This window comes from Numida meleagris, chromosome 10 (genome assembly GCF_002078875.1).
Source record: "Numida meleagris isolate 19003 breed g44 Domestic line chromosome 10, NumMel1.0, whole genome shotgun sequence".
NCBI lineage: Eukaryota > Metazoa > Chordata > Aves > Galliformes > Numididae > Numida > Numida meleagris.
In genome coordinates, this window is record NC_034418.1 from 4,888,180 (window position 1) to 4,960,268 (window position 72,089).

General features: G+C 36.3%; 1 long non-coding RNA gene across 1 annotated transcript; it reads left to right on the top strand.

The window, feature by feature from the left end:
• LOC110404075 lies at positions 8,155-54,820 on the top strand. The gene is made up of 3 exons (XR_002442052.1): positions 8,155-8,257; positions 8,421-8,463; positions 54,637-54,820. It is a non-coding gene; the product is annotated as an uncharacterized LOC110404075 (long non-coding RNA).

Below are 72,089 nucleotides of genomic sequence, written 5' to 3' on the forward strand. Positions count from 1 at the left end.
GGCCATTATACATTTCTGAATGACACAGTCATCATTACTCTGAGCCTTATTTGCTCAAGGTTTTATAAATATAGATTGGTGTATGGTTTAGGTGGGAAACGTATCAAATCTAAGACACATACATAACTCAAGTCGGCACTATTTCAATCTTTTTTTTCAGATTCAGTAGCCTTTTCTTTATAAGATTTCCAGGATAATTTCTGTGGCAGAGAGTTGTGACCATGTGTTATCTGTGTATGCCCATGTTGTCATTAGCATGACTGACAGTTACAGTGTTTGTAATTCTTCAAGTGAAAAGAAAGCATTCCCCTGGACTACTGAAATAGAGATTTCATAGAATCAAAGAAGAAAATATTTTTCATGATGGATTTGTATCCATTTGTGATATATCCACGACATAGATATTTATCCAAGAACAAGATTTCATTAACTTCTGGTCATTCGTCAAATGAACTACTCAGAGGAAAACCACTTTTAATTTGGGAAATAATCTGAATATTAATTTAATAGAATAAAGAGTACAGATACAGAGATGAAATACTTTTAGATGTATAGAGTTGAAGTAGTTGTAACAGATGGGAAGTCTTGAGGGATTTAGGACCAGGAGAGAAAAGTCCTTATGGCACAGATTCAGGGAAAAAATAGAATAAATTGAGCATAAGAAAAGGGTGTGATGAGGATCAGGAGGTACCAGAGGATGAAATTATAATTCAGTCTGCTAATCTTTGCTGTAGAACTTCACGACAATAATAATTAATAGGACATTGCTACAACTTAATTTACCAGAGAGAGAGAGAAGCATAGAGAATCTATGAAGAATTTATAGAGATTTTTTTTTTCCCAAATGAAATTCTTGAAAATTCACATTGGCCAGCTGCCATGGAATTCAGGAATATATGTTTTTAAACACAGACATATGCTTTATATTGGCTGTATGGAGTCTGAATTAAAGGATTCTTCTGTAACCAAAATTTTATTTTCAGTTTACTGTCCATTGGTGAAACTGCCACTAATAGAAAACCTTCCATTCCAATGCTGCTGCTATTGACTAGAGATGAAGTCCATATAAAATGGACAGATAACTTCATAATATTAAGAAGAAAACAAAAAGAACAGTTACATCACTTAAAGGTGTTCTTAAATATCTGTAAATACTCTGTTTTCTATAGAACATGAAGATCTCAAAAAATGAAGTTGCCATGAATTACTTTGTTTACTGCCTCTTGCGATTATAATTGTCATTATTCTACTATGTTCTAAAGGTGACTTTTCCCATTTTTGTTTACATAAAGCTATTATTAGAGTTTATACTAGGAAGTATATAATTTACATAATCATAAAATAAAGAATGCACATAAAGATGTGAAGTAAAACAGTAAATATTTTTATCCATGAAATGTTATTGCCTGACTGAAAGTAAATTAAAGCTACTTGAATAGCAATTATTTGTTGCTTTGAAATGCGGATACTGAAAATAAATGAGGATTTTTTCTGACATGCTCTACGTTAAAACCGTAATCTTTTATTCAATTTATTTTAAGTCTTTTGGTTTTATAGAACTATATTTGTCATTTAATTGTGGCAGAGATGAACAATAGGTACTTGTATTCATTTTGGCAGTTACAAACATGTAAACAGAATGGCCAGCACATATTTTCAAGTGCAACAGTCTTCGGGAAAACTTTGTGAAACATTTAGTTGTTCAACAGAGTAGCAATGCTTAGAGGTTGACCTTGAAGTTTTTGAAATGCGAATTGATCCACTGGAACAAGTACAAAGCCAGCTTTGGTGCTAAATGTAAATTGTTAAAAATGGTGCTGCATAACATCTGCCTTGTAGTATGCCTTAATCAGCACTGTGAAAAATGAAAGTTTAACGATCTACTATAGTGGCTTCTAAGTGAAGGATAAACAAAGGATGAAAGAGTTTCCTTGCATGGCTTGTAACTGATGGCATGAAAAATGTCAAGAACCATCTGCCTCAAACTTATCCAAACTGTCATCAAGTATTCTAATCCAGTCAAAGGAGATACAACTAGAACAACCTATGTAACTTGCTGAAGGCTTATCAAAAGAGTTGTAAATAAGAAGGAAAAAAAAAACACACACACACAAAAAAACCCTATCAACTGCATAACCACAGATTTCTGCCAGCTTGCCTGTGGCTTTGAAATTCAATCCCATTTCTCTAGTCTGACAAACTGTACTAAATGGTAAAATGGATTTTTATTGCTTTCAGCCATTTTCATTCCAGCTGCTATCACAAGGTAAGTACTCAGTTTTCTAATAAGAGAATTATATTTTTTTTCTATTTCACTTTTCTCCTTTGTGTGTGTATATTGACTGCAATATGCACGAAAATCTATTTTTGCAGAGCTAGGCTGTAAATGGGGACGTTTACACATCTGAGCTTAAAAAGCTGCTACTCCTTCTAACCTAACACACAAAAGAACCCCAAACATAGCTATGTCACTGCAGGAAGCTACCATCTAGCAAACAGACATCTCTCTCTATTTTTTTTCCTTTTCTTTGCACTGGCTTTCACAACAGGTAGGAATTTTATTTTTTTCCCCAAGAAAGAAACAAGCACGTTTAAAGATGATGTTACTTATTTACACTAAGAAATTATCAAGTGACTGATTTGATTTTCAGTAATTTGGGCCATTTTGGTTTTTTTGGGCTCAGATTTATTTTTTTTGAAATGTCCCTTAGTCCTATCAGTGCAAATCTCATTGAAAGATAATGAAAAGTCAGTGCTAACTCAGAGAGGTACTGAAGTACATTGTTTCATCTAATGGCAAGCAACACTGAACTGTGCCCAAGAATACTGTTTGTGGTGGTGGTTTTTTTTTTTTTTTTTTTTTCCTGCAAGCTGCCCTGATCCTTGTGCTTGAGTTATTTCAAGGACTGCAAGGACTGGGAGAGAAGCACCAAGGCTACTCTTGCACGTGGCTTTCTGTGCTCCTCGGGAGTTCCTCTGGTTTTGACTATTTTTCAAAATGAGTGAATTGCGGTCTTGTTGTTTGTACTACTGCTATGAAATCTAGGCCTAATCTAGGCTAAGTCATATAGGATTCCTCTGAGAAAAAATGTATCCAAAGGCATTTGTTGGGAACTGAGGATTTGGAGGTGTTGTGGATAATCACAAGTAAGGAACAGAAAAGGAAAAGTGAAAGTGATGAATACTATTTTTTTTTATTATTATTATTTTGGTGTGTGTGTGTGCACAGTATGTAGCAGAACAGAAGTTAGCTTAGAATTGGAAAATATGAATTTTGGAGATGAAATGGGAGATATATTTTCATATGGTTCTGGTTAAGCTTCCATATTGGCAGTCTATATTGATGTATTTAATTTTCACATAAAATTCAGAACTCTTAGAATGCATACAAACATACATATATTCTGCTGTTTGAAGTTGTAATTTTTTATTTACTATGAAGCTATGATATCTCATAATAGCTATGTAGTACTTAAGGAAAAAAGAAGTCTTTCTATTAAATGTATCCATACTTTTCATTGGTTCTTGGGTGAATTTATACAACTAATGTCAATAACATTAGTCATGGAGTGTTCGTAGAGTACAGGTGGAAACAGATGATACAGTATTACCTTTTTGGTTACAAAATGGTATGCAATGCATTGGAAGATTATTTATCCGTAGCAGTTATATGAAATGCAAATGTCATAGCACAGATTACATTTCCATAAAACCAAAATAACACTTCAATGTATGTGATTTAGTTTTACTGTGCACATTTTTATTTAGCAGAACTGACACATTGCTTCATATTTGCATCATTTTTTTTTTTTTTTTTTGCATTTCACATTGAACAAAAAGGTGAAGAATTATTTCAGAGTAGAGTAACTATTTCAGTGCTGGCAAATTCTCTCAAAAGGCATTACCATTTCACTAAAAATATATATATATATATTTTTAATTTCTAGTGCCAAAAGCAAGAGTGGTTATATAGGCCAAACAGTTAAACTTCTCCCTGCAGTTCTACTTGGAAAATCTTGCCTGCTGGAAACCTCTCTTTGAGGCATTTTTTTTTTATGAAAAAGAACTATGGAGACGCAATACAGAAGGAGGTAAAGAGGCTGTTACTGGCATTGTCTGTTTTATCATCCACTCAAATCAGTTGATAACAGCAATTAAGTATTTATTAAGATAAACAGTTTCTTGTCTGATTCCTGGGACTGGCTTTCTGAAGCAATTCTTAGCACATTTAAGTTTTGAGAATACAGGAAGGAGATGGAAAGAGTGTGTTTCATGGGTAGGTTGTCTTCCATTAGAGCCCAAACGTCCCTTCTTCTCCATACTATTTAGTTGGCTGCTTATTTAGAAAAAAAACAGTGAAAACCTTAAGTGGGAGTGTTCATCCTCCACAGACCTCTGGTAGTCTGCTTATTTGATTTGGTATGTTTTGTTCATTAATTATTATTACATGCTCACTTATGTGGATAATGAACTCATTTAGCTAAGATTTTAACAGGGTACAAAAAGACAGATCTTTTAACAAAGAATTACAATGAACTAAGTGTAAGATGAGAGGCAGCAGTTAAGCACAAACAAAAGTCATGCCAGGAATGAGAAAATACCCAGTTTGGTAGGCATAGATCTCGGCATGCTGCAGACCTCCCCATACTGGCTGTAGGATGTCTCGACCTGGAAGGACCATGTATAGCTCCAGGGATCACTTATATACAGTTGCTAGGTTCTTGTTTGTCTGTCAGATAAGCAACTGCCAGGAATTATTATTTAATTTCTTTCCACAATCAGCGTTGAGGTATAAATATCTCTGTGCTATCATCTATCTTCAGGCACCCTGGGTGGGGGAGGGGGGGAAGGGGTTGCATTTCCACTTAGGAGTAGGACAAGGAGTTATGTTTAGCCAGCTGAAATGGGAAGGGACAAGTCCCATCCTCTGTGTGCTCTGTCACAGAGCTGGCATTTATTTTCCGGCTTTTATTTTATTTTATTTTTTATTTCTACACCTGTGTAACTTCTTCTTGTTAGTATTCATATCCCAAACACTTGGCATGCACCGGCATTTAAAACTAAATTACTGTTAATAGTCTGTAACACATCGCTAGTAGCATGAAGTGCTACTTTGTGAGATAACAATGGCTGCTGTAAATGGAACTTGATTTTTCACAATATCTATCTGTGGCATGAAAAAAGTGGAATCTAAATGGTCATGATACAATAAAGCATCTGCGGACTAGCTGAGACACTAAATTAGCTTTTTTTTTTTTTTGCTAAAGAATGGTGTGATGCATAGCCTGTAAACCATGCTAATAGCTGTCTTTGTCATTCATAACGCATATACAGCACATGCAGGTGGTTCTTTTTTTTTTGTACGGGCAGAATTGTTTGAGCCTTGTACCCAGGTACACATCCCATGTACTTTTGGCTTTCTCATGAACCAAATCATTTGTTTACTGTTACTTTTTAATTGCTCTCACTGACTGATCGTATCTGCTGTGTTTTGCTGTAAACAGCATGTGATATAATGAAAAAAAAAAAACACTCAGATGCCATTGCAAATTATTGTTGCGATTGCTTTGTAGATCTACTTAACAAAAATTGCATGATGTTAGAATTCATGGAGAATTCATTTCCATTAGTCAAGGATAAGTCAGTGATGGTAAAACATGTGACTGCACTATAATAAACCACTAGATGTATATCTGTATGTTTGTTGTGGGTTGAGTGACTACAAAAACAAAAACTTTCCAAACAGTGATATTAGATGGTTAGTAAAGAGAAGGTTATCACAACAAGTTATAAATGACAGGAAAAGAACACCTTCTCTGTACTCTGTGGCTTGCTGAAAGAGATCCTCAGAGGTGTGCTGGTCATGCAGTCATTTCCATTGAGATACATGTGAATTTTAATAAAAACAGACAAGCCTCTCAACTGGGGTTTGCAGGCGAACTACATAAAAGCATTGGATGGAAATCAGCAAAAAAGCTGGACACTTGTGCTCAGCAAGCCTGGAAATATGTTAATGTACTCTTATGTAAATGGACTTAATGGAGAGAATGGAAAGTGTCCAGCTACAATAGCTAACTTGATAAATCTCAGCACACTGTTCAGCCTGGCTGACCTGAAAGAAGATAAATTCAGTGAATAACCAGGATGAACAGTGTTACATATAGTTTTCCAGAGCAATGCTCCAGCACACCAGCATTTGGCCATGTGTGCCACACTGTGTGCAGCCTGCCCTGAGACAAAATGGAGATTTTTTTCACAAGATTGGCTCTGTGCGTGCTCTGATTTTATGTTATTCTCTGATGTTTCATAGTGAGGTGGGTTTGGAGGCTGCTGGCCTGGGGGAAATATCAGCTCCCCTTAGCGTAGGCAGGCCCTGGCCTATATGGTGCAATCCATGGCTGGCATCCTGTCAGTCACTGCTGTGGGGAGTTGATAGCTGGGAGCATATGAGGCCTGTGGGTCTGTCGGGCCTCAGACATTAGTGGGCTGCCTCAGCCCTGCACTGTCCCCTTGGTGGGCATGAGTAAGATGAGTCTCTGTGCCCTGAGGCATCCCTGAGACTTTCCTTCTGCACCCCTGTGGGTGAGCGTGAAGATGGAGAAGTGTTCTGTCCCACAATGGAAGGAAGGGGCTGGATCTGCAAGAGGTGTGTGTTGGTGAGCAGTGGGAGCAGCCCCTCAGCTTTCCCGCCACCTCAGCCTTGTCCCGCTTGGAGACTGTAAGGCGGGAAATGTCCCTGACACCCAGCTGCAGCATGAGTGGGCCTCACAGGGCTGGGCCGCTGCCACAGCACACGTGAGCTGGGACAGAAAAACCAACCTGACCACACAGATGGGTACACTGCCTATATCTTCAGCTGGTCACTGTTCACAAGTAATAATACTTCTTTTGCTTGTGTGTTTTTGTATTGGTGCAAAGTGGTTGCAAGGGATGAAGAAAAGGGGCACAGGACCAGGTTGCCCTGAGGAGCTCTGAATTCCCCTTCCCCAGAAGTGTTTAAGGCTTCCGTCAGCCAAACTGTTTATTTGGGGATATTAAGAGGGGGAGTTTTCTCTGTCCCCTGAGGAGAACATACATCACATCCTGAGGGAAGAAGGATGGCAGCCATGAGAGCTGCAGGCTGCTTCAGCTACATGCATGCGCTCAGTTTTCTGTCAGAAAGATCTGGAAATGTTTGTCTTGGATTAGGTGAGCCACTGAATAAGTATGAAGGGAGTAGTCACTACCGTTACAAGCAAGAAATTAAGCATATGAAGTACATGTTTCTAAGTAAATGCCCACTTCTTTCTTAGGTGTTATGGATTTCTGATAGTAGTTGCAGAGGGCAGGGAAGAAAACCATGAATATCGATTACCCTCTTTGGAGAAAAGGGTAATTTGTTAAATGTAACCTAAAATTTGATTGCAGGGGAATAGGTTAATTTCAGGGAGTGATTTTCCATATTTTGTACATTGAATATATCAAAAAAGAAGAAAACGATTGACTATGTTTCATTAAATCTTTCTTCCAGCCCTCAACACCAGTGCTTAATTGATAAGAACTTGGATAAAAACAAGAACTAAGAGGTTAAAAAGCTTTTAAGTTGTGTCTGAGGTATATTTGGTTTAATACAGCACTAAAGGCTCTCTAGTGTGAGTTTGGAAACTTGGTTTATTTTGCAGAAAAGTGAAGCTGTTACTGCTGTGAGGAACATCCACCATAATCTAACTTTTTTGTTTCCCAACTAATTAGGGTTCTAGGTAAAATTCAGCTGTACTTAGAAAGAAACTAGGAATATTGTTTCATATTCATTGTTAGTGACTTTGCTGTTGACCCATCTTGCAGTGCACGTTTCATCTTGCACTGAAGTTCTCATGGCAGCTTTATGTCTTCATGCTCCAGGCTAGAGCTAATTCAGCACAAATCTAGAACAGCTGATGTTGATGGCTGATCTTGAATAAGGTTCTACTGGAATAGGGACTTGGAAATGAAAATTGCTGGTTGGGAGATCTTAAACCACTTCAGGAGTTTGAATTGAAAACATTTCTAATCAAACACTAAGTGCCCTAGAACTCTGTTGATTACTGCCTGGAACCACCAGCTGAAGAGTTCATCACAGCTGCATCACATCTTTACTCCCTGCTCTCCTTCCCTTGAAAGTGTATGTTGTATGGGAGAATAGGCAACAATGTATCTGTCAGGCTGCTTGAGCTGACTAATGTAGTATTCCAGGCGATAAGGAACACATGCAGATATTTTTTTCCTATTGATTAGAGAGGTAATGATTTCTCTGTAGAAGCTGTGCTGTGTTTTACCATGTAGACCCTCATTAGGACCTTGCAAGTCTAGCATCAGCAGTTATACTTGCTGAAGAGTATCTTCTGTGCAGATTATTGTAGTAATGAAGCCCTTCATCAAGACTATATTTTCTGTTTTTCTAGCTATTCAATGTTTATGAAGTGGAGGCGTGAAGTAAAGATACAGGTAAGTTTTAGCTACTCTTGAATATATACAATATTGAAATTAAATATTATTTGTTGGACATAAATATTACAAGTAAGTTTTATTTACTTTTTTTTTTTGTTTTTATTTTCTCTTAGTTATATGTATTTATACATCATTAGCTAAAAGTAATGCTCATTACATAGGGAATAGCGTTTGTGGATTTGTCACGCTTTGCCCAAGAAGATGCGCCTCTATATACAACAGATACTTTTTTTAATAGCTCACTGAAGGAAAAAGAATGGTGTCACAGCTTAATAAATGTTATAAAACTATTGGAGTCTTGAAATTTCTGTCCTCTGTAGTAAGTGTGGATAGCTTTATTATTTTCTGGGAAATTTCTGGTAAGTGTTCTGTTGACTGTTATGAGGTAAGCTGCATCTTGAGGATGAATTAGCAGTTACTGTTACTTTCTTAGCCATATGACTACATGAATACCATCTTTGGTTTCCAGTTGATTGTTTGCTTTCATCTCAAGCATGGGGAAACAGGAAGGATGATATTTGTTTTTCCTCAAGTTTCCATTAGTTTTTATGGTTGCTGGTATGTTTTCTGAAATTTAAGGTTAGAATAGTATGCACTGTCATCTTCTGAGGCCTTTGATATAGGAAGCGGGTAAATTTCTCAAGTTTACCCTAAATTACAAAGCTCTGTGGATTTCTTTTTCTGAAGTTAGTAACAAGTTAACATTTAACATTTGTATCATCTGTCTTTACCTGCCTGATATTTAATGTGAACTGTTAAAGAGTTCCTAAAATGCAATAGCTATCTTTCTCTTCTTTTTCTGCTGTATTTTTTTTTTGTTATTGTTGGTTTGTTGGTGGTGGTGGTTTGTCTTTTTAAAAGTCAGTTTTGGAGGCAGTAAATAAAGAAAGAAAACTCCTGTCCTTTAAATTTTGTGCGATACTTGCGATTTACTGTCTAGCACACATCTCTGCTCAGTGGGGTCTTGCATCTGGCATGAAATAACGCGTGAGAGAATGCTGCAGATGAGCTTGTGGGTGCTGTGATGTATGACTCCCTTATTTTTATAGTTTACTTGATTGTCTCTGTACAGAAATCTTCCTTTAGCAGAGCCCCTTTCCCATGAAAATCTTTGTTCACCCTCCTCCTTTGTGCAGATGATAATATTTGGAAATGAATCCTTGTTTGTAGCCATAGGAACAGAACACCAATCCCCTGACTCAGAAGTAAATAAATATGAACATAAAATAAAAAATCTTGAGCCTGTAGTAATTGCAATGCTAGAGAACTTGTAAAATGATGTTGATGTGCTACAGTTACTGTACACAACTGAACTTGTCCTCTTCTGTTGGGTAAAGTACTTTCTTTTCAGCTTCTGTTTTTAGGACTTATCCAAAACTTTAAATGTATTTTGAGGGATGATACGTTTTCTTCTAAGCTTCTGTACTGTATTTCTAAGGTCTCGGCTTCAGAATTCAGTGTTTCATTTTTTGCTATTACATGTCAACACTGCTTACTGATGTGAAAGACTATTACAGCTTCTAATCAGTAAATCTGTATTTCTCAAAGGACTTTCAGGTTTGTCTATTTCTTCATGAATTTAGATAAATTTCTTTAATGATATGACACACTTGGCAGAAGTTTCAGCAGTAAAGTGTGAACTGAGTGTTTTTTAGAGTGTGTGATGAAGCCTGCTATGTGATGAATCTGTCCTCTGATTTGTGTAGCATTCTTAAGAGTACCTGTGGACTATTCTAGTCACCGTTCCACGCTTTTTATTTTTCTATATGTCTCTTGTAGTACTTTTTTTCTTAACTGAGCTGTAGGTGGTTAGCTGCTTATTCTGTTGGTGGTGGTGGGTTGTTGTTGCTTTTTGTGATGGTTGTTGTTTGTTTGTGTGTATGAAAGTGTTATAGACACAGTCACTTCCATGAGTTGTGCTTCTTTTTTTGTTGTCAGTCCAGGCCTGTGAAGGAGCACAATGTATCTCAAAGCTGTTTAAAATAGGCCTAGATAAGCTGGTTCAGCTGGATGTGGAAGCACAGTGGGGTGGCTGCACTTGCATACTATTATTTATTTTAATACTTATCTGAGCAGAGCTGTAGCTACAGATCTGAGATCTTTTGTGGTTCATTCTTCATTGCTTTTAAAAACACTGTAATTGCTGAAGATCAAGAACTCTACAATTTAAAGAAACTGAACTAAATTTTAAGTCATTGTCTGAAATGTGTCTAAAAAGATTAGAATTCTACTTGGTATATTCCTCAATCTGTTTAACATGTCGCTGGCTGGTAAAATATGAGCAACTCGTCTATTTGTCACACAGACTTTTTCCATTGTCAAAAGAATTTGACTGTGGAAATGATGCTTGGAATTATGTACATGCTTCATACAGTTCTCCCAAGGGAGGCAGAGGGTAGGGAGCTTAGGAGATCTTGAAATATTTCTACACCAGGACTTTTCTTAAAAAAAAAAAAAAAAAAAGCATCAATTTATACTCCTTATTTCTCGTCAGATGATAAAGTGGTAGTAGGTTCTATTCCTTGTATATGTACAAAGCACACAGAACTCCTGAGCTGTTTAGGTGCTTTGTAGTGTCAATATATCTATGCAGTACTTATGACAATAGAATCTCTTGTTCTTTTATTGCTAGAAGAATGAGGACAAATGAATAGACGACAAAAGACCTTATTCCAATTTTGTGTAGATTCTGAAGTCAGTGAATGTTTGGAAAGCTGTTGTTAAGTAGCGTTTTTTGAGATTGTCTTAAAATCAGTTTGCACAATGCGGTATTTTTGTTTCTGAAGAACAGGTATGGTAGTTCGTTCTTTCTCACATATATTATAGATTTTATGTTCCAACTATTCAGAATTTTCAGAGTATGCAAAATAGGCAGGATAATGTACATGTATACACAAGTTAATAATACTTCCAAAATGTATTATATCTTTGGGAAAACTTGAAAAAAGAGTTTGGTTCAGAAACTAGGGTTTTCTACTTAGTTGTGCAGTCCTTGGAACATTTATCATGTTAGCTTATCAGACAGTGGATTTTCTCTCAGCTGAAATAGAAAAGTCTGGATGATACACCCTTGGCACAGTACTATAAACTAGCTTATACAATATCTGTTGGCAAAGGTGAGATGTGCTGTTGTGGTTTTGTGAAGTCATTTTTGACTCAGAGATTCTGAAGTTCCTATCAGTGGGAGTGCAGTAGGTATCCTGGAATCTCAGTATCCATTTAGATAAGTGCCATGTCAATCTCTCACTGTCTGTATTAACTGTTCTGCATTACATATATATCTGGAATACTTGTCTTGGGGTAAGGAAGGTTGAAAGAGAAAGTAAAATTGGAATGCGTCTTCATCTGCTGAAATGTTCCCAGATTCTTTTTAACACTTTGGTTTGCACGTTGATGTTATCTACAAAGGCCTGAGCTGATGCATATCATGAAAAATGCATATGTTACTTGTGTACAGTGGTGACAGCAGTTTTCTAGGAGCTACAGCGATGTTCGATCTGATCTTGTGTTGATTCTGGGTATATTCGACAAATTTAATGGAGATTCAAACTCTACTGGCACAACAGAGGCCCAGACTCTTTGTGGTTATTTAAAAAAATAAAATTTTGTGGCATAAATATATTTAGCTATAACATCACAACTAAATTGATCTATGTTTCTTTGTATTTTCATCTTCATTTTGATCTTCATTTCACTCAGTAAAATAAGATGGTCTTCATATTCTCCAGTGAATTGTTGCTGATTGAACAGCTATATCTTCCACAAAAACAATTAGATTACAAGTCTACAGCAAGCACTGGTAATAAGTGCATTTTGTGGGGCTAATTTCACTTTATTCCAGCATAAATGGCTGGAAAATTAGGCTGATGGGCACATTAGTTGTGACCTCATTATACTCAAATGTTACATTTAATTTTCTAAAAATATGTGAATTTGACAAGTCTTCCTTCCAGTCGTCATGCCAGACTTGTAGAAGTCCATCAGAAAACACTGCAAATAGTGAAAATAACTTTTGCAGCTTGGCCTAGTGACTTGTTTTTAAAAGCAAAGTATTTAGAGCTGAATACTAGAAGATTAGCGAAAATCATGGCATTATTCAAACCAAGACTTGTAGTACCACAGGTTTAAAAAATAAATAAATAAAAAATTCATGGGGTCTGTGAGGTGTTCTTCCAGGATATCTTTGGGTGTGTTCAAACTTTGTGCAATAAAGGCAGTCCTTAATTGCACAGCTTCAGCTGTCTTGGCAGATCTCTTTTGATGCATAATTCTCTGACCAGAGGATACTTCCTAAGGATGTGAAGCAGGAGCAAGTAGAGAGCAGGATGAGCAGCAGTGTAAAACAATCAGAGCTAGACTGCCCTGGCTTTCATGGCACTAACGGTGCTCTCTGGTTTAGAGCCAGCCCCTTCAGACCGTGCCATTCTGAGTTTTCATTTCTACCATATAATGAGATTCTGTGGACCAGGGTGTAGGTTATATACGTGGGTGAGCTGGTAAGGGCTATTTTACAATTTAATACTGATATTTCTTGATTATGAAGCAAATGTATTCCTCACTGTGAAGTTCTTGAGGTGTTAAAGGGTATACATGTACATGAACCTGTCTTCGTTTTGATTCCTGGGATGTGAGGAGGGCTTTAATCTTCATTCCTTGGAGACTAGTACTTCATTCCGTAGTCTGAAAATGAAAAGGCGAGGGGAGAAAAAATAACCCGCACCAAAGATGACTACAACATTTCCTGCAGAGGCCTGTAGAAATTGCAAACTACGTTTGTCTACTGAAAAATGTTTGCATAGTGAATAAGGAAAAACGCCTTCTGGAATTATTTGAAGTGATCTTCAGAAACCCTGTAAAGAACTGGAAAACATAAATGGGGGTTTCTTCTTCACTGCATCTGTAATAACGTTCTTATGCTAAGAACTACTCTACTCCTTTTACCTAGGAGCTAGAGAAATGTCTGCCTATGTGTTTGGTGTGGTTTGCTTGGGGTGTGAGGAGGGCTTTTGGTTGGTTGGTTTTGTTCTGTGTTGGGTTGTGTTTTTCTTATTACTTTTTTCCGTGTGTGACCTTTTCCACCAAGAGGAAAACATGAAGGGAAGGTTTTCAGAAATAATAGAACCTAATAACGTTTTAACAGTTGGCATTCACAAATTTTGGAATTTTTAGTGAGTGTTGAATAAGCCACTTCTCTGTTACATAGCTAAGTGAAACAGTCCCTACTTAATGAATTGGGAAACTGAGGCTGGGAGTGGTTAAGGGACTTGTCAAAGGTTATTCAGAAAGTCAGTGTTAGAGCCAGATGTGCCTGTCTGCACTCAAGCCAGCAAATACTACTTTTTTTCTCTGGCATCTAATTAAAAATCATAATTGGAATATAGGTTTAATGGATAATGATGATATGCTATTATCTGTTTTTCTGTGTTGGTATAATGCTTCCAGATGACATAAACCATTTTTCAGATATTTTCAAACGCCTGACGACTCAAAAGTCTCCTTCTTATACTGTGTAAGTCTGCTTTTTTTCTGCTGCCAGAGAGAGGTGAACATAGAGGTCAGGTTATGTTTCTGAATCATATTTGTCTTATTCTAAGCATGTTTTTGCTTCTGCACTTCCTCCCCTCCCCTTCAGTTTTCACAGTTGGTTGTTGGTTTTTCTTTGGTGTGTTATTTTTTAACAGCTAAGTGAAGACATAAAATGACTCAATCTACAATGACACATTTAGATTTCGGATGTTATACTGGCCAATATGTTCATAGTTAAGATGTATTTATAAAAAGTACTTCTTTATCACTGGTGAGTGTGGTTTCAGGCTTTTTATGAGGAGCTGTGGTAATATCCAGTTAGATTTATCATAGGCCTATTCCCTACGGACATACGAAATGATACAGTGTCCTAGGACTTTTTTTTCTGCTTTGAAATGATTCTTAATACTTGCTATAGAGCATGCAGAATGAAAATATCAGAGTTTAACCTGCCACACCTCTAACTTTGTTTCACTGTTTGTTTTGTTTTGTTTTAACAAGGAATAATCAGCTCACTTCTCAGAGAACTTTGCTAAGTAATTTCTAATGAGGAATCTTTAAAACAAATTAGTATTCTCTTTTTTTTAAGGATATTTGCATAGAAAATATGAAAAGCCACATAATGTAAAGAATTCCGTTCAAACTGTACTGTTAAGGCACCAAAATTAAGAGTTTATGAAGGGAATTTCATCTGAAATCTGTGCTTGAGTTTCCTATTTGCGGACCAAGATTTCTTTCCAGATATGTTTTCTGCAATAAACTCTTTAGGGTACTGATTCCTTTGTTCTACGCTACATAGCCCAATAGATCTTTGACGTTATTTGTGGTCTTCTGACAAGAGTACTAATATATTTATTCTGGTATTATGTGACATGAGTCAAGTTACTTTGTTCTCACACTCCTTGAGAAACAGGAAGTCTATTTTGCTCTTGGAGAGAAGAGAGTCCAAAGTCCACTCAAATCAGGGCATTGACTCTAACTTATATAGTCTGAAATCAGTTCTCAAAAGACAAACTGTCATCAGTCTTGAAAACCTGGTTATCTTAAACGTGGTTTTTTTTCTTAATCATGCTTTTTTAACAGTGAAGGGGCTTTATGGTACCTAGTGTGATAAATTTGTTCTGAACTTCTGTGAAAACTTTTTAGATTAAGTCTATATATCTGAAATTAAGGTAGTCAAATAGCACATAGACAGCTTTTTGTGGAAAATGTCATTAATGTTTACAAAATATTTGACTCTCACCTCCATGCTTACTTACTTTTACTAATTTCAATTTGATATCTAATTGCTGTAGAGTGTTAAATCACAAGTGTAAAAAAAAAAAAGATTGTAAATGTTGTGGGTTTTCTTATTTGGGGGAAAGAAAAAGAAAACACAAATATTAGTGAATCATATGCTGAAGTGAGTAAATGGACCTTTCTCTGGAGATCTTAAGGTTTTGCTGCATTGCTGCATAGAAAAGCTGCCAGACAGATCATTGCACCATAAACAGGAGAATGCTCTTACTTTTGGAGCAGTGGTGAGCCAATGTTTTTGCGTTGATCTCAGTTTGTTACAAAGGCTTAGATTTTTCTGATACCAGGTTCTTAGCTTGCTAGGACATCTGAAAAGGCTTTCCAGTCCTTTCATTCATTTTTCCCCAGGAAAAAAAGTGTAGTGAGGGAACAGATGCATTAAAAGACAGGTTAGTGCTGTTTTGATTACAAACTGTGTACTTGTGCCCTGGGGCTAGCTCCAGGTGCAGGTCTAAGGAGAAGGTACTCAGGTGACTCATGTTAGAATTGTGTTAAAGTTATGGGAATTTGTTAGAGAAACCTATTTGGAGTCTCTGATCCAGACTGCGATATTGCTTTATGTCTGCGTATGCTGTAGAAGCAGTAGTAAATTGGAGAAGATCTTGTTAAGGGGTGGTGAAAGGGCTGTTGTGGCCTTGGTTTTCCGTGATTAATATTCATTCAGATTAATCTGTTAGATAACATAAATGTAATCAGATGGATTATAGATTAGAAATCTGAATGGAAATCAGTCTTAATATAAAGGAGATGGAAAATCATCAGTAAAATATCTTGTGATCTTCCCTCCTGGCCTAAACTTGTGGAAAGGCAGAAACTTCTCTTTACCAAACGGGAATGGATCCTTAGGTAAGAAGGTCAAGCCTAGAGTTATCTTTTGGGATAATGTTGAGGGAAACAGCCACAATTTCCAGCTTTTCCTGCTTGATCTTGGAGCAGCAAGTTCAGCACTAGTAGTATAAAATCATCTTGGAAAGTGAAATGTTTCAGTAACATTAGCAGCTGACCGAAGGTTTCAGCAACCCTGTGTTCAGACGTGGCTAAAAACTTGCTAAATCAGAGTGGATATTTTACTGCTTCATCTTTATTTTTCATACATATATATTTGGTTTGGTATTGGGTTCCAGATAGACTAACTTAAACAGATTTCCTGCATCTGTTAACAGTTTGATATTGAAGGAATTAGAGGGTGTAAAAAGAAAACAAGCTTTTTGGAGAGCTAGTCAAGACTTTGGAAATGCAGATGTGATTCATTCCTGTAGCCATAGGTTGCTTCTGCCCTTGTGGAAGTCAATTTCTGCATATCCGATATGTTAAGTGGGAAGTGTAGAACATCCCTACTTTCTAGTGACAATGGTTGGAAAATATCTACCAAGCAGTGCAAAACAGCATTTTGGCACTGAAAGCTTTGGGATCCCTTTGAGATGGCAATAACTGGTGCTGTCTCAAGAAACATTAACAGGTGTTTAATTGGGTAGGGTTGACAGGTACTGGAATGTACTTTCCACAGTTCTAGCAAACTTGTTTTAGGCTTTACTCTCATGGTGCCAAGTAACTCACTGGGCAGCTGGCAACTCAAGTTGAGCTGTGCTGTAACCAGCCTCGAAGAGGTGAGCACAGTAAGCGAACCACCAAATGCATTTCCAACCTTAAGAAACATACCCAAGGTTGTAAGAAGAGTTTCCTATCAAGCTCACGAATTATTTTCCATGAATTTCAAAGTGTGGCTCTACTGCTAAAGCTGAGGAAGGTTCCCCAGCTGTTGCTCAGCTTCTGTGGAAACAATTCCTCAAAACTAGTAAATCTGTTGGTGTTAAAGTGGATCTGACTAACATTACATGTTATAAGGAGAACAGCATTCTACTTGGACTTAAGAATTTATAACCTTTTTTTAAGTGTAGCTTAACGGTTTGGATTTAACCGCTTCCCTTCTTCCCACATTTCTACTCATAAATAATTCTTTATTGAATCTTTCTCCTCTACTAAGGATAGGAAACAGAAACATCTACTGATTTGCCTTCTTGACATTCTGTGACTGAAATATTTCTTATAAAGAAAGGTGAGATCTCTTGTCTCACTGTCTTTTTGTGCCCATGTGAAATACTGACAGGAAAGAGAACTGTCCAGTGCAGTCTGCAGGTCTAAAACCATTCAGTCTCCTCCCGACCTGTGGAACTGATTCTAGTGAATAATATGGAGCTCCTAACTTCAGGACATATGGCTTAGTGCATGGATACATAATGATGGTTTGAGGCTTGTAGCTGTCACTAACAGCTCGGGACCACATTCTGGTCTCAGATTTTGTGATGTCATAAATATATCTACCAATCGTGTTTCTTACTAGTGGTTACAAGCCAAATAATAGTTGAGAATAGTCTTGAGGGGCAATAATATTAGAAATACGGCATAGCTGATTTATGTGATGGAGAATGGGGTAGATCTGGCAAGAAAATGGACGCTTTCAATTGGGCTGTTTGATCTTCTTTGTGTTTCTTTTTAATGAGTTAATCCTCCAGGTGCCAGTACCATTCCATCGTATGACTAGTCTCCTGAAAATCTCCTTTTGATGACTTCTAACCAAAATATACTGTGCATTCAATTTTTATTTTTTTATGATTAGCAACTGTTGGGTGTTAGGAGGTGTGTGCGCTTGCTCACACTGTACAGACAAATAAAAGAAAATGTTGAAATATTTAAATGCTTAAATCCTAATGCTTCTCTCATCCCAATCCTGCTTTTTTTCCCCCTGCTTCCTGTGGGAAGTCCTGTGTATCTTTTTGAGCTAGCTATCTATCTTATATGAAGTTAGAGGTTGTTGAAGATCTGGTTCTGTGGGGTCTGGAGTGCTTCCATGTGGTTTAAATAAGGAATACATTTGAGAAAATACAATCTGCTTGTGGACATGCTGGAAGCAGAAAAAGAGGCTAATTTTGCTTAGTTAATTATTCACTGATAATTATTTACTCAGCTCTACAAATTGATGGAAACTTGTAATCATGTTGCTATGGCACCTGCTGTCACTTATAAATGCTGAGTGGAGCAGCTCAATTTAATTGTGAAGCTGGACCCAACTACTGAACAAATGAAATCTGTCAGACCAAATTTTGTGAGGGAAATCTTACCAACAGAGTTTGCAAGTTAAGCATCTAGTCATAAATAAATTCTTCCCTGTGAACCTGAGAAAGAGTTGCACAGTTTTCTGACTCAAGCCTGCATATTATTATCTTGTTAGAGTAAGCAGCATCTGAATAACAAAGTCTGCTATCTGAAACTGCTGAAGGCCTTTCTGAACTCTTCCTTCACTGTGAAACTATGGCTATTCTCTGCAAATCTGTCTTGCAAAACAGCCTTCCAGAGAAGAACACTATACAAGGCTTTGATGCAAATACATTCAAAATCTAATTTCCCAAACAATTTAGAGAACAGTTGATGACCCTCCAAGCATTAAAATGTGAATATTATCAGGCCTACAATATTTAAATGTTTAATCCGTGAGATGCAAATAAAGATTTAATTCTAAAATGTAAGTGGACCTCATTATTAATTCTCTTGCTGTATGTTTGAGATGAATGGATATGGTGCTGTATTAATTTACAGATTTCCATATGCCTTTCTTTGTAATCTAGCCATGTATAATGCATCGCTATTTTAACAGCACTGCCAGCAAATTATTCTGCATGTACTTCTTTTCTAAGTTCTTTAAACACTTTTTCTGTATTGTGTGATTTCAATTGTTTCTGCTCCTTTCTTGGTAAATAGTTGAGGAGTAAGCACATTTTCAAGAGCTGTAGGGAGGCTAAGATGCCAGTTGCATTTTAACGATATGGTGCATTATCATTCTTACTGTAGCCAATTCTCTTTTAAATCATTGCAGTTTCTGCTTTAGCCTCCAGCTATAGAATTCTTTTCAAACCGACAGTGAACTTGGCAGGTTGCCAAGAGAAAAATAAAGGTGTTTTGGTCCACCAAAGTATTTTGAGTCATTCTTAGTGATACAGTTTTCTTCTCTACATCTGCAAAACATTTTTTTTCTGAAGTGAATTTTCATGTGAAAAGCCTCCTTAATAATCACCAGTATTGTTTGTTTCAATGCAGTTATTTAACTGCACCCCTGGGTGCTTGCAAAATAAACAAGAGAGTCTTCTAAAGAGTTTTAAAAGTGGCAGGTGCTTAGTCTGTGCCCTATTCACTTAGTTTGCAATGACATTTTTGTGCTAATCTATAGACAAACAAGAGACAGGTGACACACAGCATCAAGTACAATGTGCTAAGTCGACAAACTTTGGTCTAGATAAGATGTTTGTGCTGCATATGCCCACAGTGGCAACACAGATTTATACTGCTTATTTTGAAGTTGTGCTCTCAGCACTGGCAATATCACAAATTTTAAATGCTTCTGAATTGACTGAGAATGAAGTATTCTGAAGGTTAGAGAATTCAAAGAATCTCACACAAATGAAAATCTTTCCCAATTCCTGTAAGCAAAGCATGATTTTCATTTTTTTTCAGTATTGTTGAAAATGTGAGCGTTAACTAAACCAGATGGTTACATGTAACTGAAATAGAAAAATTGTATCTCTGAGAGTGTAGCTATGAATAGAATTTATTCATTATAAAATACCACATCCATGGCACTCTCAGTCTAACAGTATTGTACACTTTATAGCATTTAGTAATATCTGTACTGCTTTAATGTAAAAGTGTGGCTGACTGAGAGAAGTGCTAACAGATCTTAGCAACACATGGAAGCAGGATATGCATCATCCCTTTCCTATTTTACAGTCGAATTCATCAGGATACAAGCTGAGCAACTGGCTCAAAGTTATCTTCTTTATAAGGAGAGAGGATGAGATGGGAGGACAGGTAGAGAGAAGATTGACTTTTTTTTTTAAATTAAGACAGCGAAAATGTTAGGAAAAGCAGTATACACGTATGTAGAGGTATCAGCCTGGCTACATAAAAGTTTCACTCTATTTAATAATGCCATCAGATGGATTCCTTTCTTTAGTTGCAGGAGGAACAGGCCTTAGTAGTTGCGCGAGAACGTGTATTCACTTCCATTTGTATCCTACTTGCCCCTGATATCAGAAGAGACAGAATAACCTATTACACTATCAGTGTCACTGCCTTTACATGTGAGGCCATGTATCAAATTGCTTTCCATAAGAAAATAAGAGGGGAGCTGTAGTGTGCACACACAGCTGTGTAGCTTTTGTTGTGTCTCGCATTCCTCCTTATCATTCTCAGTGGGAGTTGTAGTTGATGGTAGAAAAGAATGGGCAGGGGGCTTGTTGCTGTAATAGAAGAGAATGGCAGAGTTTTTTCCCACTGATTCATCTAGTCCCAACAAATGGGGCCGGTCTGGGGAACCAGAAGCTGAGTCCATGTAGATATAATGCAGATAGTTTGTGAAACTTAGTACACAGCGTGAGCAAAAAGTGTCATCAGACCTGTCCCTTTACATCAGAATACTGTATTTATCCCAAGGACAATTTGTCCTTGAAACTTATGCAAACATTCTCAACTATCCTTTGCACATCTTGTCAACTTAAAATCCATCAGTTTCTGAGTGATTTTCAAATATACATTACAAAAGAAAACAAGATTAAAACTGATTCTCTTCAAATAATTGAATCTGTTGTTGTGGGATGTGTTTCCCCAACTTCACTGCTGGGACTGGAATTTACCCTTCATTTTTGGGAAACATGGGGTAGAATTTTACTTTAAAAAAAAAAAATCAAAACACAGCCCAGAATCTGATGTGTTTGATTGAATTGTATATCAGCAGATGCTTAATTATCATCAACATGTATTTGAAGTAAGTTAGTTTTCAGTATGGAAGGGAATAACACAGATGTAAAGCCTTTCTTTCCATGTAAGCACAGATAAAATCATATTCCCTAAATGGAATGCGAGAGAGGCTGCTCTTGAAGATATGTGATAATCTAGACAATAGAGAGGCAGTAGATCTAATTTTCTGGACTTCAGCAGAGCATTTGATAAGCTACCACTTGGGGAACTGTTAGTTAACCTGTAAAAGATTGGGATTAGTAGAAGGAATGGATGATGAGTTGGGAAGGGACAACAGTGTGGAGGTTTTATGTAAGAGCTGTTAGTGCAGTAGCCAAGGTGTCTGCTGCTTTAAAAACTAAAGTATGTAGTATTTTTTTTTTTTCAGTGGCTTTTGAGCGGAGGGGAAAAAAGAGAACATGATAATGATGCTTGACAAGGCATAGTTGGAAAAACGCCATTAGCACTAAAAATGGTCTTAAGCTGACAGAATGTAACTGTACTTCAGTAGAAATAACTGAGTAGGGCACGTGACTTTCAAGCCCCTAACAGTAAAGGGCTCCTGTTGCGCAAAGACAGTAATGGAGAAAGACCATGTGTGCTAGGTGATCCTAAGGTTATTCCAAGATACAGAACTGAGGCAAAGAAGTACTCGGTTGAACTGAACAAAATGTTAATGCTGTAAAAGGTATTATATTGACTGCTGTTGCATGGATCAGTCATTTGAGCAGGAAAGGTGGTAGATGTAGCTGTGAAATCAAGAAATGTGGTGTAAATTGTAAAACTTAAAGCTGACCCACACTGTACAGCTGTATTGTACAGGCAGTGATGCATGTGCTGTCTGTGAAGTTAACCATATTGACGGGGCAATTGGCTTTCTTGCGTCTAGCAGGAGTGCAGAGGTAAAAACATGGAGTTCTTAGTTGAGAATGAAGTAGAAGCAAAGCAGATTAATGACAGAACCTGGGAGCTAGAGTATTAATCTCCTGCAAATCTAAGTCAGCTGTTTTAGATTTATTCCACCTTCCCCCTGCCTCCCGTAGTCTCTCCTTCTGTTTATGACAGGAAGGCTACTGATGTTACTTATGTGTGAAAGTAATTAAAATAATTTTTGCAATTCTGACAACTGTGACATTAGTGTCTGTTTGCTTTGCTTTACAAACAAATGATCTGCATTATCTATAGTGCTGACCATCCTCCCAAGTATCCTATCACATGAGTAATTTGTATAAATAATTAAAAGCTGGGGTTCACGATGGTGTCTGCAACAATGGTCTTGTTTTCTGCAACTTGATAGGAAAGATTTGATTTACATCTGCTCTGGGTATTTTATTCCCTATCTTATTAAAGCTTACAACTTAGATATACCATAGCTTTTATGGGGAACCTTGCCAAATATTTTCAGATGAAGAGAAATTTTCTCCAATTAAGAGATAGTATCTGTGGAATAGAGCGTTGTCACAGGATAATGGTCTCCTGCTGCTTTGTTAAATGCCAAGGTAAACCTGAGGCATTTATCAGAAATTAATGTCAAAGCAAAGTCGAGAGGTTTATCTTGAAAGGTGGGAAGACTGAGCCTGTGGAAAATATTCTATTAGAAAATAGTCCATGTTTCCCTGTATTTGTTGTGTTATTTCTCTCCTCCCAGGCCAGTTATAGTCGGAAGGAAGCAAATATTCTGTCTGCCTTTGAAAACAGATACTAACTTTCTTTTAGAGATGCAGAGTCCTGTTAGTCGTGTGTGACTTAAACTTAGATATATTAGTTCTATTATTTTGCAAATATATATGAGTTTTAACACTGCATCACATTACAGTGAGCTAAATTAGGTCTCTGCTGTTGTTAGACTTCACATAGCCCTGATTCAAAGTACAATGAAGTCAAGTGAAGGAAAAGGAAATTTTGAATTTATAAAGAGAGATCCCTCAAAGCAAGTACGTAAATCTACTGGCCTTGCTCTGCTAGGGGCTGAAGGAAGAGCCGGTGAAAATGAAGAGATGGAAGGCAAAAGTAAAGCTCCATCACCTAGAAGATTGCAACAAAATGTTTTATGGCACAGAAATAAAGTTTAGTGCTTTACTCCTGTTGATGCTCCTCAGACACTGAAGTTTGTCAGCTTCTTATTTATGAAGAACTTATCTGTTAGATCTAAGGCAACTCTTTGTAGATGAGTAAATTCCTTTAAATATTTTTGCTCTTCCACTGCAGAACTCACATCACAAGGTGTCCTCTGTTTTTCAATCCTTAAATAAACTATATCAAATCAAACTTAATAGCTATCTAATCATGTATTAATTAGTCCAGAATTATGCATGAATTTTGGTAATTGTCCTCAATTTTTTCCCTTCCATAAAATCCAAAATAGGAATACTTGAAGGTCTTGAATTTCCTCCCTCTTTCTCTTTTTTTTTGTGGTAGTATTTGATCTCCTGTTCCTCCTTTAACTTCTGTTGATGTGAGAAAAAGGCAATAACCTATTTCTTTGTCTTTTAATGTTAACTTAATTATACTGTTAAAAACAACAAACGCAAAACCTCATGAAATGAATGTCATCAAATATGGGCATACTCTAGAGATTAGTAGAAAAGGCATTAATCTTGCCATCAACAGAATTATTTTCTTGATTTTTTTTTTAAAGTAGAAACTTTTCATAAAGGATCAGATTAGTTGGTATTATTTGCAGACCATGTATTACTTCACTAGGAATCTAAAGGTGAAAATGACTGTGCAGAGAAGTGAAGCAGAGTTGATTGCTTTCTATTGTCCTAGTCTTGGAGACTGGAAAAATATACACACGCTGACAAGTCTAAGAAGAAATCAATTCAATCTTTAAAAGTGCTTTTTCTTTGCCTGATTTATTCAGGGTAAATATTTTTCACCTGGGAATTTTCTGTGTCCCCTTAAAAATTAAGGTGACCCTATGCCTCACTCTAAATCTAAATGGTCTCAGAACATGAGGCACAGTTTTTGTCCTGCAGGTTTGCCCTGACTCCAAAAAATAATAATAGAAAACCAAAACAAACAAACAAAATTTTCCTGTCCACACTGGCAGCATATTCTCCTTCAGCTTCGTTTTATATAACAGTTCGCCACTTTGTGGTCCTGGTAGTTATTTATGCAATTTACTAAGAAGATGAAAAGAGAAGCAAGTGTATTTATTCTTTCCCCTCTTCCAGCATAGAGATTAATTTCAGAGCTGTTTCCAGAGGACTAGATATAGGGTAGTACTGCAGCATACCGTGTTTCATCAGTCATGCTGCATTATGTCACGTTAGCTTTTTCTATGAATTCATTTTAGTTTCTGAGATTTACTGAGGTATGAGACAGAAATCTGTTCCAAGAACATCTAGCAAGCCAGCAACAGGCAGTTCTCTGCCACCAAAAATGGAGACTTGCTTTCTTTTAGGACTGAGAGGGGTTGGGAGGAAAAGCAGTAATTAAAATAGTGGTCACAACAAATTAGCATATAATATTAAGGCCTTTTTGGAAAAGATAGTCATGGTCCTGCAGTGTTCCCAGGTTGGCAGGTTTCCCAGCTTAGTGGTTAGTTCAACTCCCCGGTGTATTCTCCAACATCAGTGATCTAACGGGTATTTAGTGAGGTAGGGATGTGATTCGTGTGGTTTAGCTGTGCAATGTGGTTCAGGAGTATTTTTAATATCAGGTAGCAGGTTAGCATGAACTGAAGACCCCATAGCAGCCCTCCCTAGAAAGGATGAGGTGAATAGCAATCTGTGAGGCTATGTTCATAATTAACCTTTCATTGGTCCATTTTTGCCAAAAGTGATCTTTAGAAACAGAAGTGCTTTAGTAAAATATGCCTTAGGATTCACAGAACCAAACCCTTTTTTAAGCTGTTTTTTCTTAAATACTCCCTACTTGTGTTAAAGAGTCAGTGAGATGTTTCCAGAACCTGGGGAGGTAGAAAGGGTGATATGCTTCTTTCCCAGTTTTTAGCCCTAGAAATAGGACGGAGTAAATGCTGGAAACTTTTATCTCTGTGGAAAGTTATGAAACAAGTGCTGGGATGAGAAAACAGCTTTTTGCCATTTTATTTACCAGTTGGTGTGTACTCAAATTATATATTCAGATAGGTACTTAACAAAGCTATGAACTGAACCAAGGAAGTATTTTGCTGGGCAAAAGCCAGAAATACTAGCTGTTGCCAGATCAGTCTCAACAAACTGGATCTAGCTGTATTTCTCAATGTAGGACATTTTTTTTAACAACAAAATTTGTTTGAGCATCATTGAGAGGAATTTCTGGGCAATGTGAAACTATAATCCTGTAAGCAAAAGCAGATGGAAGCTGTGCTGATTTCAGTAATTGGTCTGCAATATTTTACATTTTGAAAATAAAATATTCTTACAAATATTTTTCTGAGTGTATTGGTGCACAACTTAAGAAATTGGACTTTTTTTTTGCTAGTCATTAATATGATCAGTGTTGCTGTTCTTAGTTCTAAACAAGGTAAACTCTTCTAGGAAGCTATTTTTTTTCTCTATTCTTCCTTTCAGCATATCTGTTCAACAGCAAAAACTGGGATTTTGACAGAAGATGAGACATTCTCACAAAACATACATTCCAATGCCAACTTCTGGCAAGGGGATGAGGGTGGAAAGGAGAAAACATCCACAGCAAATTTTTGTAAAGAGAAAACAGGACTGAGAGAGAACCCTCTGTATCTAAGTCTTCTGTATCTCAATGAAAGCTACTTCAGGTTATAGAAATGAATCTAGATTTTCTGAACTTGAGCATTATTTATCCTTCTTAGAGCAAAGTGGAGCCTTTAGGATACCCAGGAAATTTTGTGGATGGGAAGACCACTTACTTCATAGCTCTTGGTCCTTTTTGCTAGTTTATCATAGCAACAATGCATTGAAATTGATACATTTCTGGAAATGAATCCTTGAAGCAATGTCAGGGATCTAGAGAATAATATGTTACTTCTGATAATAGGTCCTAGTTGTAATACTGTTCTTCTCCTCTAACTGTAAAGGCATTAGCAGTTGTACTATTAGTATGTTAACTTTCTCATGTTTTCACTTGTAGTTCTGCAGAGTAAGAGGCTGTTTTTCCATTTGTATACGCTGTGACTGTGATGCATCTGAGAAAGGTAGAATGGCTTGCATTGGAAAGGACCTCAAAGATCACCCAGTTCCAACCCCCTTGCCATGGGAAAGAGCATCTTTTTCTAGGTTATGTTGCTCCAAGCCCCATCCAACCTGGATTTGAACACCTCAAGGGATGGGGATCCACAGCTTCTCTGGCCAAACTGTTCCAACACCCTCTAAGTGGAGAACATAAATCTACTCTCTTTAGTTCAAAGCCATTATTCCCATTGTCCTATCGCTACCCTTGCTGATAAAGAGTCCTTCCCTAGCTTTCCTGCAGGCTCTCTTTATGTACTGTAAGACCTTCCTAGGGTCTTCTCCAGGCTGAACAACCCCAGCTCCCTCAGCCTTTCTTTCTGTGGGAGGTGATCTATCCCATTGAGCATCCTCGTGTCTTCCTCTGGACTTGCTCCAACTGGCTCATGTAGTTAAAGAACTGAAGGGCAGGTTTGAATTTGAACTAACCTTTTACTGAGCTGCGTAAGTATATAATTTATGTACAACATTGGTGCTAGAAATACATCTGAACATATCTGGCTGAAGCTGATGAGAGTTTTGCTGTTGATTGAGTGACCTGAGTCTCTTCAGCCTTAAGAAAAGAAGACTCAGAGGTGATCTTATTAATGTTTATAAATATCTTAAGTGTGGGAGTCAAAGGGATGTGGCCAACCTCTTTTCAGCGGTCTATGGGGACAGGACAAGGGGAGATGGCCATAAACTTGAGCATAGGAAGTTCTGCACAGATGTGTGAAGGAACTTCTTCATGGTGAGGGTAATGGAGCACTGGAACAGGCTGCCCAGGGAGGTTGTGGGTTCTCCTTCTCTGGAGATATTCAAGACCTGCCTGGATACCTAGCTGAGCAGCCTGCTGTAGGGAGCCTGCTTTGCAGGGGAGTTGGACTTGATGATCTCTAGAGGTCTTTTCCAACCCCTACAATTCTGTGATTCTAATAGTCCTTGATCTTTGCTATTAGGCCTGGAAGTTTGGTGGGTTTGAGTTGGAACGCGTAGTCAAGTAGATTTCAAGGCAAAAAATAGAAACTAGATAGACGGACACAGTAATTCTAGGTTACTTGGCTAAATCAGGAACAACTGTGTAACCACTGTGTCTGTGAGCTGAGGTTACTGTGGACATAATAGTGTGAACACTGTCATTCACAGACTGCTAGAAGTAGGAATAAATAAGAATAGTATGGCAGTAAAAATATACTGTAAAATAGTTACACTGTCAAATCTCCTATTATAAAGACGTATCAGAAGGAAGAGAATTGTAACCCATTACACTACTGCACATCCCCAAGGATGATATTAAAGCAAGGCTGAATACTGACTACTTACAGCAATTTCTAGTGGCTTCAATGGTTCATGGCAAAGAGATGAAAGCCAGCAGCCCCAGTAAATAGGCTTTCTTGCCTAGGTTTCTATTTATGATAAAATTCTGTTCTGATTAGTGGGAAAAATAACTTCCAAAGGTGAAAGAATAAAAACTAAATAGAACTGCCACAGGACTTATTTTTTGCTTTAACTAATAGATGATTATTAAAAATGCGTATTGATTTGCGATTTGAAACAAAAGTGTAAACTACTACTTTGATTTAATAGCTTAATTAGAGCTAAGGCTGGGTAGAGTTATGTCAGGTCACTTTTTGCCTGGAGTTGCCTATCAGTTTTCAACAGAAGAAAAAGAATAAGAATGAAGCACTGACAGATCCCATCTGGGCTTCCTGAGACAGCTGGTTTCAATACAGTCTGTCTAATGCTGGAATTGTGTCTTCAGTTGCTTTTGTTGGCATATCACAATAGTTTAATATTTTGAGGTAACACCTACAGAATGGATTGAGTCAATACTGTGTTAGTAGCAATGTTTCTCAAGAATTGGAGAAATAATAGGATATTTGTATATCAACTGTGCAGATTTAGGGTATAAGTAAAAATATATGCATGTACGTATCCATACAAAGTGCTTTGAATCCACAAATTAAGTCAAAACTAGGACTAATTTGAAAGTTTCTTTTGGGTTCATCTATGTCTGCAGGTAGCAGGAGACTGAATGGGCAGCATGTGTTCGTAATTCAGGCATTTATGTATTTTATATTAATGTTTATTTCAGCTTGGTTCATAAACATATTGCATGGTTCACACTGCTATTTAAATACTGGATGTAGATAGATATCCTGTGTGTCAGAAGGGCAGCAGAAATGTGAAAAAAGATATGGGAAGTATGAGACATTTTTTTGCCGTGGTTATTTTTTTTTTTAGAAATCTCATCTTTGCAGTTGATTTGGCTTTGTGTGAAGTGTTATTGTTCATGCCTAATATTGTCTTTAGTCTTTTACTAATTGTTATAGCTTATATATATATAACTTAAATAACTTATATATAACTTAAATTGGAGTCTAATGTGGAGAGAAAATAGCAGACTGGGAAAATGGCCATATTCCCTGAGGAACTTCAATGCAGCTATTCAGAAAAAAATACTGTGAGATTTCTAATGTACATGCAAATGCACACATCAGTATTGGTCCCTGAATTCTCTTCAGCTGAAATCTTATTTTGCAAAAATTAAGTTGCCTTCTGCCAGGAAAAATTAATGTTTGTCATATATTCTAAGAGATTGTCTTATGTTGTGTGATCAGTTCACTACATTTGCAATATGGAAACAACATACTCCCATTAATGCAGGCATTCAGTTCCATCTCCATAAGACTCCTGAAGCACACTACTCTAAATTTAGAAGTGCTTGCCTTTCCCTCCTGCCCCCTCCCTTCTTCAATTTCATTCTTAAATGATGTAGTTAGATAGCTAAGATTGATTCTATAATCAAACCCAGCTCGTAAGATGACACTCACTTTGTGAACAGATAGCTTATCCACCTTCTACCCTAGTGTTCAGATGTACACCCAAGAACAGTAATTCTTTTAGTCTTTGCTCCTGCACTTTTTTTTGAAAAGGTGCTTATCCTCAAAGTTATACAGAGAGCAGGAAAAGCACATTTCTCCCATTTCTTGTTTCTCCTTAAAATGAGCTATTGTGCCCTGCAAACTGGAAATAAAATTACGGCGGCATAGTAATGGTCACTTACTGGGAAAACCAAGTTTAACGCTTGCAACAAATGCAGGATACTCCATATGTTTGTTTTCCAGGGTATTGAACAATATGAGAATTTTTTTTTATTATTTCTTTGCTTTGGCTTTTTTTTTAATCTCTGGTTAATCAAAATTTTTTTTGTTCTGTTCTTGGCATGCTTACAGGCCATGAACTTGTACTCCTGTTCTTTAAATGTAATGCAATTCAGGGAAATGGAGTTTGAAAGATGGTAATCTTTGTATAGTGAATGCATAGAAATGCCAACGTGCTTGAATAAGTTCTGGTAACAGTGAGAGAAGTCTAAAATCACTACTGAAAGGAATGGTAAATACAGGAAAGGTTAGGACAGTTCTTCTGTCTGGAGATATTTCACTGAAGTGTTAATAGAATAACTTCTGTGATTGTGCCTTTACGTTGTATCTATTACGATTATTCTCATTATTTAAGCGGTGTTAAAAGGAAATGTTTCAGCTGATGGCAGACCAAAAAAGAGGTTTTCAGATAAAATATGCAACATATATTCTTTTACATATGTGACATAGTGTTTTGTTATCGGCGTTTTATGGTACGTTCCAGAGCCTGTCGGAGTGGAAAACGATGCCCCTTGTAACTAACTCCCATGTCTTTGTGTTAAATCACCCTTCTCTTTCCCAGGTCTCCAAGCAACAGTATCTTAAAGATGAAATATTCATTTCTGAAACCTAATTTAATTTCAGTGTTGCCTGAGCTGCAGAGATTATCAGTTCATGGAACCCACAAAATTCAATGAATTAGCAACTCTTTTCCATAGATGGAAGGTTATTTTTATTTTTATTTATTTATTTCCAGGATCTTGTTAAAATGCATCTTCTTGAATTTAACCTTGATTTGGCTGGCTGTGATTTACTCATTTGTGGTAGAGGGAATAATAAGAAAAACTGGTAGTAATAAACTCCACATCAATAAATGCAAGGCATTGTTGCTTTATAATCCTAATAGCAGCCCTGAACGGTACTGAGCCATAAATAAAAGAAAGTTAAAGCATTTCAAAGCTGTTATTTCTACCCCCCACCTTTTTTTTTGGTTCAGGTTTTTTAAACTGTATTTTGTTCAGAGCCTTTAGATAAGTATCATTTCAGTCAGCAACAAATTTAGTATAAAACATAGAAATAATGAATGTGCGGGAGTTCAGAAAGGCTGATCTTAGTAAACGGTGCCATAAAATGAGCTAAGGTGAGCTTTCCAAAACATCTGAAGTGACTGAGAAAGTTTTCTTTACTTGTGTTCATTGGCTGGCAGCTAAATGCTTGTTCTTCCAGTGTTTACAGAATTGTGCACATTAGATGCTTCTGACAATTCTTGAATTAATGCACATATATATTATTATCTCATTTTCTTTGGAATACTTATGTACATTTTGGAGATTCTTATCTGAAGTTAGCATTAATCATTAGCATGTAGGAGTGATTAGTTAAACATTGCTACATTCTTAAAAACTGCAATTGTACACTGTAGCTGTTTTGTCTTCCTGGAAATGCAGAATAGCTGTGCAGATGATGGGACATCCAAGCAGTTCCCTTCTGTTCACCAGAGTTTGTCCCTTGTGCTCCTACTGGTCTGGCCTCATGCTGTGTGTGCATACAATATGCTGCAATCTCTCTTGGAGTCACAGCAGGTGGAACAGGGAATTGCCTTCCTGGGTATCTACTGATGATATGTCTCATGGGAAAAAATGCAGTAAAATCTATCACTGGTTATTACTATTATTATTATTCTTTGGGGGGAAGGGGTTGGGAAAGTGGGAATCTCGGACACAACAAAACGAGTAATACAATCTTTCCATTGCTCTGTTCTACAGTAGAGCTTCCACTGAGGTTATTTGGATTTACATGAACCATATGGCTAGAAAGACTTTCTCCAAGGCAAGAATACCCTAGAGAGTTGCATTATTCTATTAGAGGTGTTTTACAGAGTATGTGAACACAGAAGCTGCACATTTCTAATGTGAGCCCAAACATAAATAACATTTACTACTGCATATGAAATGATGAATATAAGAATTGTTGACTAAAACCGGAATCTTTTACCTAATAATGTACATAGCTGAGTACAATTGGGTGCTCTCATGTTCCAAGGATCTTGAACGATTGCTTAATCATTTCTATCCTACTATATAAAATAAAAAGGAGTGGGTTTTGTTGGTTTTTGTTATTGTTTGTTTGTTGTTTTTTCTTTTGGTTGGATTGTTTTTGTTTTGTTTCTTAGTGTAAAGGCATCGTAAATGGGAGAATTTGCAGATATTTCGAAATATTTTCCCAGGAGTGGTAGCGGAAGTTCTTACAATGAATTTGCACGTCAGGGCAAATTTTCAGTGTTTACTATGGTTCATAGATGTCAGTGACACAATCATGTCTTTCAGCAAGAGAAATTGCAAGCTCTAATTCAAGCATGCTTCATCATTTAATGGATTTGCTTCTTGTAAACAAGTAGGCAAAACAAACTGGTATGTGTAAGAAAGCTAGGAGAGACTGCAACTCAACTAATGACAGGTATTTTCTGCACAACTTATATAAAACGCTCATGGTTTCTTTTTTTTTTAATATTGTTATTGTATTTATGTAAATGCATATTTTTGTTGTAAGTATAAAAGGATTCTTGAATCATTTATGAAAATTTTAAATACCAGTAAATGAACAAACTTTTCAAGATAAAACCTAAATATAAATTTCTAAAATTCCTGGAGGGCATGAGTGGTTTTGGAATATTTAAGGTGCCATTGAAGAATTCAGGGATTGATTCTTTAAGTCAAACAAAACCCTCCTTCCCCTCCTGTTCCGCCCCCCCCCCAAAAAAAAAAAACACCTATCTCATCTTGCTTCTATTTGAATTTTTCACATCTTTTTGAAGGGTCATCTGAAGACAAGTATGATAAACAAGCCTGTTGTCACTAAGGTCCTAATGAAAATGTTAGGTCTAAGTATTTCTCAGATACTTGTGAGGTTTTTTTGTTTGGTTGGTTAAATTTCACAAGGAGGGGAACAGGAGACTATCTGGATTAAGACAGTTCAAGTCCAGCAGGTGACTGTGGACCTACTGTGGAGAAAAGTGATTGTTGTTCCTTAGGGAATGACAAAAATCAATCTCAGCTGGTGCAGTTGCTCATCAAATCACAAATGTTGACAGTGGTCAGGACAGAGCTCAAGATGAAAATAAGAGGGCTACTCTGAAAGTAATGCCTCATATTCTATTATGTTGGCCCAGAATGTTAGGAGCAGATGTCAGTGGTATGGCAGTAGAGACTGAACCTTCCCACCACTATTCCATTACATTTTGTTGCTGTGTGACAGATGGCAGCAGAGGGGCAGTCTCACAGAATGGTGTCTCCCATGGAAGTGCATGGGAAGCAAAGGTGTGTTACTGAATGCCTCCATGTGGAAAAAATGGCACCCACTGACATTTCCTGATGCCTAGTGCACAAGCATAATTCTAGATTTCTCCCCACTGCTACACAGCTGGGAGTCATTTCTAGAAGCAGCGCAATCTAAATCAGTAAGCTCTCTAGTAGTAGGAGATAGGGCTGACAATGAGGAAGTTTAAATGATGCATACCGTGCTTTACGGCAAAAATACACAGCACATAAAAAATAAGTGTCCTGAAGAATCACTTTTGCTGGCATGTGAGACTTGAATAAACTAGGAATCTTGTAACAAATCATAGAGCAAGTCGAAGTAACTAGCATTACAGCCACTCCATTTCTTAACTGGTTCACCTTCAACTTATCAATGTGTTTGCTGATCATATATAAAAACAACGTTGCTAGGTATGAGAAACATTTAGGAACGTTTTCTCTTTCACATCAATAGTGAAAAGTAATGTTTGATTCCCTGGGCGCTTTTTCAGCACAGACTCTGAAACTGAGCCTAATTACCCATTCTGAATTACAAAGTGGAGACTTTTCTGCTTAGGGAACTGTACAGACATTAATGAGAGCTGGGTTTTGTTTGTTTGTTTTTAATATACATTTTCTACACATTAAGTTTAGTTTATTCAACATGCCACTCCTTGTTTTACAGTAGCAGACCAAAATAAATAACAAAATCCTGTTCTTGTTTTTGCCCTTCTGTTTCTTATGGTTTTTATTTCTTATTTTTTTCAGAGAAAATAAAGCATTTTAATTCGACTTCACTGTCATATGGTTAGTTAGCAACCTGAGATTTCAGTGAAATGTCCTTTGTTGAAGATTTAGAAAAACAATCAGTGTGCAGCAAATATTGATATGACTCTTAATGGCAATTTAGCTGATTAATATCCTTTCATGCTGCTTTGCAGCATGAAACACAGTGTTTTAATGAGTGCCAACAACAAAGAGCGTACCAGGTGTGTTACTAAGAAACAATCTCTAGTGTGATTTAATTAATCAAAGCATTGCATGGAGCAATTATGAGCAACCTTGTGTAAGTGGTAGTGGTACATGATCTTTGATTTAAAATTGGTTTTAAAGAAAGACATCATGGCTTAATAACTGTGATTTGCCAGTCAGGGAATGAACCTTTGTTTCATTGGGAGTCCTGTTTTTTAAACTAAAAAAAAAAATAAATGCGGAGAGAAAGAAAACACTAATGGTTTTGAGCATTAGTAACTGACTGGATGAAAAACTCACTGGTTTATTGAGTATGTTACTGAATTGTATTCCTTCAATGCTTTTCATCATGCGCTTTTTCCTGAACATATTGTGTATGAGTAGAGTTCACCTAGAGCTAATCTGCTGATTTCATTTATGAAAAATTTTGTGGGACTAAAGTTGCCTCATCAGCCTTAGGTAACAGCTGAGTATGTGTATGCAGTACTAAGGCCAAACTTGGTCTAACCTGTACTCGGCCAGGTTAGCAGAGCTGCTTTTTGGTAATGTTTTTGTGGAGAGGAATGGGGTTCGCTTCAGCCACATGATATAGAAGCAAGAATGAAATATTTCTAGAACCTCTCTTTGGTAACTTTTGACTCCAAATATTTGCCCGTGCCATTCAAAGACAACTCAAAATCAGAACAGTTCACAGAGCCTAGCTGGAAACCTGAGGATTTTCCGTAAAACATGACCGCAGCACAAACCTACTTGGAGAATAGGAAGATTTCACCTCTGCTTGTTGGAGGAGAAAGTACTATTAATGAATGAACTTTCAGCACCCTCAACAGAACCTTGAAAGAATGTTTTTCCCCTGTACTTTTAACTTGGTGAGATCTGAAATATGTTGAGGTAGGCTGAAATATGTTACTGTAATGTTGCTAACTGCTTTGCATAAATAGTTATCCTTTTCTTTTTTTTTCAAATGATGAAGTAGCACAGGAGAAAAATGTATGTGCCATTCTTGTGCACAACCTTTCTATAAAGTCAGTTTAATGCTTACCTAGATGGAGACCCCTCCTCTGTCTTCAGCTGTTCCTTGTCAGCAGAGCAGAAGCTCTTAGCTGAGCTGCATAGTGCTGTAATACAGAAAATAATTTTAAGATGATTTTTGATCCTTATTTAGTTTCTAAGTTGCAGAGACAGCTTTGTACAGTAAACCTGATAGTTCCTGGAAAGGGAACTTTAGCTCAAAATGTTGGACTTCATATTAAGGACTCTTTCTTTCTCTTATTGTAAAGAAAGCTGGAAAATATTTTCTGCTTGTTGTGCCTTCTAGCATGCAGTGCCACATAAGGAGTAGGAACAAAAAAGTGTACACTTCCCTGGATTCTTAACTGGAATGTAGTATAATATTCTCTAGGTGAGAGAAGTGTGACTATTTGCAAAATATATAGTAATTTACAAATGCCATGAAAGTTATGAAGCAGTCTATCTATTAAATATATTGACATGGAATTGAAAGCACCATTTCTTTCCAGATCTGTACTGCTCTTCTGCCAGACCAGAGGCATCTATTTTTGCTATTTTGATCTGCTTGCCTTCACACACTGAAAGGTTTGGGTGGAAATGCACCCCACAAAGGCTAACTGGTAAGGAGAGTACTAGCTTCAGTGCAACAGAGCAAAGCAACAGGTGTTGCAGGATGCTACTAGGCCTCTAACACCACACTGGAAGCACTGGGGAAGAATGGAGGGAGCTTTTGGGGGGCTATAATAAGGGAACGTTGAGCAAGGCTGACCTTATGAGACAGAAGCTGATACACTGTCGGGTAACACTGCAATCCATGAGTTGCAGAGGATCAACTCAGGGCATCTTAGACATATTTGGACCATAGTCCAAGATGATTTGTATAAATTATTCTTTATATTTGCTTTCATATTTATTTTTCATACTACCTAGAAAAGACTTGCATTTTATTAATTTGCAAAGTCTTTGATTTCTGTCAAAGAAGGGTTTTTTTAGCTGTGAGGCTGCATTTATACCAACTTCAGTTTTTTCTTATGTTGTTGCCTGTATCTTCCTTTTAAGAGCCATGACATTACAGATTTTGCTCATTTTTTAACAAATGAGTTAGAATGTTGAAAACACATAGTTAAACTTTTGTTTATGCATTGCTTTTGGGTGTCAGGTTTCTCTTTATATACTCTGTATGCTGAGTAAAATATAACAGTGGAGAATGTTCTAGGCTACATTATCTGTGGTTCTGTCTTAAGCCACCCTAAAGGAAACGGATCTTCAAGTTTAGTCTGAAAGTTCACCTATTATGTCTTGTTATTTTACCTCTTAAAACCTTGTGGTTTTTAAGATCAATCATACAGAGGCCCAGTGGAATAGAACAGCAATAAAATATCTCCTGTGGCTTTTAATATTCTTGCTAAGGCAAGCCTTTTTTTTTTTTTTTTTAACACTGCAAACCAGGCCACCGTAATACCTCTAGAATAAGTGAGGAACATCATCACATGTTGAAATTTAATATCATGTACAAGTTTTAATCCTTCCATTTTCTGTAAGTGTCTTAAGGAGGTTCTAAAATATTAGTTGAGATTTTCTTGACTCCAAGAGTTGGAACTTTAAAACAAATTGATTAAAGCAGTTGCAAACGTCATGAGAATCTTGTAAGAGTCACAGTGAGGAGAAAGATCTCAAAGATTTTTTTCATGTGCTCTCCCACCTCCACAGTTCATAGCCTTTAGGGGAGAAGAGTTCATACTTCCTTTCATAACTGTTCTTTAAACCTCCTGTTCTTAGGGGCAGCAGTTACTGCTTCTGCTTTTTCTCAGTTGACTGCCTTTGCTTTCTCTTTATCCTATTTCTTTTCAGGAGCTTGAAGCCAGCATGGCTTAAAAATACCATTGTCACCAAAGTATGCCAACCTAAGCCCTCATCATTTCCTACTGGATGTAAAGTGAGTCCACAGAGCACAGAAATCCTAGAAGGAAGATATCATTCTAAAAGGAATGTGTAGAACTCTATGTGAGAGGTTAACTGATGTTTGAGTAACGGATTCTAGGACAAAGGATTAGAAATTTTTGGGAATAAGGCATGTCTGAAAGATGGACACAAATTTAATTTTGTTTTGCAGAGGAAGGACAGATTCTTCATTTATTATTTTTAACTGCTTTATGATGTTGATGGTATTTTGACTGCACCTGATTGCTTGCTTATTTTTAAGGAAAAGGCTAAACAAGAGAACAATAATCAAGCACAACCTCTAAAGAAAAAAAATCAATTGCTACAATATTTAAAAAGTCTGAAAATGATCTCTACTGCAGTATTTTGGAACTATGGAATTACCTATAGATTTGAGGATTATAGGCAACATACGCTGCGACTTCTCTGAGATCATAGGACTGCCAAATAGTGACTCATTCCCCAGTCCCACAGTCCTGCAGGGAACTAAGCTGTGCCAGACCTTTTCATGGTTTATCTCTATCTCTGTGCTGGATCAGCTGTGCTGGCTGACAAGCTCTATCATGATCAAACCTAGGAATTCATGAGTCAGACAAAAAAATGAACTTTCAAATCATAGGAGTTTATATGCATGCAGACATACATATACTCCCATGGACTCAAATTATAAAATGCGTAGCTCTATGCATATGGATTACTATATTCTTAGTTGCCACTTTGTGTCTTTCAGATTTACACCTCACAGTGTTTACTCTGTATACCTGAAAATTAGAAACCTTTATTTTATCTTTTAAAGAAACATAAATAAAAAAGATTAGTTCACCTATTTCACCACAGAGCTATGGAAACTAGACTTAAAAAAAAAAAAAAAAAAAAAAGGAAAAATACTGAGTAGTTGAGCTGTTTGTTTTTGTAGATCAGAGTCAGGGCTGAAATAAAAACATATTTTCTGACTATTGGTAACAGTTTTCTTCTTCCTCCAGTCTGCATTATGACTACCCTACTCAGAGCAGTAGATCCTGCCTAAGCATTTATGTCAAGATATGGCTATAGCTTTTCCTTTTACAAGATCCTAAATTTCCATCCTATGTTCTAAAGGTAGGAAGATACATTTGCATACAACTTGGGGTTGAAATGAGCTATAATGTAACAACACAGCATACAAGTATTTCAAGAGTATAAAAGCATATTTCTGACTGGGATTGCAGGAACACTGATTATAGATTAAGGCTTCCGAACTGTTAGTATTTCTGAATTTTCACATTGAAGTAGTCAATGCATAATGATAGACTTTTTCATCCAGTCCTTCCTCTATCCTCTAATATGCCCTCCACCAACAAATGTGGTAGGGATGGTGTCTGTGCTCTGCAGAGACTCCAGTACTACAGGTGTCTGATATTACTCTTCAGGTATTCCAGGGGTCCTGTCAGCCCTTTCTATTGTTTTGTGTATGGGTCCTTATGCAGTCCTAAGTGAATTTAAAAAAGATAAAATTAAAAAAAAAAACCAAACAAACCCAAAGTGGAAATGTTAGACTTGTTTTGATTGGTTCTGGCAGCTCCGTTTGCTAGAATGGACTTGGCATCTGAGTGTAATAGTAAATTGCTCTGAATCATGAGAATTTGCTCAGTGGGGGATGCTCTCTGCTCTCCTGATTGCAGCCATGGCTTGAGTGAGAGGTCTGATTTGGTTACTGTGTGGTAGCTGAGTAATACTGAGAGGCTGATCTGTAGCCAATGAAATTGCCATTGAAGAGTTTCTTCTGGGAATGAAAGAAATGGTAATAATGGCTTTCAAGTGGAGCCAGGATGTGTAGGTTAGGCGTTAGGAAAACCTTTCTGATAGGGGAAAAAAAAAAAAGGGTAAGTACATACATAAGGATTCTATAAAACCTTGGGCAACCTGTAGGAGAAGACTGAACACTAAGGTCTAGCACTGGTAGAACATGTCACTGTGTGACGGAGTGAACTCAGCATGTAATAACTCACTTTTGAGACGTTATGTATTGCTGGATAAATTAGCTGTAACTTCACATGTGGTCAAATAAGTTCATGAAAAGGAAGTTTTCTATACCCATGCCTTGGGATTAAAGAACCATCTGTCAGGAATTAACAATTACTACAGCCAGTTCCTTACTGTTTATTACGTTTTTAAAAGCAACACCTTGAGAAACCTATGAACACTGCTACTTATTTATGAGCTACTTTCTATTTCCCCCTGTACCAATCTTTTCCTGTGCTGTTTCTTTTAAAGGGGGAGCAAAATATCCCTGTGTGTATAAATAGAATATTAAAGTGGAATAAAACCTCCTCTGTTCAAAATAATAATTAAAAATCATATGTTGCAAAGTACTGTTATGTATGTTTCTGTAACGTGATTTCTCTTGACTATTTGAAGGAGTCTGCTACTTCATTTGCTAGCTATAGGACATCTCTCTCCAGGGCCAAGGTTAGAACTCCTGTTCACCTCACAAGAAGGATCTCAAGTACAGACTATGTAAAGTTTTTTTTTATTATTATTATTTGGTACTCAAAAATAGAACTGAAGAGGTTTTCTTCTTATAAAAACACACAGCTTCTGTACCAGGTGAAGGCTTAGGTCCCTTCTGGAAATTGGGACAATGGAAAATGCCCCAGTTGAAAACAAACTCTCACAGTGTAGAAGCCCATCTATGTCTGTGTTACAGATTTGCTCTCATGGTACACCTCCACAGCTTGACAAGAGTCAGGGAGCACAGGATTGTTTCAGTTTCATTTACAAAAGGAGAATAGACAAAGAACGTGTTATTTTTAGATATACCCAATTTTTGGAAATGAGTTAGGTATTCAAAAAATGCATAAATTAGTATAACTCTTATTCTGTTTGAGCCATTATGATTGCTGTAGCTGAGAATGCCATTTAGTGTAGTCAGAATATGTACTTTCTTCAAAAATTCATAAACTATTTTGTTTCTTTAAAAACTTCTTTCTAATAAGAAACTATCGGCGAACATTTTAATTATTGTTGTGAAAAGTCAGTGTTACATTACCAGCACAGCACTACAACTTAGTCCATCATGGTGAAACAGGGCCCTAGCTTTCTCCAAAAGGAATGTGAAAAATCGAAACCACTGAGAGAAACTTTGTTCTCATTTCTTCTTGCTTAGTATGTTGCAGAGGATCAAGGTTTGTGGGTTTTTTGTGTTTTTTTTTGTGTTTTTTTTTTGAGTAGGGCAGTTTGTTTGTTGGTGTGCTGTATAAGAGAGCTTGTTTCATCAAACGTTCCTAAACAATCTGACAACAAGGGGATGAAAAATCAATATTACTCAGAGGGCTAAAAAACTCTATTTAAAGCAATACCCTTTCAGAATATTCACTCAAGGTGAATATGTTTCAGAGAATGTGGGCCCAAAACAGCCGGAGGGCAAAATCAACATGGGGCTGTTGAAATAACTTCAGTGCACATGTGCCTTACTGACCCCTATCAAAGCATCTGAAAATTGGACTAGTAAAGGTGCCTCTGCTTCTGGCCTCATATCCTGAAGACTCTGGAACAGATTTTTTTCATAGACCTTGCTTCAGATACTTAAATGAGAAATAGCTGAAGTTCACATGATCTTGAAGGCTCAAGATAGAGCCAGGAATGTTAGTGTTGGTGGTTTCAGTCTTTATTTTATTGGCTTTTGTTGTTGTTGTTTTGTTTTCTTTTGTTTAGTGTTTAAAATGTACTTCCTCCCTCATGCACCTCAAGAGGAGAGCATGAAAAGTGTGAGAGTGGTCATAGATCGCACTTCTGCACAAGGGCAAGACGAGTTGGCAATGAACTATTAGGCGCTAGTTATCATACGGGGGTAGTGGGCTTGCCATTGCGTTAACCTGCTGCTGTTTCACTTGCATTCATCTGTGAAAATCAGAACATACACAGGAGGTGGTGCTTACATAAATAATGTGTTTGTCCCTAAATTTTAAAGGTCAACACATATGCTATATCCTTCCATAGTGGCCATCTCTTCCAATACATATATCATCATAGTGATTCTATATTGCATGCATTGGAACACTGTATATAAAACTTATTTTGTACTAAATAGGAAGGCTGAAGTATTACAGACTCTTGGGATACAGCAACACATTTCTCTGGGTTTCTGAAGGCTTTTGTTTGATAATATAAGTATATGAAAACAAAGCCTAATTAACATTGTGTAGTAAAAAGCACAGTAAATGGTGTTTGTATATCTCACTGATAAACAGGATATTTTGTCATCATGCATGAACAGTGTGTGCTAAATGTTGCTTTTAATTAAACAATAAAGAATGTAACAACCTTCATTGTACTGTAAATTTCGATGTGGTACAACAGTTTGATTCCTTAGGAATTAATTGCCTAGGAGTGTGTTTAAGTAATATTGATTATGTTGATGCTTTGTGTTGATCTGTGATACTTAACCTGATATTTAAAATATCTTTTTTTCTATTATACATTTGTGATGCAAGAATAAAAGCAAAGTACAAAACAAATAGGCACTTGAATTCTAATAGCAATAAGCAATAAATGTCAGGCATCTGGAAATTATGGTTGCAATTTCATCAGAGTACACTTTGTTCTTCTATTATGCCTGCATGAATTTTGCTACAGGCAAAATCTATTACAGATAACAGTTAAGAACCTTTCTAATCTACACAGATAGCAGTGGAAAAAAGCCAGAAACTAAATGTTAGAAAATGTAATATTGTCAAGTAAAACTGACACTCATGGTAAGTAACATGATCATATTCAGAGCTGCAGAGATCATGTTGAAATAGAAATTTCTGAGGTATTTGGTCCTGTTGAAGGGCACACAACTAATAATATGCAGTATATCATTCTATGTATTTCTTTACTGTATATAGATAGATATTTATCTCTCTACTGCAGGCTAGTTATTTTGCTTGTTTAATGATTGCTACCTGAAATAGTAATTACCAAGTCAGATTACATGTTAGATGTCAGTACTTTTCCATTGCTAATGATTATATTTGACTAGTGACTGCTTCTCTTCCCTGTCATCTGTTTCCTATGAAAATATTCATTTTATACTTCTATCACACGTTACGATAGTTTGCAACTCTTTAATTGACTCTTAAGACTTATAACCTGTTGACCAATTAATTCTATCAAGTTCTAAAAGTAGGTTATTTTACGTAGCATTTTGGTGCTGAAATACCATGTTCTAGGCAGTCTAAATTCATCTTAGGTTTACACTGGAAAATAGTACTTATACTGTTGTTCATGGGATACAAAATGGAAAGGAAAACCTGATTTGTGCTCTAATAAAGTATTTCTTCATCAGTGGGAAAGTGGGTGTGTACATTCGCGTTTATCTACAGGATGATAGTAAGGAAATACAAATTTCTCTTTTTCTGTCAAAATCAGTCCTAGATTTTTTCCATATCATTTGCAATAAATAAGACAGTGCTCTAGTATATGATTTACATCTTCCATTTTTTTCCAACGAGGTGTTTCTTTTGAATAACTACTAAAAGCATAAATCTCAGTTCATATTCACGCAATAAGCATCGTGTTAATTTGTGTCAAAATTTAATTGTACAGTGTTTGCAGTTGTTTTTATGAATATCTTGTTACAATATCAATAAACATTTTTAAAAAGTCTCTCAGGTGAATTATATTCCCATTGAAAGATAAGGGTGAAGTACTGGCTGGTGGCCAGTCACTAGTTGGTTTCCACAAGGCTCTGTTTTAAGTCAGAAATATGGTTTCAAATTTGAGTCATACTGTATGGAGTTAGGAGTTGGACTTGGTGATCTGTGTGTATGCCTTCCAACCCGGGATATTCTATGATTCTATGGCATAGCTTCTGTTTGGTTAAGTCTGATAGTTTTCTTTGTTATCAGAATGTTTTGTGGAAGTAGCAGTGGAAGAGGTTTTTGGGATATAAATTTGGAACAAGAATTGCTTCGACCTTTTGATGCATGGCTCCATGTCAATGAAATTGAAGAACTGTGCATCTTTAACATTTTAGTCCTACTTCTCTTATTTAGGAAAAGTTCAAAATAGGAGTTGTTTACTTGTAAAGCAAAAAAACTTATTTCAGAATGAAAATTAAGATATTTCTTTCAGTCGCTGGTGTTGTGGTATCTGGAAAACTTTCTCATTTATTCATTTATTTATTTATTTATTTATTTATTTTGCTGGACCTAACTACAGATTGACCAATAAGAAATAGTTAGTGACTAGAATCTGGTTCCAATTTTGCATGTTTCAGAGATGAGGAAAATCTTCATAACAGTTTTTCTTATTACTTTTATTTTTTGGAAGAGAATAGTTCTCTCATGCTGTGAGAATATTTTCTAATATTCTCTATGAGTAGAGCTTATCTCTCCACCTCTCAGTCTCTCTCTCTTTCAAATATCTTTAACTGATATTTTTGGAGTCACTAAAATACTTGAGGAGCAAGTGCTAGCTTGAGCTTTTTATGTTTAGAGAGATTTTTCTTGAACAGAGACAGAGAGTTTGACTTCAGAAAGGGGAAGAGGGGGGAAGCACATCAGTCAGAAATGCTAAAAGTGACATGGCTGGCTGGAGATAAATGCAAATTCTTGTTTAAGAATCTGTTCCAGTAGTCCATCTAACTTGTCTAAAGATGAGGCTCTCTCCTCCTTCAAATGGCTGTAATTGAATCACATTTAATTTTTGAAATCAGTGGGTTGTAAATATGTAAAATCAGTAATTAATCAGTTCATGGCAAGTTAAGATTCTTCTCAGTTTCTTTAGTAATTCTTTGTCCCACGCTTGATGGAGAACACTTTGATATTTAGACATATTTGATAAAGATAGAAGCTGTGCTTATTAAGATTTCAAGAGCCCAGATCTGTCCTCCCATATGGTGTGAGCTAAACTGAAACGGACCAATCCTGAAGGTGAAAATGAACCTTTACATTAAGTATGATCTCTCACAATACCTGTGATGCCTTCTCATGAGGTTCTTGTTCTCAAATGTACGATCAATCCAACAGAAGAAATATAAAAACACTTTCATATTTAATATTCAAATGAACAAAGCATGGTAATTCCTTTGATGTCACTAGGGTTGTGAAGTCTAGGACTAGAATTTTTCAAGGTTGTGCATATCTATGAATTTTTAAAGAAAAAAAGGATGGATTCTGACTTAAATGGGACTGTATGTGTGAGGAGAGATCATATTTCATGATTTCATTGCATTTTTTTTTGTTGTGAGATCACAATCTGACCTTAGTCTGGCATTACTTTTACAAGGAGGTGGAATATACATCAATAGGAACAACTAGAACTCTCTTTAAAGGCATATGCTCTACTAAGTTAATATTCAGTTTGTGGCTGGTTATGCATGGTAACTTCTATATTCAGATCAAATCCTTATTTGAATAGAATTTATTCAGAATGGCATGCTAAGATCATCTCTCTCTATACTTAATAGAATGTCATTTTGAATGAAAATTGTTTATTTGAATTAATTTACTCATAATTTTGTTGATTATGGGAAGAAGTCTTGTATTTTCATGTAAATTTTGGGTAATTTTTTTGTATCACTCCTGCCTCTGTTTATTCGAGTTTATATTTGGATTGTTTCAAAATTCTAGACTCTATAGTAAAATTCACAACACATCTAAGACAACATTTTTTTTATCAGCCTGAGATTTTTCTTCCAATTCTCTGAAATGTGCCTAGAGTATTTGAAACGTTAGTAGTTTATTCATTATAAAGCCCTTTAGTTATATTAATATTCAGCATGCTTTAATTCAGTATTGCAGAATTCCCTCCAGATTTATTCTGCATATTGTTATGAGTGAGTTGTCCTATTCTGAACACAATGACCCTTATTAGTGTCCTACAATTTCCTTTAGATGCTATTAATTCATTGGCATTTCCTCAGTTTTACTCTTTAGATGTGCTTGAGCATGTTGCAGATATTCCTCCTCTCACAAAATTCCTGCCAGCCCAGGGTATATTTATTGCAAAGTGCAGGAATTGTCCAAGAACCCACAATATTCTCCATATGATTTCCTCATTGTTTTTTGTATTCTTTCCTTGAAGTATTCTGGGGCTCACGTGACAATATGCCCCTACAATGTGCAACCATTAGTAAACATTTGTCTGCATCTCCCATGTTATGTTACTTCATGCTGTTTTTTTTCCAGTCCTCCCTCAAATGATTCATGAGTCTATAGTTATATTAAGATCTCAGCTGTCAAGTAGCTTATGAGGAATTAGCATTCTCATCTTGGTACACAGTTATGACAGTTTTTAAAGGATGAATCAAATGGAAGTTGGATTACCTCTACCTTGTCTTTGTCTTTCACACATTTGTTCTCTTCTGGGGTAGCAGAGAAAACAGATCCTGCAAGGTAGGGCTGGTGTCAGAACTAACTTGGTGAGGGCTTTCCCTGGAATGCTCTGGATGTCCTTTCTTATTGCTGGTACAAATTTCATTTGTTATATAATGAAAATCAGGGCATTTATGTGTCCTAGCTTAGGGTAGTGCAATGATAATTTTTTTTCCTCTCGAAGACCTCCTTAAGCATTTCAATATTTCCACCTTATTTAAATAAAACTTTCCAGTTAGGTGTTTAAACTGTGAGTGCAAACATTTAGTTTTCCTTATGTTATATAAGGATATGTCATATAAAACTTACCTGCAACATTTGTTTTACTCTGTGAAAGAAGGTAAAAATACAGCGTGAGCTGCAGATGCTTCTGGTTACCATAAAACATTGCTTTGAGCTTAAACCTAAGTCCTTGTCCTTGCCTTTTACAAGGTACGGATATTCTGGGAGATACGCTGTCAAGGATATTCACCTATGCCTTATGTTGATTGCACCATGGAAAAATGCTGTTCACTTCTGTAAACTGATGTGGTCTTGATGTGAGTTGAAACTCTCACAGCTTGTATGACACAAGAGAGAAGTACCAGATGTAAGAAAAGTGCAGAGCAGAATGGGAATGTGATGAATGCAGGCATACCAAGAGGCTACATAGATCTCAATCCATTTTGGAACTTGTGCTCACATAATTGTGTTCAGGGCTTCCTAACCACATTTAAAACAAGCCAACAAACAAAACAGACAGGAAGACAAAGGAAATGTAATAGAGCTTAATTTAACAAAGCTCTGCTGCTCTGGCAGCATAGATGTCAAGTAAGACCAGATTTCTCTGTTTAAATCGTTATGCATTACAGCCTTATCAGCTGAGAGATGTTGCTTCTAGATCTGCTCTTCTGCATCCTTTCTGCTCAGACATTTTTTTCCCATGGTTGTTTTGGAGGTGGAAGTAATCATAGACTAACTACTGGAGTGTAGGCACATTGATTTTCATTTACAGCCATGGGAAAAAGGGAACTAACTATCTATTTGTTTACTAGCTATTCTATTCTTTTTACTTAAATTTTCTGAGTAGTGACAGGAATTTGGTGTGTTTAGGAAGATGTGCAATCAGTCAATGTACCACAGTTAGAAAAAGAGTTTTAGATGGGAAATGTTTCAAGTTATGTATTTTCTCTCTTTTTCTTAGTATAGATTTCCAGTTCTCTGCAGTGGAAGCTGTGACCTACTTAACACTAATGAGATTGGTTGTCAGAGTGTTTTGTTTAAATATACATATCCATCATCAGCTGCTTCATAATAATAAATGTCTCCCGTGTTATCCCATTTGTCTGTTTAAAATCACTAAGTAATGTGTCATAGTAGAAAAGGCAAATGTGTTCACGATAAGTTTGCTTTATCCTGGTATTGAGTAGTGTAGCTACATAAAGTGACATACAAGGTGTCAGCCAATTAGGTATTAACATATTTGTTATGTAATTGAATTCCAGAAATCATTTCTTTGAACTGAATAGTCCTCTAAAGTGCTAGGAAGAGCTACCAACAGTGCAAGTGCAGAGGAAGTGCTGCGCAGAGATTCTGCGGGAGAGATTTGTATTCAGAGAAGACCAAAACAGTGCACAGAAAACATGAGGGATAACTAATGTCTTGCTTTCGTTGTGTCATCTTTATTCTGTTTCTGGTTATGTGCCTTATTCATCAAATATAACATCCATTCTTCTTTAATAGAAAGAGGAGCTATTTCTAGTGCTTGAACTCTCAAGGAATATAATCTGAAGCTTTGATGTTTTTGTCCATCATAATAAACCAGATAGATGTTCACACGTAATATTCAATTTAGTTATTACATATTGCATATTTACAACTGGATTTAAGAGCATTGACGTGATAGTTTTAAAAATGGATTTACAGAATTACTGTATTTTGGTTGTGCACTATAAAGGAAATGGGAAAAATATTAATCAGAATATTAAGCAATTATGTACAAGTCAAATCCTTTAATTTTTGGATAGTAAAAATGTCTTCTTCAAAAGGAATAGAAGTAGTCTGTTCTAGTTGAGAAGGTCGGGAGTAAAACAAGGTATCCTGCAAGTATGATGTTAGCTACTTGCCAGTCATGAATATAGAATGTGTCATCTGGAAGTTTAGAATTAGAATTCATTTTTAAGAAGTATCAAGCCCTTGGCTAGATTTCCAAAAGTGCTTCTAATCTAATAAAATATGGTGTTTCAATTTAAAACCCTCCTGACCCTCTTTAGGAGCCTCAGTACAATGAAAAGTTCTAGGTACATCCTCCTCAGATCTCTGTCTGACTTGGGCTGTTGTCACAATCTATTGTTCTCTATGCACCACATCTAAAAATCTGCAGTTGAACACATGTGCTATTACACAAATACACTAATTACCTTCCCAGACCACAGATTTATGGAGAAAAAAATAATTTTCTTGTGCTCACTGTGTTCTTGCATGGCCAGCTAATCATTTGCATTTTCTCTGATTCATGCAGATGTGTTTGCTGAGGTAGAGATGGAAACAATAGAGACTGTTTTACTGTTGTTACAAATGTACTCTCCTATACCCACATGGGTTCAGCCCAACCAGATAATAACTTCTGCCTACATTTTGCTTCATGCGATGTTTGCATTTTTAGTATGAATTAATTCTCAAAATTTGTTGCACTGGAAATTTTTCTGTTTGAAAGCTAGCAAACAGGCAAATAGCAATTATGAAGATATATTTCTCTAGGCAATTAAAATATGCAGGCGCAGTAACTTTGCTATCAGCAGCTTCAGTTTATAAAGTTTCATATCAAGAAATATTTTGAAATAGTATTGGAAAGTAAACCCTTTAGAAAAAAATTCTTACTGCTTGATGCTGAAAAGGTAACTCAGGAATACTGGATTCAGTATTGACTATGACTGGGTTGGTACGAATTAATGCCACTAGTCCAGAGACCAGAGAGTTGCACTGGATGAAGAGTAGAAAGAAGGATGAGGAGGAAAACCAAAAGTACATATAGTCAATTAAAGAGGTTAATACGACTGATTACAAAAGAGGGCTATCTTTGCAGATAACTAGATTTATATTGTTATTGTATAGGGGACAATTCTGCTTCAATGGCCCAGCTATTGTTTTCAGTCATTTTTTACCCTGACCCAAGAAGCACTGTAATGACGCTGACAATAAAACAGGTAATTTTATTTTTAAAATGGAACATAATAAGCTGCAAAGGATTTGGAGTGAAATATGTAGTGTTCCCTCCATTCTGATAAATCTCTTACAAGGAACACACAGGGATTGACTCTTAAAGATTGAAGCTAAACCCAGAATCCAAAGGACTCCAAGAATCTGTATGAGTGAAATTAACAGTATGTGTCAATGCAGATAATAACTATGTAGGGTGAGGTATTAGGTTGCTGCAGTCACGCTACACAGCACTCCACAAGTAAGCGCTGTGTAAGTTCGTCTGTTTCTAGCAGGAACTCTGATGAGAGCTTTTCTATTTCTTCTATTTACCTTGCTCGTTATTTTTCCTTGTTCAAGTTCTAGTAAGGTATTCAGAGGCTTCTCTTACAGGTGCAGTTTCTGAAAAGTAAGCTATGATTCATTCTTGCACAAAGCTGTGAGATAGCATATGGAGACCAAAACCAAGGTCTTAGATTATATGTGAAGCCATAGAAAACACAAAAGTATAATCTCTTGAAAGTACTTTGTTGGGTTTTTTTTTTTTGTTGTTGTTGTTTTTTTTTTCTGTCAAAATTCCTGGTTACCCATCCATAGCAAAAAACTATATCAATCAAGTGGCAGAGGCCTGTCTAGGTCAAACCTGGGACAAATGCACTGGGAGTAGTTTTGTGGGGAAAGAGACCTAAAGGACCTCTGTCTCTTCTTCTTTATAATGGTCTTGTAGACTCATCTGAGTCTGTGGCCTGGCTCAGAATTTCACCACAGATTGTGCTTTCCCTGACTCTGTGATTTCAGTCTTAAAAATTTTCACTCTGAAATTTTGGCTTATGCAACATCTAGCTGGAGTCATGCTCTACTTTTTGACAGTGGTGTGACTGTGTTTCTCCTGGGCCAGATGTATTTATTTTAATCTTTCTGCTTTTCCTTTCAACACTAACTTTGTAGTCAGATGGATCACTGGCATCTTGCTATTGTCACCAGCCACCTTCATCTTTCTAAAGAAAGACAAATCATAAGGAAGAAAATAATCCACAGTCTTTTTCCTGAAGTACTCACCTGTGCAGATCTAGGATTTATATGAAAAAAATTTACCGTCAGTGGCCTTGGGAGTTACATGTATCTTATGGGGTGTAGATCCATGTGGGTGTTTGCTGGTAGATGGTAAGTCAGAGTGAAACCTGGCTAGCAGAATGCACCTCTGAATGTGGTCTAAACATCTTATAAACTCACACAAGATATAAAAACTCACATGCAAGTCAACTTGAGGAAGATTATCATATAACTGCTTAACTACGATAAAAGACACAAGAATTTGCTTGTCTTCCTTTTTCTGGATACTAAAATGTTGTCGGGTTAAGCTTATAACTTTGGGTGATTCTTCCCTCTACATGCAAGGGGAAGACAGTCTAGTAACATTTTTCTGTCCAGCTCTGTCTTACTAGTCAGCCTGCCCAAGGCAGCTGCTCCTGATGATGGTATGGGACTTCTTCACTGGGATGGAAAAGGTGACTGGACTTGCTCTAGATTGTGTAATTTACATATTAGCACTTGCTTGAGATACACCAGAAACACAAGCTAGCTCTTCTCCTTATTGAATACAGATCCAAAACCTTAAATGAAAAACAGCTCTAAAACCTTTCTTCCAAGGTGATAAGAATGGATATTGTAATCAATGCTGTATATAAATGAAAGATAAGGAAGGAAAAAAAAAATACAACCCAAAAACCTATTGTGTTCCACTTGCATGTTTAGCTCAATTGGCACTTAGCATGTGTTGGACTAACTACAGAATCTTAACTAATGATTTCGTGTTATCAGCTGTAGTGGTATTTGATGTATCTCCGGTTTCTTCCACAGAACTGCTATTAAAAAAAAATCTGTCTGCAGTAAAGTGATTGGTTAATGGCACACAGGGAGAATAATTGACAACTCAGCCAAAACATCTGGGGATGAAATATATTTTGTCAAAGAGCTAAGACCCTTGTGTTGAGAAAATGCATTTTTTCACTCTGATCCGTTCTGTCAACAAAACACTTTTCATCAGAAACATCAAAGCCATTCCATCTGCAAATTTCATTTTTTGAATCCCTTAATCTATTCTGTTGACAAAAATTTCTGTCAACTGCCTCAAACCATTGTATTAACAAATTTTGCTTTGTCAATCATGATTTATTCTTTTGCCAAATACATTCTATAATATTCTGCTTCATCCTGTGGAGAGAATATGTAAGTCAGTCGCCCTCTTAATTTTTTAGGAAGTGAAAGGTGAAAGCAAAAGTAGCATCACAGCTGCTAATCCACTTGAATCTATCCTCTGACTTTTTAAATATATCTAGTTGAATTAAATTTTCTGCTGAATAATGCAAAAGTTTAAATAAGGAAATAAAATCACCAAAAGGAAATATTAAGTGAGAAATGCATCTGTTTGTTAATCATAGCTTTCAGGCTCACGGCACAAAGGTGATCTCTGATGAGCTTTACTTTAGCTCGTTTGTAGGTGTTGGTGTACTGAGGCTCATTGTAACCTCACTGCTTGTAATGAACTACTGAAAATGAACAAAATATTGTAGCTACCCCTAATGCATTCCATGTTGATTCAATATTAACTTGTATAAAAATGAATTGCTACCAAATTCATTCATTAAAGCCCGTGCTTGTTTAAAAGCAGAATCACAAGATAATAGGAAAAGGATAGGAGGTTTGCACTGAAAATGCTCACAAACGTCATTAAAGTATTATTGGTAATACAGCTACTGCTTCTTGTAAAGATGGAAAAAAAAAAAACAGGCTTATGATCCAAGTTTAAGATAAGATAATGGATGGTTGATTACTTATTTATTCTGAATCTTCTGCCTATTTCGGATGTATCTTGGCCTTGACTTGTTTTGATCATTTTGAGGTATGTCTTTTTCAATCATTTCCTTCATTTTGAAATCAAGTAAAACAAATGTATTTTGGATTATAGAGGAAGATACAAGCAACTTAACAATAATATAATTTTTTGTATAAGGCATATAATTCCATATACTCCGTATGGTTTCTTAGGTTCAAATATAGAATTATGCTATTAGTTTTATGTTGAAAGTCTCTGCATGTGGTGCCAAGGCAACTCCCAAAAAATTTCAGTAACTTTTTCTCTCAGTAAAATAGGAATAACCATGTGTCAAAGCAGTCCAGTGAATTTTTGCTGTAATGGTTAATTTTTCTGAGCTACAGGAAGAATTAAACAGTAACCTCGAGCCAGTGGCACTGCATCATAATGGATTTGAATTGAAGTTTCAGTATAGTTTCTCCTGGCTAGAAAAGAGCAGTGTGCTATTTTCTCATATTTGCTCAAATCCTTTCATTAAAAACAAAAAATCTGGATTGTGCCACTATGTAGTTTAATGTGCTAGTATATGTCAAGAATTATTTAGCAGTTGGCATGTGCCTGAAAAACAGGTGTGCTATGAATATGTGACTAAGGCTATATACATAAACATACATACATACATATAATATATTTATACACACACGTATTTTACTGGCAATAGTTACATCAGTGGAAACTGAAGCTCTAAGAGAAAGAAATAACTGCAAGATGTATAAGGGTGATACCATCCACTGTAGCTTATGTGTTTGAACTTCTTTTAAACGTAGGGGGAAATGATACAGTTCTGCCTTCTCAAGCAGGTAATGCTTGTCCCATCAGGCTCCCATTCAAGGAAGGGACAACCACGGAACTACATAAGTATTAACAGGAATTTAATACAAATGTTAAGAAAGGAGATATTCTAGAGAGGGATAAACTGCTACACTTGAATCTAGGTGCTACTTGAACAAACAGTTCAGTAAGTCTGTAAATTGTTTTGTTATTGATTACCACAATGCCTCTAATATTTTTGCCCTAAGGCCATTGCAGTACTATTTAGCTGCGGATCACAGATCAGTCTTCTCCTCTAGCCCTTTATTTAAAAGCCATGCATGAAATTCAAGCTGCCTTTTGGATAAACATTAGGCAATTTCTGGCTTCATGCGCTGTTTCAGGGTTCCTACAGCAGTGTGTTCTGGATGGTTCTCGAATGATGGATGCAGGCTGGTACTCTCCAGTCTGATGATGTCTGAAGTAGACTTTTCCTGCTGAGATCAATCACCCTGGGATGCATAGAATAGCTGACCAGCCCAAAATCAAACATGCCCCCAAAGCAGGCATTATATTGATGTTTCTCATTCAATTTGCACAAATGTAAATTTGAAAGTGTTTAAAAATGGATCAATCACCTTTTTCTATGAAATTATTATGCATGGATATTTTTCTAATCTTAACTCTGCACATTCTTTTTGTCAGAGGAGTAGTTTGTGTTCAGTATAACTTCTGACTCAAATATTCCTTCCAATTATGCGTTTTTGGGGGACTTTGTTATTTCTTTTTTTTTTTTTTTTGCTGTGCTTCCTGCATTCTGGGTCTTTTTTCATAACTTTAATTTCACACTTAAATGTCAATTACCTCTCTGAAGTTTTTGCTCTTTATTTTCAAAGGGGCTACAAAGCAGTCACTTTGTATAAGGGCTGCAGTATGCAATTGAGTTGACAGGTTATCATTTATTAGCATCTGTCATTAGAAAGTTCAGAATTTGGCATGTCATTCTATTGGAAATAAAATATGATTGACATTAATCAAAATTTGTTTCTTCATCCAGTAACATGACAAATTCAGAGAATAATGAGTTGTATGCAGTGTCCACAATTCCTAGAGGAAAATATGGAATAACTGATCAAAGGAGTATTGTGTTCAATGCTATTTTTATTACTTTAAGACAGAAGTTCCTAAATTCTACAAGAATGAGATTTGCTAAGGTTGACTTACTTCCAAAAGTGTTTGTACTTGGTTTTTGTGGTTTAACCTGGCAGCAGCAGGAAAAAAATATATATTTATTTTATGTGTGACAGATAAGAGAAACACAATACAGCTGTGTAATAAAAGTGATTATCGTTTGAATAACAATGAGCATATTGTAAAAGTAAGGGAAATATTTCTCTTATAAACCCACTTATCTGTGTAGGGCTAATTAAAATAGGAAGTTGTTCTAATTTGTACTTTGATCCCGAGGACAGCTGTATATCTGATAATTTTAGCTTTAAGACAAATAGAATTCTTGAGCAAAGTGTAAATATTGTACACATCCAGTGGCCAGTAGAGGAAAGTTGCGGCTCTGTGAGTTGAAGATTTGATTCTCGAAAAACAGCCTTTACTCCAGGAATGCACTCATTTTCAGTGGAAGCATATCTTGTTGGAGTTCTAGGAAAAACTCAACACCAGATCTGTGTGCATGTACGGGAGGGAAGAAGGAGTAATTAGAGCTGTTCAACTGGCTGTGCAGGCACTAATCTAACACTGAGTATACAAGTAACTTCAGAAGTCAAGGGAATAAAAACTACAGAGCAGTGTTTACTTCTCTTCTGTGGGGCCAGGTTAATAAAGAGGAATGAAAAGAATAAATCTGTTCTAAGGCTTTTTCCAGTGGCTGTTCAGTGGAGGCTAGGTATACTGGGAGCTGATTATTGTTTAATGTGTTACTACAAAGAAAGGACAATGCTGTGCAGAAAACATTTCTGGAAAGTAGAAGGATACAATTTGACATTTTATTGCTTTTACTAAAGGTCAACAATATTTTACTGTTTTGCTTAATGGAGACAATAATCACACACATTGCCTTCAGCATTTTTCTTTTTTTTTGTGTATGGGCTGGATTATGTTGTTTTTGATTTTTGTGGTTTTTTTTTTGTTTTGTTTTTTTTGCACTGACGTTAAATAAAAGCGAAAAATGTGAAGTGAGTGCAGGAGAGAGGCTATGCTGTGGCACTTCTTACTGCTTTACTGAGATCCAAGCCTCTCACTGATGGTGGAGGGATTCATTTATTGCTCCAATGTGCCATAGAGCTAGAATGCACTCCAGGAATATCCATAGATTAAAAAGGGCTGTATGACTGGCTAAGTTGTCATATAAACCACTAACCATAAGAGCTGAACCATAATGCAAAGTTACTTCTATGCTTATATCGTTTAGATTTCTTTTAGCTTCTTCACTTGTATTTATTTTACAAAACAAACAAAGAAGCCCAAACTGAAGGCAGAGTGAACTTCTGTTATACATTCCCCATATGTTAATTTATTTTGTCTTGATTCCATTTAGTCACCTCGCAGCTGCAGAAGGGCTGGCATAGTTTGTTCTTACTATACTTCATAAACTGTATGTTCTTTTCTGAAGCCTTTGGCTTTTTGCTGCAGCAATAACCAGAATGTCTTAGTAACATTTCTGTCATTGGTCCTGTGGATGATCCTGATTTCTGCATGTGGAAATCCTCCGAGAACATAGCTCTACAGCATTCTAGTGAATTCGTAAAATCTATCTGCTGTTTAGCTAGATAGAAAATACAGCCTGCAATACCTGTGAATACAGGCATCATCTTGTTCTTCGTAAAATAGCAGTAGTGTTTAGTGCTGATACACCGTTAATGATATAGAATGATGATTGGTGAGTTAAAGCATTTTTAAATCTATCTGTTTCAGAATTTTCTCAAGTGGATTTGATTCCCATCTTATCACTGATGTAAAATCAGGAGCTTCTCTACTGAAGATGAATCACTTATGCTGTGTAGAGGAAATGAAGGTAGGAAAAATTATCGGTTATTATTCTATTCTTGTTTGATCAAGGCAAGCGATGTTATGGAAGACAGCGGATTTATATCTGTCTAAAAACGGTCAGATCAGGAGCACTTGTATGTTAACCACTTAAAAACAAATCCATGATGCTCTACACTAACTTAGGAAATAGTATACGATCTCCTGAAACCCCTGGTTTTCCTCTTGATAAGATCACCTGCTATTATGGATAATAGCAGTGTTTACTTCTGTTCTTTAGTTCCGTTGATTTTTAGTTGTCAACAATCAAGAAATGTACTGCATTTTGGACACATGCATTCTCCAATGGATGTGCCTCTAGCCAATTTGGGTGCAGATTGTTGGCACAAGTAGCTATTTCTTCATTATAGCAAATATTAAACTGAAGTCAGATAGCTAAGAATTGAGTGCTACTCGAATTTCGTTGCTGAATACACCATTTTCTGCTGTTTAATGCATGTTTATATGTAGCCTATTTGGTTCCTCTGGAGTTCAACTGGAGAATTGTCTTTTTACTTTCCTTGTGATGCAGGGGTGAAACAATGTTAGTGGAAATTAGCTGAATGATTGAAAACCACTCCATATCACTAATCTGTTCTAATTTGTATCAGCCCATTACAATTTTGCACTGTAGCTTTCATTTTTGTTTCTGGTGTTTGAATTCCCTTGATCATCAGTAGGTTAAAATGTGGTTTTCAGCTTGTTCTAATAGTCTGTATTATTCTGTTTCTCCAAACACATAGCATATGCATGCACATGCTCCTAAAGAGAAATAATCATTCATCCTTCTCCTTAGCAAGCATATTGACTAGTTATATAAAGACAGTCAGAAATGACATCCTGAGGCTTTTCAGGTTTTGGATGAAAACTGATGTCTGTATCACTGTAGTCGATAGTGTAAGTATGGGCAGCACACTAAGCTAGTTTAAGTCTTAAACTATCTTAAAGTATAGATATCTGGCCAAGAAAGCAAGATCTGCTTGTTGAAACCAATGTGAAATACTGTGTAAACTGCTTTAGTCAAACAGCACTTATGTCTCTACTTTTGTTGTCATACTGGGTGCTCTACTAGTGGGATTTTACTATCTGCATTCCAGGCAGTCAGAAAGGATTCATATGAACAAAAAATACAACTGAGAAAATAACGTATTGCATAATATTGTGTTTTCTGTTGCTTCGTTTGCCTTTATTTATACGACTTGTAAACACTGGTGTTTCAACATTGCTAATGTCTACATAGCAATTTCTTATTAGTCTGTAGATTATCAGATTTCCCTGATCTGCAGAGAGGCTTATATTCAGTTGGGCCAAGCTCCCTAGTCAATCAGGCCAGTTTTGTCCAGATGATATAATACTCTAATCTAAACTAAAGATTCAAAGTAAAATAGGTGAAGCATGTATCTTCCCTCCTTAATTCTCCTCATCACTCTGGAGAAGTCTTGAGTTTCTGTACGTCAACAACTAAATGTGCAGAACTTACACTGTGAATTTGTGCAGAACTTACACTGTGAATTTGTGCAGAACTTACACTGTGAATTTGTGCAGAACTTACACTGTGAATNGCAGAACTTACACTGTGAATTTGTGCAGAACTTACACTGTGAATTTGTGCAGAACTTACACTGTGAATTTGTGCAGAACTTACACTGTGAATTTGACCTTTGTTCCATACGTGCTCAAAAAAAATAAGAAAGTTACTTCAAACTTTTCTGATTCTTCTGGTTTTCAGCATTAGGTTTATGCTCTCCTTTTATATGTTTAAACACAGGCTGCTGACCTTTTTACCGGACTATTTATGGTGGTTTAAATGAGCTCCATACTTAAGCGTCTGATTTTATGATTTGGTGTCTTAAAATTCCTTTCATAAAAGCTGATACAAAAGTACATATTGACTTCCAACAAATACTAACTTTCCTATTCTTGACTCATCAACTGTTTAGAAGTGTTTCCTAATTTTGGGCAGGGAATGTGTCCATTGATACAGGTAACAATGAGTAAGAAGGCTAAAATCAATGGATTTCTTTATATTGACTATGAGAACTAGATCAGAATCCCAAGAATTTGGGGGAGGGAGGATATTCCACAGAAGGGAATGTAGAGGAAATGAGGTAATAATACTGACATTGCTTAACAGTTGTATTATTACAGTATATCTCCCTTGAGGATGTTTAAATTTTAGGTTAAACCACATCTAACCTGTTATTAGCTAAGTGAGAATGAGGCCCTTTTGTGCTGAATAGAGATTATCACAAATGAAGAGTTAGTTTAATTTCTTTACAGGATATATGTAGTTCATGCATGGGATATGTGAACAAGCCATTAGCAAAATATATCATATCCTAGATATTTCCAAAACAACTACTACTCATGAGTCAACTCCAACTGAATATCCATATTGTTTAATGAAGTAACAATGACTTTACAACTGAATTTCAACATTTCATTGGTGTTTGTCTATCTTCGCCTACCATGAAGTTTATGTATGTCACTCTAAAAGTAATGCCTCCTATTTTTTTTCCATGGAAATTAAAGATTACAAAGAGACAATAACATTACCTGATAGAGAAAATTCTCAGCTACAAAGCACTGTTTTTCAACATAGTCACTACTCTTATCTATGCATTTTTATTAGTGATGAAGGAGAGCCTGAATGCAATGCTTATAAAAATGACAGCATGGCTGTCCAGAACACGGCTTGTCTTTCACATTGTTGTCACTACTGCTGAAACACTCTTCCCACTACATCACTATGCTAACCTCCACTGTTTGATCTCCACAAACATTTAGCAAGTGTCAATGAATGTCAGTGGGTGCCATTTTTTTCTGCATGAAATAATTCAGTGACACACTTTTGCTTTAGAAACCAATTTGTCAGACTGCCCCTCTGCTGCCATCTGTCGCATGGCAACAAAATGTAATGGAATATCAGTGGAAAGGTTCAACCTCTACTGCCTTCCCACAAATATCTGCCTCTGATGTAGTGGGCCAACATAATAAGACGGTAGATGTTACTTTTGGAGCTCATGGAACTGAAAAAATAAAGCTTTGCTCCACTGGAGGTTTCAAGCGGTGATATGACTCAGAGATTAGGTTGAGAGTTGCATTTTGCTTGGGTAAAGTGTTATGTGGTAAGCAGGGGTGGTTATCTACAGGGATATGAGTTACACCAAATGTCTAAACAAAAGTATCTGTTTTGCACAGTCATCCGTTCTGTCTGTCTGTGTCTTGCAGTTTAGCAATAAAATAGTTGACGCTGAATTTCCTATGATCTGTAAGAACTCAGATATGTATCACCAAAATGATCGTGGAATATGTACAATATTTATAATGCATTATCTCATTAGCTAGGTCTGTCTGGCAATTTAAAATACAACTTGACAAATTTGTTTTGGATTTTCTATCATCAGTTTCGTTGAGGTTCCAGTGTAGCTGGAGAAGGATCACATGGACATGTAGTTTTAGTTCACTGTTTTAAAAATAAGACTTCAAAAGCTTTCTTAAAAACAAACAGACATACCCACCTTTATTCTCTATCAGAACAGGTTTCTTAAATCAATCTTCTCCTGGAGGTTATGGGGCTGTTCATTCACTTCTAAAGTGAAAGCTGAACAAAAATTGTTGGTAATTTACATTCGTATGTACATATGTATGTATCTATGTAATTAAGGAGTTTGCTATCAGTACAAGACGATAAAGTAAACTTGTGTCATAAATGGAGCACCTTACTGTAAGTAGATATACTATGTATGATAGCAGTACATGTAGCAATAACATACGCAATAAATAAATATGGTTAATAACAGTTTTCAGAAAACTGTCATAGATCAGTAAAATAAAAATGACCCCAAACTTATAATTTCTATTAATAGGGCAAAAATGAAGAGTTATAAAAATCCTTCAGTGGATGACTACATTTAATTGGTATCTTCTCCAGGAAGTAGAACTTATGTTTTGATTGACAATTAGCTGCTCCAATATTCTAGAAAGTTTTATTCACTTTAGAATTCCACCATACCCTCAGGAATCAATATTGCTTTACAATAATGTATAAAAATGTGTACAAAGTATACTTTCTTTAACCAAACACCTAGTTATACTGAAATTTAATTACGTGAGACTCCACTTGGAATTAATCTGTTCCAGACTCCCCTGATTTCTGTGATTTTTGAAATGGTGCTTTAACTCTAAGAAGCTACAAAAAAAAAAGTCCTATTTTTGTTTGCTTATTTTTATTTAGTTTTGTCTTTTAGTAATGTGGAAGTGGTTAGCAGAAGTTCATGTAAAATATTATTTTAATCATCTTTGTAATCACTGCCCTCTTACAATTGGATGTGCAGGCAATATGTTGATGAAATTGTCAATGATTTAACATCTCAAAAATGCTCATCATTTTCTCATATTTGATCTCACTTTGAGCAAACTAGATATCAAGACATTATTTCCTAAGAACTTTTCCAGATTTGGCTGACTGAACGTACAGTAAATCTTATTCAGAAGTGTTAATTCTATGTCATTTCTTTCAGTTTATACACATTTGATCCTCACATCTCAGATAAAATCTGAAATGCATGTTTATGAGTCTACTTGGAAGTACAGTTCACCATAAATCTGACAAACCTATTTCTCTCATTTTCTTCAAAATCTATCATGATTTATTTTTATTCCATGGTTCATTCCAATTTCATATGGATCTTGAAATATGTATAGCTATTCACATTCTATTTCTTAGAGGATTCTTGTTGAAGATGTTCATAAAATAAACATATTCTAAGACCTACTAATATAAATGGAAACAGCCTTACTCAGTTCAATAGTTACTGTAGGCCCTGAATCAAGGCAACAAATGTGATTTTGCAGTTAGGTATCAAATGATGGTGGTCAGTGGGATGTTCAGAGTTGGCATCATAAAACAGGACAGTTGTGTATGTGGAGTAGCATCTTTTAGTTCGCTTTCTGTATATCAAAGAAATGCAGCACTCTTGACTGTCCCTTGTACTAAATGGCATGCAGATCTGGTCCTCCCTCTTCTTTACCCCTTATGACAATTTCCTGAGAACACAATGCTAATAAAAGTGTCTCTCAGGACTTATTTTCATATCTACTTCTAGAAATAGCCTTCTGTATGACTCCTTGGTCACAGAGGGAGTACCATTCAGTGTTTAAAGGAAACAGCAGGTTACATATGCAAAACATTCCAGTCCAGCCAATTACTTTAGTACTAATTATTCTTCAGTAAAATTTGGGTTCACACTTCCCACCTTCTGCACCTTAGAATGATGTGCATTTAGAAGGGCCTGATTCGAATTCATAAAGTGTATATATTTTTTTAAGCTGTCATACTTTAAAATAATTTAGTTGTCTATTTTAGTAAAGCACTGCATTTCCATTGAATTTGATTTGTGAGATCACTTTGGCTGTTGCTAGGACAACAAAAGCAGATTTTGTACTCCAGTACATTGAAGCTAGTACATACTGTATCCATTAGCCTTCAGAAATACTGCTAAAATAATCAATATCAAACATATTGAATATGTTAGGTTTTGAAAGTACAATTACAGTGAAAAACAATTTTATCCTCAGTGTACTTTAGGATCTGTATGACTCAGTATTGATTTTTTTTTTTTTTTTTAACTATCATGTTCTGGTATCTGACTTGGCCATTATATTGGTATTCCCTCTGGAAATCTAGCATTTCTGTATAAGAGGAGTCATGGTAAATGGAAATGACTAATGACTAAGGAGAACAGGTTTGTTTTTGTTTTTGTTTTTTTTTTTAACAGAATTTAGAAATTCAGGGGATTATGGTGGAGGTTTTCTGCTGTAGCTATTTAAATTTCCTCTGAGATGTCTGTGCTTTAAATCAAATAGTTCTAGTACTGCAAAAATGGCTGGAAGTGAGTCTGCAAATGACCAAGAGCGATCACTGATGTGTCTTGTAAGAACAGTTTTGCTGATTTCACTTGGAGTTTGAGGTCTCCTGGCATCCAGATGGATGGCAGGGAATGAGCTTCATCTGTGAGCTTGAAACAGTTTAAGTAGCATAAATACCTAATTGTCTTAAAAACATATTGCGAGTTTCTGTACCCAAGTACTTCAAAATAGTTTTAAATTTGAGTGCTGATCGTGTCATAGCCCAGCAGTAATACTATTTTTTCAGATTTGTTATATCACAACCAAAATGTTGTCATGGTTGAGTTAACAACTAACTGAGAATCAGGTGGTAGATTTATGTCTCTTAGTTTTATCTTTCTTCTTGGATTTAAAAGGATTTGACAGTCACATAGTACAAAATTCTGGTCCATGTGAAAATTATGTATCTATATACCCTTATTCTTTCAGATGGCAAATAAGCATTTCCTTATTTTACTTCTGCGTTGCTGAAACGTAGAATTCTACCATAACATAGCCAATATTATTATCCTACTGCTCTCATACTCAAATACAATATATAGATTTCTGGCTTAGATGCAGAGAAAATGTTAAACATATGCTTAGCACGATAACATACCACAGAAATGAATGCATGCAAAGCATAAAAGTCAAGCATCTCCTTATTGCTAGAGGCCTAACCAACTCATGAGCCCTCGAAGAGAGTTTCCAGCCCCAAAGTTCTCCAGTTAAATGGTAGATCATTATCTACTCCCATTTAAAATGTACATGGTTAGTAGAATCAAAATATGGTAGGAATCAAATTTCACATGCTTCCCAGCATCAACATATGGTTCAGTGCAATACAATATTTTTGAAAGCCCTCCTCAGATAAACAGTTAATGAAAACATGTTAGTTTTTGATTTGTATTATTTGATTTTTGTCACCATATGCGATGATAGCTGTAAAAACAAATGACTTCTGAGCAGAAGCATAGTTTTCATAGACAATTCTTCTTACTGAAGCGAGAACTGTCTCTCATTTCAGTCTAAGTGTGAATGTCTTAATGGGGATAGCTACTGAGCAGTGCCTGGGGAAGGTTCATTCCTGATATCTGATACTTGGAAAGCTCACCCACGGAAATATTTCCATTGATTTCCTTTAATGTTCTTATAGAATTAGTCCAATTGCCCTTTAGTGTGGTGGTGGGTTGTTTTATTTTTTTTTGCTTTTCTTTCTTCTGGAAGTGGGGGAGGGATGGTTTCAAGGTATGTAACTGAGAATTCCTATGGTTTTTGAGTTTTCTCGGTAAGGTGCTTAAAGATGCTGATTACTCAAAACTTTCACTGAACATAGTGGGAATTGTCTCAGTGTATATCAGAATAAAACCATGAAATTATTATGCAAAATAGTTCAATTGAAAGTGCTGGCTTGGCTTCTCAGAGGAACATAAATGCTATTAAAATTCAGGGGGACTTGGGCATCTATCTGCTTTTCATTTCGTTGAAAATCTCAGCCAATATTCTCTAAATAAATTAGAATTTTTACTTGCTTCTGACCAAAATAATAATTTTTTCATTTCTTGATGGTTATATAATAGTAATTTCTCTGCTTTTGTGTACTAGTGTGCCCAGGCCAATAATAGATTCTTTGATGCAGCTGTCTTGAATTGCATTTTCTATGCTTTTGGCAGTGGCTTCAGTTCTTTGCAAGAACAGTCTAGGGAACCTATTTTAACATTTTATTCTGATGTTCTACAGTATTTTTACAGTGAAGAGACGTCTTTCTGTTTCATGACTTTGTTCTACTCCTTAATTTTCTAGTAAGCCTGAAGCAGCGAAAGAAACATGATTTCATCCAACTGCTTTGCTAGTGTTGTATTGTCATCTACTAGAAGAGGTACTGAGAACACTCTGTTCTGTTTTTTAATTAAAAACAAACAAAAAAACTCCCCAACCTCTCAGTTTCATAGCAGCTCATAGTGACTCATAAGAAACCTTGTGGAAAACAACGAGGTATCTTTCGTAAAGATATCCAATGGGATTTTATGTTTCTGGAGGCTTCAGATCTGCAGTGTGTGTGTGAAATGTGTTTAAAATAGACTCATAACTATATTTGCTTCACAACTGATGAAACCTAGACATCTTTTTCATGATACGTTTACACTGGTTGAAATAAAAACTCTGTGTGAAGAAATGAAACTTTGTATTATAGTACTGGTTAATTTAAATATAGATCTAAGCGTGTATTGTTCTGTCTTTTTTCTTGAATAGAATTTCTTTTCCTACACTATTGTGATTTACTGTTATTTTAATCTGATGGAACCTTTTGAGCTTTTCTCGTTTTGAAGCTAGGTGAAATTCATGAACTCTTTGCATAGTTACCATTTTATGTTTTACTTGTACAGTCAGTTCACTTTTTCTCTGTTGTTAAGGAAAGACATGTAAGTGTCTTCTCTGTATAAAAGCTCAATTGATACAAGAGAAGAAACCAGTTTCTCCTATTAATCTATTTTTCATGTATTCTCCTTGTTTTCCACTTTACTTGCTCTCTAATGCATTTTGCTTCTTGTTTCCTCATTTTAATTTTTCTCATCTCTTTCTGCTTTTTCTCTTTTTTGTTGAAAACTTTTTGAATTCAGGAACAGCTTATGAATTTACAGTTTGAGTCGTTTGAAATCATTCATCTCTAGTGCATTCTATGGGAATGCAGAAACACTGTGAGAAACACAGATGCTTCTGGACAGCTTCTAAATACATAAGCCACTGATACTGGTTTCATCTGAAACTGAGACATGAAAAGTGGTCCTCATTTGCTTTATTCCTACGGTCTGAATGTTTGAAGAGGTAAAGCAGTTTCAAATTCTTTGGGCGCTATGAATTCAGACTTTGAAATTGTTGTAGTGTCCTATATTAAACTTCTGTACTGTTCTTAAAGAGACTACGGAAAAGCTAGGTGTAATGATGATGTTTAATTCTGCATTTTGTTGGATGCAATGAGTTAAGTCTCCAACTACCATGAAACAGGCTTACTATTCAGAGTTTTGACCAGTTGCAGGAAAGGAATCAAAGCTAAATGATGATTGTTAACGTTCCTATTATGAAGGAGGTGGTTGTCTTGCTCCAATTTATAGGAGGGAGAGGAGGTTCTTTTAATATATGTATACCCGATGGCAAGATTAAGACACAACAGGTCAAATGTTAGCCCAACCAGTTTATTACAAATCCTAGTTGCTTAGGGAGATGGAGAAGGGAAGACAGGCGATAGAAAAGGGATAGGAAATAAAAGCAAGGAGTCCTTGTAGAAAGCAAGAGAGAGATAGTCACCACCATGGGTCCAGTGTTGTTCGTAGTGTCTCCGTTGATCTCAGGAACTCGTCCAGTCACTGCAGGGGATGGGAGAAAGCCAGAAAGCTTCACAGCAAGCAGGACCCAGGGGGGTTCTTTCCTAAGAGGTTTCTTTCTCTTAGGGAATCGCTCCTTCAAAGGTTTCTTTTCTTACGGAGTTCTTCTCCCCCAAAGGTTTCATTTCTCTGGGAGTTCTCCAAAGTCCTCAGTTTAGTGGGGACCTTTTATCCTTCATTTTGCAGTTTTTGTTTTTCTTCTTTTCTCTCTGTTAGTGTGATACACTTGGCCCAACAGATAAGCCAGCAGGGAGTGATGCCTTCGCTGCCATGCACAAACATTATCACCTTTTGCAGTGATCAGCTCCTTCAAGCCGCAACCCCAAAAAAGTCTGCTTGTCCCGCTTCTGCTTATCTTTACAATCATAAGCAGAAACACCCTGGCACGGTGGCACCCACCGTTCACCCCCCTAGATAATTCGCAGTTGTCAGTTAAGAGTCTTATCACCAAAAAGGCCTCATGAAGCAAGCTTTGAGGTAAAAGAAAAAAACAGAAAACAGTTCTTGTCTTCCACAGTGGTGTAAATCAATATGGCTGTGAAGCTGGTTCCAGGGAACAAATTTGCATTGTTTTCATGGAAGCAGATCTTAAAAAAAAAAAAAAAAAAAAAAAAAAAAAAAAGTCATGTGGCTTGATATGACAGCTTATGGATGTTGAGAAAGGGTGAGGCTTCCTAGGTAAGTATAACATTATATAGCTTTACATGTGTGAGGGCTTTTTTTGTGTGTGTTGTTTTCTTCAAAGTGTTTGGACAGGTATTGAAATTTTGTGTTTAAGACAAGGAACTGGAATTTGGAATCTAGGAACTAGGTGACGTTTTCTAGTTACACTTGAATTGGGAATTGTCACAGCTAGTAAAGAATTATAAGAAGACTGCAGTGAGAGAAGTACCCGATGATTTCAGTTCCCATCGAGTTTTCTGTAAATGTGTGTGTGGTGGGGTATAGTAGCTGCATGTACTTACTTTCTGTTGCTAGATAACTGAGCAGGTTGTAACATTTGCAACCAGGCTTGATTCATAACTTTGCTTCTGTCTTTTTGCGGGGTCTTTATCAAATATTTTCTGCTTCTATTTTGACTATATATAAAATGGCACTGAAATGTTTTTTAGTGGTCAAGTACTCTGAAATTTACTAATGATTTACTAATCATTATTAGGTGCAGCGTATGTATAAATTCTAGTTTCAGTTGTTATGAGTTGTTTATCCACAGGAGTTCTGAGAATTAGCTCATTTCTGGTCAGCTATTTACATGCTAAAACTTTGGTCCTAGGATCACAAACAGTCTGCTACCCACAGTAGCATGAAAACTGATGTGCAAGAGCTAGTAAAGAGGTAAGCAACCACGAGATCATAAGGATGGTATTTCAGACAAGAAGGTTGAAACAAAGGAGGAAAAAAATAAAAGCCTTTATAGCATAATATACTAGAGGGCTTAGAGTGCTTTTGTGGAGATCTATGGCTTTGAAGACCCAGGTTATAACATGGCTGAAATACAAATAAAGGTATGAGCTTAGTAACTGTAGACTGTAAAATATTACAGTAGCCCTTGGTACAATGGTAGCTATACCTTAATTTTCACAGTCAAAACATCTCTTCTTGCTCTGCATTTATGGAGCATAAAAAGATTTGTAACAATGACTTGTGTTACTTCGGCATTTCTTAAGAAATCATTTGAGCTGGTCTTCCATTGATAGAGTCAAATCTGGCATGAAATTAAATCCAATTCAGAAACCTCATGAATAGCAAGAGAAGGTCTAGCCACTAAAGACCTGGCAATTACTTTGTGGTCTTTACAGGATGGGTGTCCTGAAAAACCAAAGTGACAAGTCTGTCTGTGTTTGAGTGGTCATCTATGCCTCAGTAAGCAGACTTTAAAGACAGGTTCTAAAAGCCAGAGGCAGTCAGATATACTCCATTAGAAAACCATTCCATTTCCCTTCATGCTCTGAGGATTTAGTATCTCAGGGGCTTTTTCTCCCCAGCCAATACTGGTGTTTGATAGGGGGGGTTGGTGGAGTGAAGGACTTGGTTTTGCAGTGCAAAGATTCCGTATGTGATATATTTAACTGTCAAGTACCTTTTCTTGTGAGTAATGTGCACACTCTCAGATAAGAGAATTGAAGATGTAGAAAATTTTCTTGGTGAGTGTCACAAGAGATGCTCAGAAGGCACTGGCAGGGTCCCCAAACTGTGTTTTGTTTAAATATCTGTGAATATTGGATTATTTATATTTAATTTGCACTTTTTTTTTATTTTTACTATGGATTTCTGAAATAGAAGAACAGTAGAACCCCTTCTCAGATCTGGAGGTAAATGTGATGTTTTTTGGACAGATACTTTGTCCCCCCAAAAGTTTGAGAACTACCAGCTGAAAGATGAGAGCCATTCCAAATAGCTGCAAGATAAAAATAAAAGGATCCCCGCTATATTGCCATAAAACCCTCACAACACCCCAAAACACAAATGTTAGAGTAGTGGCCAGATGTATTTATCCCTCTCCCCCCACCCTCTCATTTTTCTCCTAAAATCGAGAATATAACCCTTCCAAAGTCTTTTGACCATTCACTGGCACTAGAAGATTGGAACGTGGCAGACTATTACATCTTATCATGACCATTTTCTTTGAAAACAGAGCTAGGTACATGGTAAACCTTTTCTATATAGAGTGTTTCTTCCTTAAAATTCTGTATAATTGCATCTCTTTCCAGAAATGTGAGTGTAAATGAAAGACTGAAGGCTGCTTCTTAGGGCTGTCTGCTTTAGTAATGAAGAAATACAAATGCTTCTAATACTTAAGATAAATGCATCACTTAAAATTTAAATATCTCACAAAGAGCCTTGAACTCTGTATGTGGATACTTGCTGGTGAGCTCTGACTCTTGCATTCTGCACTGTGAATAATGCAGATAAAATAGTCTCCAGGTGTTTTGCCTGGCTGTTGCCCAGATTTAGTCTCTGGAACCATGTTTTGAATTTGATGCGAACTGCATTACAAACATGCTTTGCTTCTCCTGACAGCAGAGAAACCACTCTGGGATAAACGCTGGCATTAGCTTACAATGTCTCTAAAGAATTGCAGGTATTTCATCAAAAGATTTATCTCTTGGTTTCTGTGTTTGTATAAGGCTGTGCAATGACCCATAGGCAGAAACGACGTGATGGATAGTCCATCAGAATTTCATATCACCCTAGCAGCCACCCTCTAGAAAAACAGACTGGAATTAAAAGGTTAATAACTGTTAAAAGCTGACATTTTTGTAGTCTCAAGGTTCCAGTTCCTGAGGGGAAGCCAAAATTTAATTCACAGGATATATTTCAGAGTTATGAATAGGAGAGTGTATTTTGTTTACTTTGTTTGCATTCTGAAAAATCTTGGTCTAGGAGAGAGTCAGCATTACTCGAAGCCAACCCAGTTTTATTTAAATCAGGGAATTATTTTAGCTTTTCAGCTAAGTTTGTCCCTTCCGCTCTTACCAAGTTAATCGCTAGAACAAATAGGCTGGTAAACAATTACAAACAGATCTACATTTGTATTTTGGTCAATCTGTGTATTAGTGTGTTAGGCTGGTAACTGCTGTTGGCCTTGTAGTTACGCCTTCAAACACCCTTATATGAGCATAAAATGACGTTGTCTGAGAGAAACCGATACCGTAACAGTGATATACAAGGCAATAATTCCATTTTTGCACTTGAAGTTCTCATGAAGATGTGAGCCCTCACGGTTCCCAGCCAAGTAAACAGACTTTTTGCAACACAGAACAATTTCCCTGTTGGCTTAGTTCTAGTGAAAGCAATGCTGTAGTAACCAGCAGAATGATCCGTTTTATTTTAATATTACATCTTATATTCCAGATCCCCCTTTTCATTTGCTGTGGTAGGAAGGGTCAAGTTAATTCCTTCAGTTGACTTGAGTGTGAATCTACTATTTCCTTTGCTGGTTAATAGCCTGGCAGCTTTTGTTCAGCCTAATCCAATTCACTTTTTCACATCATTGATATTTCATTTTAAAATTACATTTTGAAATACAGACATGAATCTTGATCCTATTTGTAAATCATAACCCATTAAAGACAATACAATTATAGCTGTATCAAGATTAGAATCACTCTGTATGTGTGGCAGTAATGTTTCATTAGTGACCAGAGGATTATCAAGTAGTATTTTTCAGTGTTAACTTGTGTGACCTAATAGGATTACACTTTCTGAATTCCTTATCGCGGGCTTCAGATAGAATGATGCCTCGTGTATATATATGGTTTATTATTATGTTTAAGACTGATAGATATGTTTTAGAATTCCTAAATCAACATTTAGAGGTTTTAATATTGGTAAATTTCTTGCAGTAATACACTGATTTGTATTTTTTCAGATATATGAAGCATAAATTTAATCATGCTTTACTAATTCAATATTAGTGTTCCAAATAGCTATGGGATAGTTGTTAAAAATATAAATAATGATAAAATATGCTAGGTTGTATAAAAATATACCTAATGGATGAAAGAAAAGGAGGAAAAATACATATTATAGACATTGGTAAATCAAAGGATTTAGCAATGATGGGCTGAGTTTTGCAATCCTTTCTGAAAATTCTTTTTTTTCCTTGCTCCATGAGTAACCCCACTGAGTTCAATAAAGATCATTCAGTAATTTAAGAAAGATAGTGTGAAAGAGGGTCCTAGAATCTTTCTCAGTGAAAGGTGGCAACTACTCTTGAAAGAGAAAGATTCTATGTTTTCTGAGAATCACTACGTATTATTCTTTTTTCTTTCTATTCATGCACTCTTTTTCCCCAGTAGAGAGGTCATTGCCTCTCGTTTTGATTTGATCTCAGGGTGGCTGAAAAGATTGTCAGTCGTATGTTATGGTAAAGAAACACAACATTTTTAGGGTACATCTCAAGTGTATCAAAACAAAATACACAATCACATCTATCATGCAAGCTGCAGGTGGCATCATGAAACACCAACATTATCATCACAGTACAACTGATAGCAGCTAAAACTCTCCTTAAAATCACAACTGCTTTTCATCTCCACTGTGTTGTTACTCTCTTAAAATGTATTTTTCTTTTAGGCTACTTCTTTGTCACAGGGAAGATAAATGGAGGAAGAAAATGAAAAGAATTTGGCAAAAAATATTGGGACTAAACTTTTACTGAAGCTTGACTGTAAGATCTCATAGGTTTCCAGGATTTTTGGAGGCACAGGGATGCGCAGACTACTTGGTGTCTCCAAAGGAACCAGGTCCCCAGGAATGTAAAGCTTCATGTTAACCTTGCTCACTAGAGGCTGAGTTCTGGCTGACAGTAGCCCACTTAAGTTCTTGTAGTTTTGGACTTTCTTTGGATGATCGTTTTCTTGCTCTATTATTTTTAGAAGACAAAGGGGAAGAGGGAAAAATATCTTAAAAGTTCAGTCCAGCCATTGTCTCTCCTTTCCTAGAAAAATAAATACAGAAAAAATAATTTTAAAAAGAAGTTCCAAAGATGCTTATGAGTATTTTCTTTTTCCATCACAGTATCCTCAAAGTTGCCCCAATTCCCAAAATTAAGTTCTATTCATTATAAGTCCTTCAAATTTTTTTAGTAACTCAATTTATATATTCACAGTGAAGTTTAGATTTTCATTTCTTTAAGAGCGTTTCTATTCTACTCCTCTATCTACTCTGTAAAATAAGAACATAATATTTCAACTGAGGTTCAAGAACATAAATGAAAAGAAGATTTAACTCTCCATAAAGAATTGAACTGCAACCCATGGATATTACAGTAAAGCCACCCAGGTGAGTGGTTAAGGGCTGCCTGTTGTCACACGGTAATGATTTTAAGTGGACAATGTGTCCTCTCCTCTTTGGCTAAGAAAAGCAAAGGAAAAAATGATGGGATGCAAATAAATACACTTAGTACTTTTCCTAGGAGGAACTATTTTGTTCAACTGTTATGGAGTTTTCTATGTCTCTAATGATTTATTTACTAAGAAAATTAAATAAAGAAAACCTAGACTGCTTTCTGGACAGATGTGCCCACATCTCAGTAGAACCCATAAGGCTACGGACAATGCCAGAGTGTAAACCACATTGGAGTGATATAGCAATAGTAATGAGATGGTCCCCAGAAAATAACACAAAGAAACAGAAAATCTTTTGAAATGTAGGAAGCTTAAGAGTAAAGAGGCCTCTGAGAGTGGAAGATTTTCTCTAGGAGAGAAGAGAGAAATGCAAATTTCACTTTATAGTACTTTGTGAACCTATATGTAGACACAAAGTCCTGCGAGATCCAAATGGTGATAATTTGGTTCTTTGCACTTTGCATCTTTTTCTTTCAAAGTTTTTTTTTAAATTTCATTCTGAGAACTGACTTGTATCTCTGTACAACTGTGTGACTTGCATACTTAATGAATTACAGGGATTTCTAGATGATTTGTTTCTTTACTTCCATTGTCCCTAGGTTTCATTTTGAAATTGTGCAAGGAAAAGCTGCAGTCTACAGCTTGATTACAACTGGGGTTAATGCTAAAGCTGTATTTTAATTAGTAGCAAACACAAATTAAATTCCAGGATAAAAAAAAACTGTCATATTTTAACACGGATCTTTAGAGGGTCAGTAGTTTCATTCTTTACCAGAGACGAGCATTGTTAATGCTAACACTGATTAAAGCTCTGAAGGTAACACTTTTCAGATCATAGTTTGTCACAGTTCTTCTGGCAGGATGATGCCCTTAGCTCCTGGCTGCAGAACATAGCAAGATAATTACTCTATTGGCCATTATGGAGAAATACTGATTTCTACCCTAGGCATTTATATATTATCTGTATTATACAGAGCACTAAGTATAATCTTGCTAGTGCAGAGAAAGAAACAACCAAAATAAATGTGTGTGCCCATACACATATGTCAAAAGAGGGGTAGATTGATTCTTGCATCCAAAAACCTTTAGCTATTGACAGGAGGTTTTGCTTTTTCACCAGCTGACCTACATGAACGAAGCCAGTGCTTAGGGGTATAAAATTGAAAGGGCATGAAGATGAAAATCAAGATGTCTAATTGTGAAGTTGTGTAGCAGAGAATATTGTACTGTGAAGTGCTGAGAGTTATATTAAGAAATCTGCTGATCTCAAAGTGTACTGATAGCTTACGTATTTCCCTCAAACTCTTATGGTACGCGAATATATATTTGAACATGTGACGTGCCTATCTTTATCTTTATCTCTATCTTTATCTCTATCTTTGATAGATAATTTTTTCATTCAAATCGGTGTTCAATTTAAATTAAGAGTTATTGATTTTAATGCAAGTTTTAGCTTGAAATTTGTACTTTTTTTCATAATCCAGATGAGAGACTGGGCCAAACATTTGCTCATTTTTTTCATCTATATCAAATCAAAAATACTGTCTCTCCCCATGTCTTTTATTTGGTTCTCTTAAAATACTGTTTCTGTCAGAAAAAAAGAAACAATGGCAAAACATATTTAAAAATAGGTTCCAGGCAAGACAAATTTTTTTGGTAGTTCTCCTAGAACAAGTTATCCGTCTTTCTATTCTTAGCCCAAAATTGGTTCCCATGATGAAGAGATTCTGTTTTGTATGTACTCCAGTGATCTCTTTTTCATTGGCCTAGCAGCTAAGCTCCAGTATGATCCTTGAGATTTGGCCAGCTGAAAGGGATAGTGACTTCATCCTCCAAACAGACAAAACCGTTGCCTGGGCACAGGAACAATTGGAAGTGCTGCCTGAAGGGCAGAGACCATTAAAACACAGCATATGTGAAGATGGATAGGTAGAAGAGTGATAATTCCTCCAGGAAATTTAATTCTAGGTTTGTACAGGGTGAAATCTGTATATTGAGCCCGTATTTGAGGGGTTTAGGGAATTGGTGGATAGCTACAGACCTTCAGTGTCAGGGAACCTCCAAAGCAATTAGTATGAAGCACATCTGTCTCAATTATCTCCTGAGATCATGTGTTATCACACAGGCATATGGGAGAAAAATAATGTTATTTCAGAGTTTCTATTAAATGTAAGTAGTATTTAATAAAGGACATTTGACTTAAGGACGAGATTCATCT